Source organism: Chenopodium quinoa, unplaced genomic scaffold (genome assembly GCF_001683475.1).
Source record: "Chenopodium quinoa cultivar QQ74 unplaced genomic scaffold, ASM168347v1, whole genome shotgun sequence".
NCBI classification, from domain to species: domain Eukaryota; kingdom Viridiplantae; phylum Streptophyta; class Magnoliopsida; order Caryophyllales; family Amaranthaceae; genus Chenopodium; species Chenopodium quinoa.
In genome coordinates this window covers 4433805-4494752 of record NW_018744878.1, presented here as the reverse complement: position 1 = coordinate 4494752, position 60948 = coordinate 4433805, and the positions used below count along the sequence as shown (strand labels likewise).

The 60948-nt window shown below is 37.2% G+C and overlaps 3 protein-coding genes and 1 pseudogene across 4 annotated transcripts; all 4 read right to left on the bottom strand.

The window, feature by feature from the left end:
* Window positions 1-5873: 5873 nt before the first annotated feature.
* Window positions 5874-9940, bottom strand: LOC110705641 (uncharacterized PE-PGRS family protein PE_PGRS54-like). Its single transcript, XM_021883541.1, has 6 exons — window positions 9478-9940; window positions 9291-9360; window positions 7237-9018; window positions 6793-7155; window positions 6494-6697; window positions 5874-6396 (listed from the first exon to the last, which is right to left on the bottom strand). The coding sequence occupies exons 1-6, from the start codon at window positions 9514-9516 to the stop codon at window positions 6062-6064; spliced, it is 2793 nt and encodes a 930-aa protein (XP_021739233.1). The 5' UTR covers window positions 9517-9940; the 3' UTR covers window positions 5874-6061.
* A 5788-nt stretch (window positions 9941-15728) lies between these two features.
* On the bottom strand, window positions 15729-34472 carry LOC110705252 (dr1-associated corepressor homolog). Its single transcript, XM_021883096.1, has 3 exons — window positions 34410-34472; window positions 16871-17006; window positions 15729-16543 (listed from the first exon to the last, which is right to left on the bottom strand). Exons 1-3 carry the CDS (start codon window positions 34470-34472, stop codon window positions 15729-15731), a joined length of 1014 nt encoding a protein of 337 aa, XP_021738788.1.
* A 1495-nt stretch (window positions 34473-35967) lies between these two features.
* LOC110705640 (nucleoporin nup189-like) lies at window positions 35968-40560 on the bottom strand. Of its 2 annotated transcripts, none has more exons than XM_021883540.1 (4): window positions 39353-40560; window positions 39179-39239; window positions 38314-38901; window positions 35968-37324 (listed from the first exon to the last, which is right to left on the bottom strand). In XM_021883540.1, exons 1-4 carry the CDS (start codon window positions 39389-39391, stop codon window positions 36426-36428), a joined length of 1587 nt encoding a protein of 528 aa, XP_021739232.1. In that variant the 5' UTR covers window positions 39392-40560; the 3' UTR covers window positions 35968-36425. The 2 variants fall into 2 exon arrangements, 1 of the variants encoding a protein (XP_021739232.1); XR_002508112.1 differs by having other exon boundaries at window positions 36755-36823; window positions 37325-38901.
* A 4453-nt stretch (window positions 40561-45013) lies between these two features.
* LOC110705639 lies at window positions 45014-46810 on the bottom strand (annotated as a pseudogene).
* Window positions 46811-60948: the final 14138 nt, after the last annotated feature.

Here is a 60948-nt window from a genome sequence, read left to right as displayed (position 1 = left end):
GACCGGGCGAGCCTTCGCCCGACCGGGCGAGCCTTCGCCCGATCGGGCAGACCTTGCCCGGTCTGACCGGGCGGTGGGGGTTGGATACGTTGAAGCATTCGTATGGAGTTTTCTTCTCGCGCCCGATCGGGCAGACCTTGCCCGGTCTGACCGGGCGGAGAAGGAAAAATACGGAACGCGGATTTTGCGGTTTTAGGTTATCTTATTTTATTATCTTTTTGCCCAAGTATCTTTTAATTAGGGATTAATATAAAACCTCCCTAATATCAGTATTAGGGTTAAGAGAGACAGAGTGAAAGCCGTTCTTGAGAAATACAAGAATCATCTTTGTAATCTTTGCAGTTTATAGTGAAATCATTCGATCTCGGTGCCCGTGGACGTAGCTATCACATCGATAGTGAACCACGTAAATTCTTGGTGTTGTTCTTATTGTTTGCATTGAATTTCTTTATTGTTTTCTTGTTTGTTTACGACCTTTGCTTCCGCTGTCGCACAACAATTGGTATCAGAGCTCAGGTTCAATCCTTGGAGAGTTTCTTGAAGATAACAATGGCAGGAGATTCAACAATAAGAATTGAGAAGTTTACCGGGAAAAATAGTTTCGGGCTATGGCAAATTAAGATGAAGGCTCTGTTAAAACAACAGCAGATATGGCGTCCGTTGGCTCCAAAGAGTACTACTTCGGAGTCAGGAGACGGACCGACTGACTCGCAGTTAGAAGTTATGGAAGAGAAGGCACACTCTACCATATTACTTAGTCTTGATGATCAAATCATCACGGAGGTTGCTGATCAGGAAACGGCGGCTGGATTGTGGCTGAAGCTGGAGTCATTGTATATGACTAAGTCGTTGACCAACAAATTATTACTGAAACAGCGGTTGTTTAGCCTCCGGATGCAGTCAGGTACTTCCTTACGGGAACATCTAGAAAAACTTAACTCTATTTTGCTTGATTTACGTAATTTAGATGTTAAAATTGATGATGAGGATGCTGCGTTGATTTTACTTGTATCTCTACCGTCTAGCTTTGAGAATTTTGTAGAGTCTTTTGTTGTTGGTAAGGATTCTATAACCTTAGAAGAAGTGAAGGCAGCACTTCATACTAGGGAACTCAGAATGAAAGCTACGAGTGATAATGGGGATAATGGTAGTGGGTTATTTGTTAAGTCCGGAAAGTCTAAAAAGAATAAGGGGTTTAACAAGGGGAACAATGCTGGGTCGGGTGCTGGAAACGGCAAGGATGGATCTAGTAAAACTACTACTAAAACATGTTATTACTGTAAAGAACCGGGTCACTTTAGGAATAATTGTCCGGTGAGGAAAAACAAGTCCCAGGCTGCTGTAGTTGAAGAGAAACCGAATGAGAGCTATAATTCAGAGGAAGATTTAGCATTAGTCAGTTCTGCTAGGTCTGATGATTTATCTGATAACTGGGTTCTAGATTCGGGGTGTTCGTTCCATATGTGTCCACGTCGAGATTGGTTTGATACATATGAACCTCGCAATGGGGGTATGGTTATAGTCGGTAACAATGCTCCATGTAAGGTCACAGGTATTGGTTCCATGAGGTTGAGGACTGTTGATGGGCGGAGGTTAACTTTGACTAATGTACGGCATGTTCCTGCTTTAGGAAAGAATCTGATTTCATTGGGTACCCTGGATGAATTGGGGTACAATGGTGTGTTTTCAGATGGGGAGTTGTGTATTTTCAGAGGTTCTGAGTTGGTACTTAAGGGTATCAAAAGGAACACCCTCTATGTTTTTGAGGGTGTTACACTGCCTAGTTCTGCGGTTTGCGCATCTGTATCTCACCAGGAGATGACTAAGATTTGGCACATGAGGCTTGGTCATATGGGGGAGAAGGGGATGCAGCTATTGTCCAAGAGGGGTCTTCTATCCGGGGTCAAGGTTGCCAACCTTGAATTTTGTGAGCATTGTGTGTTTGGTAAGAAACACAGGTCAAAGTTCAGCAAGGGTGCTCACATTACTGATGCAGTGCTCGATTACATCCATTCAGATTGCTGGGGTCCATCTAGAGTTGAAGGTATGGGAGGTTACCACTATTTTGTGTCATTTGTTGATGACAAGTCCCGATACACATGGCTTAGGTTGCTTAAGTCAAAGGATGAGGCCTTCAAAGTTTTCAAGCAATGGAAAGCTTTGGTGGAAAATCGACAAGGAAGGAAGATCAAGAAGCTACGAACGGACAATGGGCTAGAGTTTTGCAAAGACGAGTTTAATCAGTTCTGTGCAGATGAGGGTATAGGTCGGCATCATACTGTCAGGAAGACACCACAGCAGAACGGTGTAGCAGAACGGGTTAATCAGACACTGCTAGAGAGAGTTCGATGCATGCTCTCTAATGCAGGGCTTGGGAGGAGGTACTGGAGTGAAGCTGTGTTAACAGCTTGTTATGTCATTAATAGGGGTCCTCATTCTGGAATTGATTCCAAAATTCCGTTTGAGATCTGGAGTGGTAAGTTGCCTAATTTTTCGAATTTGAAGATTTTTGGTTGTGTTGCTTATTATCATGTTATTGAGGGTAAGCTGGATCCACGAGCCAAGAAGGGGTGTTTTGTTGGGTACGGGGATGGTGTGAAGGGGTTTAGAATTTTTTCACCTTCGGAGGGTCGGGTCATTCTTAGTAGGGATGTTACTTTCGATGAAAACACCATGTATTCAATTAAAAATGCAGAGATTTCAGATTTGAGAAGGGAAGGAGACAATTTATTACAGACAGATGGGGTACTTGAGGTACATCAGTCTACCATTGCTGATTTACCTCGGGTACAATATATTGATGATGATGCTGATGTTCCAGTGCCGGGTACTCCTGAACCTGAGATTACTCCTACTCATTCTAACTCTGGGGATGAGGTGGAGCAATCTAATCAGGGGTCATCTAGTCAACCTGACACCATTCTTGAGATGCCTAAACGAGTTATCAAGAAGCCTGTTAGATTGATTGAAGAGATGGAGGGAAGAAATTGCTGTGTTGATGCGATGACAGGTTATGCATTGAGTGTAGCTGATGATGTAGAGTCATTTGAACCTGCCACATATAAACAAGCAATTAGTTGTAGTGAGTCTGCGCAATGGCTTGCCGCAATGGGTGAAGAGATGCAGTCTCTTTACAAGAACAGAGTGTGGGAACTGGTAAAGGTACCGGAAGGGAGGAAGCTTGTGGGTTGTAAATGGATTTACAAGAAGAAAGAAGGGTTGTCGGAAACTGAGCAAATACGTTTTAAGGCTAGGCTAGTTGCTAAGGGGTTCAGTCAGGTAGAAGGGGTTGACTTTGTTGAGATATTCTCACCTGTGGTTCGACATACTTCTATCCGTGTGTTATTGTCAATTGTAGCACATTTTGATCTTGAGCTGGAGCAGTTGGATGTTAAAACGGCTTTCCTTCATGGCGATTTGGAGGAGGAGATTCTGATGAAGCAGCCCGAAGGATTCGAAGTTCCTGGAAAGGAACACTATGCCTGCAGATTGCTAAAGTCATTGTATGGACTTAAGCAATCCCCCCGACAATGGTACAAAAGGTTTGATTCTTTTATGGTTTCACAAGGTTTTGACAGGAATTCATATGATTGCTGTGTGTATCATAGTAAGCTGGATAATGGTTCCATGATTTATCTTTTGTTATATGTTGATGACATGTTGGTTGCCACAAAGAATAAATCTGATATTGCTAGATTAAAGGAGATGCTTAACTCGGAGTTTGACATGAAAGACTTGGGTGCAGCTAGGAAGATTTTGGGTATGGAGATCTACAGGGATCGGGCTAGAGGTAAGCTTTTCTTGACTCAGAAAAGCTACATTGAAAAGATTTTGTCTCGTTTTGGGATGGAAAAATCGAAGCCTATAAGTACGCCAACTACTGTTAGTTGTAAGTTGTCTTTGTCTATGTCACCTCAATCAGAGGAGGAGTTGTCTTATATGTCTAGAGTTCCATATGCAAACGCGGTTGGTTGTTTGATGTATGCTATGGTCTGTACTAGGCCGGATATTGCGCATGCTGTTAGTGTTGTAAGCAGGTTTATGGCTCGACCTGGGAGGGAACACTGGCAAGGGGTGAAAAGGATTTTTCGCTACCTGAGAGGGACAACTGATATTGGTCTTGTGTACGGGAATGGTAGGGAATGCTTGGTCACTGGGTACAGTGATTCTGATTATGCAGCTGATGTGGATACCAGGAGGTCTGTGACTGGTTATGTGTTCACTTTGGGTGGTTCTGTGGTTAGTTGGAAGTCTACATTGCAGTCATCAGTTACGTTGTCAACTACTGAAGCTGAGTATATGGCTCTAACTTCTGCAGCTAAGGAGTCTATTTGGCTCAAAGGCCTAGTAGGTGAACTGGGTATTGCACAGGATTTTGCTACAGTGTATTGTGATAGTCTAAGTGCGATTTGCTTAGCTAAAGATCAAGTACACCATGATCGGACGAAGCACATTGATGTCAGGTATCATTTCTTGCGTACTGACAAGAGGATTAAGGTGAAGAAGATTGGGACTGCTGACAACCCGGCTGATTTCTTCACTAAGCCTGTTCCGTTTAGCAAGTTTAAACATTGCTTAGACTTGCTAAATATTGATTACTACGTGATGTAGTAGGCCCTGAGGGGCGAAGTTGGGGAGCTCCTGGTGTAGGTGTGTTGGCCTTAAGGTGGAGCTTGCCCGGGGCTTGTGATGCAGGTGGAGCATTATGAGTTGTTATACTTGGAGACGAGTATGTGATGGGTCTTGGTTGAAGACTTATCGGGATGTATGGCTTATGCATGAGTCCTGCATCGGGTTTGGCTTGAGATGTTTTTTCACTATGTCTTGATGGGGTCGTTTGCTGACTACGAGTTCTCGTCAAGGTGGAGATTGTTGATAAGTATATTAGGTGACTCGTACTTCGTAGCTTTGTCCGCCCGATCGGGCGGACATTGCCCGGTCTGACCGGGCGGAAGAAGAAGAGGTGCCTGGCAAATTCGTTGAAGAAGCTGCTCTCGCGCCCGACCGGGCGAGCCTTCGCCCGACCGGGCGAGCCTTCGCCCGATCGGGCAGACCTTGCCCGGTCTGACCGGGCGGAGAAGGAAAAATACGGAACGCGGATTTTGCGGTTTTAGGTTATCTTATTTTATTATCTTTTTGCCCAAGTATCTTTTAATTAGGGATTAATATAAAACCTCCCTAATATCAGTATTAGGGTTAAGAGAGACAGAGTGAAAGCCGTTCTTGAGAAATACAAGAATCATCTTTGTAATCTTTGCAGTTTATAGTGAAATCATTCGATCTCGGTGCCCGTGGACGTAGCTATCACATCGATAGTGAACCACGTAAATTCTTGGTGTTGTTCTTATTGTTTGCATTGAATTTCTTTATTGTTTTCTTGTTTGTTTACGACCTTTGCTTCCGCTGTCGCACAACATGTTGCATTCAGAATCTATCTCCCGAGGGAATCCATGCCCCACTTTTAGGTATTCAAAAAATCCCCAAAACATCAAATTAAAGTACATTTTTTAATATTAGTATACAATGAAAATATTGTTGATTTCTATCATTAAAAGCTTTCAAAATGTAATTTTATATACTTGCAGGCAATGACTAAGAGAAAATTTAAAGGACCCTATATATTTTTGAATTTAACCTAGCATTTGAATGACTATTAGAGCATATAATCCTATTTCTTTTTCAACACCTATATCATGACTAAAAAATAAAAAAACATACTAATTTTTTTTTTTTTTTTTAATTCTTATGCTTTAATATAACACTAGGTAACAATTGATATACTCTTTCTAAAAAAAATTAGTACATATATAAATTAAGAATAAGACATCGATATAAATGAATGAACCAATAATATTACAAAAAATGTAAATTTATTGAATCATAAAATAGTAGCTTAAATATATTGAACGAAATCACAATGTCCAAAATATTATTCCAAACCCTAGGGTATAAGTATGTAGAAAAGTAGGGTTGAACATAATTATTGGCGCATGCAACCAACAATGCAAGAGCGATCAGAGGTATATAATACAATTATATGCCCCTTGTATTGTATTTTAATCTATTCAGCTTTAACTAATAGTTTTCTAGATGTTTGGGTAGACGGCGGGCTAGTTAAATCTTGGCATGTGCATTTTCCTGAGGATAAATTTCTTGAAGAATTGTGTGATGAATGGCTTGATGATCTTGATTCATGACTAGAGAAATGAGTTGAACTAGAAGAATGCTTTGATCTTTCAGTTGAAGATTTATCATAGGCTTTGGTTGATCCATGTGTCAAAGTTGCTCCCGAATGGTGTCCTGTGGCTTGGTTGAGAGACTTTGAAGTATTACCATAGGACGACTGGTTTAATCCTTTTGTGGAAGATTTTTCAGATCCTTGGTTATATGATTGACCTGAAGAATTATATAACGAATTATTAGATTCTTTTCCATTCCCAAGATTTGAACCTTGTGTTGAAGAATTGTCGGTTGTTTTGGCTAGAAGACTTACCTGAATTTTTATTATAGGTTAGTCCTGATGATTCACTTACTCCTTTCTTTGAAGATTTTCTTGATAAATCTTCTGAGGTTGTGCCTCCTTTATTACTTGATCCTTGTTCTACAGTGTTCTTTGCTGATTGATTGACTCCACGTGTTGAAGAATCGTTACTATTGTTGCTCGAAGTTTTTCCAGAAGATTCACTAGCTTTATTGCCTGGTGTATAAAATTGGTTATATTTCGTATTATAATTATTTTCCAAATAAATGACTAAAATTATATGATAAAGATATAATAGATTGAAGATTAACCTGACATTTGTTGACCTTCTCCGTGTTGAGAAGATTTCTCCGACGATTTGCCATATGACTTGTCAAAAGCTTGGCTAGGTGTTTTTCCTAAAGACTCGTTTGAATTTTGATTAGTTGATTCTTTGCCTGAGGAATTTTCTGAAGACTTCTTAGATCCATGATCTAAAGACGTTCTAGATGAATTAGTATTTTGTTCAGATGAGTTTTCACAAGATCCGTTTGATCCTTTACCAATGCCTTGGTTTGTGTTGGCTTTTGACTCTTGACCTATACTTGAATTATGTGTTGTGCTTGAGTCGTATTGGCTTGAATTTTTTACATGACTTTGGCTTGATCTTTTATCTTGGTTTGAGCCTGAAACACCTATATTCACACCATTATTAGAGCTTGTAGATCCTCCACCTTGTATATAATGGTTAACATTGCTATTTAGTTGCGATTTACCTTTGCTTGAGCTTTTATATTGGTCAGAGCCCGAAACTCCCATATTTACACCATTATTGGAGCTTGTAGATCCTCCACCTTGTTTATAATTGTTGGCGTTGCTATCCAATTTTGATTTATCTTGGCTTAAGCTTTTATGTTGGTTTGAGGACGAAACTCCCTCATTCACACCATCATTGGAGGTTGTAGATCCTCCACTTTGTTTATTCTTGTTAACGTTGCTATCCAATTGTGATTTACCTCGGCTTGTTCCTTTATTTGAACTTCCACCATTTACACCATAGTTAGAGCCTACAGAACTTTCAGAACTTTTATCCATATTCCCTTCACCTGAACCTCTTACATTTCCACCTGTATTGACTCCTACATTAACTCCAATATGTTTGTCAAAATTAGAATTGCCTCCAAATTGTGCATTACCTCCTGATTTCACATTAACTTGCGATTTCCCGTGGCCTTCGAATCCCCCTCCAATACGTTTGTCAAAATTAGCATTGCCTCCAAATTGTGCATTACCTCCGGATTGTACATCAACTTGCGATGTCCCATGGCCTCCGAATTTCCCTCCAATATGCTTGTCAATATTAGCATTGCCTCCTAAGTGTGCATTACCTCCGAATCCGCCTCCAATATGTTTGTCAAAATCACCATTGCCTCCTAATTGTGCATTACCTTCGAATCCGCCTCCAATATGTTTTTCAAAATTACCATTGCCTCCAAATTGTGCATTACCTCCAAATCCGCCTCCAATATGTTTTTCAAAATTACCATTGCCTCCTAATTGTGCATTACCTCCTGATTGTACATTAACTTGCGATTTTCCATTGCCTCCGAATCCCCCTCCAATATTTTTGTCAAAATTACCATTGCCTCCTAATTGTGCATTACCTCCGAATCCGCCTCCAATATGTTTTTCAAAATTACCATTGCCTCCTAACTGTGCATTACCTCCTGATTGTACATTAACTTGTGATTTTCCGTTGCCTCCGAATCCCCCTCCAATATTTTTGTCAAAATTACCATTGCCTCCTAATTGTGCATTACCTTCGAATCCGCCTCCAATATGTTTTTCAAAATTACCATTGCCTCCTAATTGTGCATTACCTCCTGATTGTACATTAACTTGCGATTTTCCGTTGCCTCCGAATCCCCCTCCAATATTTTTGTTAAAATTACCATTGCCTCCTAATTGTGCATTACCTCCGAATCCGCCTCCAATATGTTTTTCAAAATTATCATTGCCTCCTAATTGTGCATTACCTCCTAATTGTACATTAACTTGCGATTTTCCGTTGCCTCCGAACCCCCCTCCAATATTTTTGTCAAAATTACCATTGCCTCCTAATTGTGCATTACCTCCGAATCCGCCTCCAATATGTTTTTCAAAATTACCATTGCCTCCTAGTTGTGCATTACCTCCTGATTGTACATTAACTTGCGATTTTCCGTTGCCTCCGAATCCCCCTCCAATATTTTTGTCAAAATTACCATTGCCTCCTAATTGTGCATTACCTTCGAATCCGCCTCCAAATCCACCTCCAATACGTTTGTCAAAATTAGCATTACCTCCAAATTGTGCATTACCTTGCGGTGTCACTTGGCCTCCGTATCCGCCTCCAATTCCACCTCCAATATGTTTGTCAAAATTAGCATTGCCTCCAAATTGTGCATTGCCTCCAAATCCGCCTCCCCCTCCACCTCCAACTGAAACTTCCTTACTTCCACCTGCATTGAATCCTCCTCCTAATTGGTGATTGAAGCGAAAGTTGCCACCTAATTGACCTTGAAAAAAAAAAAGAACAAAGATTTAGATGTGTTAATATCACCTAAAATCAATATAAATGTTTGTGATTTGTAGTAAATAATACAACTAAATCTTATAGGACCTTATAAATTACAATATTTTTTTAACTGAATTCATAACTTCCATTTTTTTTTAAAACCTCATAATTTCCATTTAAACCTGCTTGTAAATTAAAATGCGAGGGAAAATAAATTAGGGGAGTAACAAGTAATTAAATAAAGTAATTAAACATATTTTCACTAATTCTTACCTCCATGATGGAGGCCCCCTCCTAATATGGCTGGAATAAGAAATGTTGCTTCGGCAACTGTTATTGCAATCTACATAAAGTCGACAAAAAAATTTAAGAAATTAGTAAATACAAAGAAGAAGTAACTAATTATATCATTAACAAAAAAAAATAAAAAAAAAATAAAGAAGAAGATAAAGAGCATTACATAAAGAATAGCAGTGATCTTTAGGAAGTAAGACGCCATTGAATTTATTCTAAATGATCAAATTGTATACGAAAAATTGAAGAAGAATAACACTATTCTTTTTATATTTTCTACTTTTTTTTTTCTTGTAATTTTTATTTAATAAATGAGATGATATTAAGGTAAGAAAATTCAATTTTTTTTTTTGATTGTGAGATAGAGAATTAGGATGGGGGTATATAAAGGCATTGGGAAAAATGAGATGAGTGATTCTCCACCATACGTTAATTTGCGGAAAGTTTTAGGATGGATGCATGGCTAAGACTACAGTGTGATTTACAAAGAAATGTAACTGTATTTTTACTCAATTTAGTAATTTAACTGAAAATAGCTATTGATTTTTAGAGTTAATGAGTAAAATGGAGAGCAAAAAAATTGGGAAACTACAACTAATTCAAAGAAGAAATTCCAACAGTTGGGTAAGGGTGAGATATTATTATGGGGTGAATAACACGTAAAGAACGAATAAAGAAAAAATAAAATTCAAATTGTGTAAAGTAAAGTGTATTTTAATTGGATTTATGAAAACTTTATTTTCTACTTGGTATGAATTTAAATAATTTGTATAAGAAATTATTTTTTAGATTAGTGTATAAGATGTTTATTTTTCCTTGCCTAGCTAATTATTCTCGTTCCAAATACCAATTCATGCATAAATAATGTTGCTTGAATCTACATTTAACATTTTATTAACTTGTCATGTGGTTCCTAGGCCATGACCATTTGATATAATCATATAAAATTAACTTGACAAGTCAATGATCATGGTAAACTAAATACCACCTCTGTTTTTTATTATTTATAATAAAGGGATATTATTAAAAAAATATTATAAATAATAAGAAACGGAGAACTCGTCGTTATTAATCTTACATCAAAAAGTTAATTATTAGGTATAAAATATTGTGTAAATTTGTAATACACTGGTGCACGTGACGAAGTATTCAAATGAGTAGTACTTTTCAACTCTTGGATTACAAAGAGCTAGACACTCCACTACCACCACTGTGACTAGAGGTGTCAATTCGGATAACAAAATGGAGTTTGGGTCAGGTCTATTCGGATCGGATATGTTCGGATAAATTATCCTTTTAACTCGGATCGGGTCGGATCGGGTCAAATTCGGGTCATGGTCTATCGAGTCCGGGTCGGATACGGGTCGGGTCAACTTCATATCGATTCACTTTCGGTTCGGATATATTTGGATCGGGTTTAGCTGGGTAACTTCGGGTCGGATGAATTTGGGTCGGATTGATTTCAGTTCGGATGATTTCGGTTCGGTCAAGTTCGGTTCGGTCAATTTCGGTTCAATTCCTTTTTGTGTTTGGCTGGAATTTGGTCGAGTTGACCAAATTCATATCCAATTAAGGTTATTTTTAAACTAGAGATATTGTTTAGTTTTTACCTTATTATTGGGTCAATATGATTATTAATAATTACGAAGCACGAAGTTTTAGTTTTCTCATTTGATCAAGTTATGTGTAATTTTTATCTTTGAGGAAAATTGAGATTGAATAATTATCGATAACTTATCATACCTTTATAAGTGAGAAGTGAGACCGAGCTAGTGATATATTGACGAATAATAGTTACATATGGTGATATATACAAAAAAGTATGACATTTTTTTTAGGTTATTACAAGTTTACAACTCTTCATCAATTGTACAATCATATGAGGCTATGAGTTCTGTACTATTAGTTTAGTTTATTACTGATTCAATTTTTTTTAAAGATATTTGTTAGAGTTGTTAGAATTACTTTATTACTAATTCAATTTGTATATTAAAAACTTGACATTATACATATTGATAGTTAATTGTTACTATGTAAATTCTTTTTATTTAAGCATAAATTATTGCATATGTATGTAGTGAGTATATAACCGTGCGATGTATAACGCCTATAATTCTACAATAATGCACAATTGTACTCCGCATTTTTAACCAATAACTTCAGTTTTATCAATTTAACATATTTCCAACAAGTTTAAAGTAATATTAATTAGTATATTACGAATCATATGAGTTATCAAACTAAACATTAAATAATCTATAATATACAATAATTAAGTCTATAAGGGTTGTGTTCTATTCATCTGATTTTCACTAACCTGACTTATCTTAACTTACCTGAACTTATATAAACTTACTAGACCTTATTGAAACTTATTATTTTAGTCTTAATTTGTACTTGGGTAACCTTATTAGAACTTATTAAATATGAAGTGAACTTATCTGAACTTATCACACCTGAAATCGTAAGTGAAAATAAGGTGAACAGAATAGACCCTAAGTTATGACAATATATATACAAAAAATGTAGTATATGAAATGAAATTATATCACGAGTTCAGTTAGCAGGAAAATAAAGCACAAATATACAATCTATGTTGATAGTGAAAATAATAGAGAGTGTAATTACGGATTTCTTAATTGGTAATAATAATACTTTTGGTACCTCTTAATTATGTTTATTAATTGGTTGTAAGTGTCAGAGAAAAGAATTATTAGTTCATAAAATATAATAGAATGGGAGGAAATTCATTAAAAATGACAATAGGCTTTAGGGAGCATTTAACTAGAGCTTTACAAGCAAATCAATTAACTCCCGCTTAATGTTTAGGTTTATTAGATCTTGTGGCATTTATTAAAGCTTAGAAAGTAAATTAATATAATTGATATGTACATGAAGTAAACTAGACTCCGGATTATTTCTTTATAGTCAAAAAGTTAACTTATTAATAATTAGTAAATATATAGTATAAGAACTTGAATAAAAAAAGTAAATAATTAATTATGATCAGGTTAAATTCGGATCGGGTAAAAATCAAATCGAGTTAAAATCGGACCGGGTTAATAACAGTTCGGGTCAAAACAGATCGGATTAGATCGGTTATTTTTCGGGTCAATTTCGGATCGGGTTGAGCTCGGGTCGGGTCAAATCGGTTCGATTTGAGTTCAGGTCGGGTCAAATCGGATTTGGATTGAGTTCAGGTCGAATCAAATCGGTGCCGGATTAAGTTCAGATCGAGTCAAGTTCGGATTCGGGTTGAGTTCAGTTCGGTTACAGATCGGGTTTGGGTCTTGAATTTCTCGGATCAAATCAGATCGATTACAGTTCGAAACGGATAATTTTTTTCGGGTGTGAAATTAGGCAAAGTGGGGTGAAATTAGGCAAAGTGGGGTGTAATTAGGAAAATAGGGGTCATGTGCGTCGCACACGTGTAAAACACGTGGTCAACGTCGGAAAGTGGGTTTTGGCTGTCTTGAACAAAAAAAAATTTAAAGGTTTTTTTGGACAAAAAAGTCCCTTTAAAAGGTTTTTCATGACAAATTTTCCTATGGTTAATCATAGTAACGAAGTGTGTGACTTACTGAATTGGGTAATGAAAAATAAGAGAAATTGTTGTAGTAGAGGTTTATCAATTACATATTACTAAAAACGAATCTAAGGAACGCTTGACGATGCATTATTTAAAATATAAGTATTATATAAAAGGTTGCATTTAGATTATGACTTTTATTTTTTTATAAAATTTAAAGTAAACTTCGTGAAATATCAACTTGCACATTTTAACTACTCTGTATTATATATTTAAATATTAATACAAAATAATATATTTCATGCGGTTTAAAATTGATCGAATTGATTCATTTTTTAAAAAATATATAATTATTATATTTTTATTATAATTATTCAGCATCCGTGCATAGTACGGGAATTAACCTAGTTAACTTATTAAGTGCGAAACATAATGATACTTAGTGTTTTTAAATAGCAATTTAATGTAATTAATACTTCCTCCTTTATAGTATTATTTTAATGATAATTAGACTTTTGCGATAAACATAATCACTTCTGATTTACCGTATATTTTAGGGCATGTTCACATTTACTGAACTGAGATGAGCTGAAGAGAACTGAACTGATTGGAGCTAAACTGGACTGAACTGAATAGAGCTTAAATGAATATTTTATGAGAGAAGGAAATTAGGAGTTGAACTGAAATGCACTGAACTCATTGGAACTGAACTGAAATTAAGTTGAATGAAGAGGCCCTTAATATGTATTATATGAATTTTAGTCATTCGGCGCTTTGTTAGATTCGTCTCTTTATATACCTTCATTATTTTTTTGACGGAATAATATACCTTCATTATGGTGACTTGTTAGATTCGTCTCTTTATATACCTTCATTATTTTTTTGACGGAATAATATACCTTCATTATGATGACTTGTTAGATTCGTCTCTTAATATAATTTCATTATGTCATTTTTTTTTCTTTTTTAATAATTTTAACTACGAAGTATTATATAACTATTATTTCAAAAATTAATTATATAATTAAAGATATATCTTTAACATAAAATGTTTTAGAATGCGTAATTTCATTCTTATTACAAAATTACTAGAACGTAAGAAAAATTTATATATTATTATAGTTAGAGGTGGCAATGAACCGCCCAGGTCTATTTTATAATACATGGATCTCTAATTTTTGGATGCGGCGGAAAAGAATCCGGATTCAATTTTTAATAAACTGGACCTAAATCCAGAATCGATTTGAATTCAACCCATGAATTCGACCCATGAAATTCAACCCATGAATTCGACCCATGAATTCACTATTTTAATTTTTTTGATATCCTATTTTTTAGATATAGATCCGGTGGAATGATGAAAGGCAAATGCCAAAAACTTTATTTTTTCTATGGAACCCGTCATTTAGGTGCTGTTTTTATAATTCTTCTTCAAAAAAAAAAAAAAAAAAAAAACGGTGCTGTATTTTTAACAAATTTAATTTAAGGTAATATTTGACAAAAAAAAATAATTAAAGTATATGGTACCACTGTCACAAATAATAAGCTTAAAAAACAAGGTATATTATAAGAATTTTGCCTTTTTTTTTTTATTATAATTTATTGCGAGAACTGTAAACGCGCAAAAAAGGGCAATAATATAAACATGAGTTGATCCTAAGTTTTGGGTATCACCCGCTTCCCAAGATTTTAACCAACAAAGATACACCCTTGGTTTTTATCTAAGTGCCCCAACTTGACTTTGTAACTATTCACATATATTGTTTTGACTTTTGACCAATGTTTGTGGTTTATATGTAGGATAAAATATAATTAGTGAATACTTGTTAGAATCGTCTTAAAAAATGATTTTCAAATATCAATTTTTTTTTTAATTGTTATTTAATAGGGCATTGGCAAATATGCCGGCCAAACTATGACACTTAAATAAAAATAGAGGGAGCCGTTAATTGGCATCCACTGAAAAATGAAAGGGGACAAATGTTTTTTTTTTTTCGTGTGTTCTATTAATTACGTAAATATCAGTTTGGCTCGTGTCATGGGATGTGATAAAGTTTAATATTAGCTATTATTGGCCTACTGAAACTCTTCTCCTTTATCCAGCCTTGGGACTCGCAGCGGAAACCCGCTGATGGAGTTTGATTGGTTGATTTTTCTATTAATTACATAGTATTACATTTAACCCATAGCAAATAAAAACTTGTAAAGTTTTTGTATTACCCCCAAAACTAATGATCAAGCTATCGAAATTGATTGTTATTGAATAATCTTATTTAAAATAGGCATAGCTTCACCAACACATATGATACAAAATAGTTTAAAAACGTAGCTTAGTTTGATCATCTTCAAAAGACTAGACTTTCAAGACTTCTAAAATCTTGTGTACTTTAAAACTTCAAACTAAAAATAATTGTCTTGGAGGGGCAATGATCTTTAAAAGATTACATACATTGCATTCAGATTAACCAAAATCAAGATATTCGCCCTTACATTAATGTCAATGTTCTTTGCAGTAATTCTGTTTCATATTATTAGTAATAAAGGAATATTTTATATCTTATAAATAATATCCCTACATTACAAATAATATGAAGTGAGAGTGAGGGATAGCTCAAGTACGTGGCTAGAGTTCTCCTCCAAGTTCCAAATAATTTTGGGATCGATTCTCATCACTCGGCCTTGTGACTTGCTCTTTTAACATAAAATAAATAAATAAATAAATAAATATGAAGTGAAAATAGTAAAACAAAAAATTCTTATTTTATCACTGAGATAAGTCAAGTTTTACTAGTATTGAAAGATAACTTCCCTAAAATTCTAAAAAAAATACTCAAGTAAAATATTATCTAATGCTATTCTAGCTATAAAACTTCATAGTAAAACATTTCCTATTGAGAAGTGATCAAAAGTTTCCTTGATCCTTTGAATGTTTGTTTACCAGAAGATGTGTGGCTTCTTGATGACTTCATGGTAGAATGAGATGATGTTGCTTTCCTTGAACTCTTGTTCGAGTTTATTGTAGAACCTTTGCTTGATGATTTACGACTTGCTGATTTTTTAGAAGATTTTCTAGATACTTTACTTCGCGATTTTTTAGAAGATTGTTTTGATTCTTGTCTTGAAGTGCTTCTTGTAGATGTTTTTGAAGTTGCCCTTGATTTGTATCCCTTAGAACTTTTAGAAGATTTTTCTAAAGATTGTTTAGATGCTTCACTTGAAGATTTTTTAGACGATTCCTTAGATGCACGAGTTGATGAACTCTTGGTCGAGTTCTTTTTAGAAAATTGAGATGATGTTTGGTTAAAGTACATCCCCGGATAGTTACCAAATGAAGAGTGTTCGCGACTAGAGTTATTGTTGGCTGCTTCTAACGACGGTATACTGATGGGTAATTGGTTAAATTCGCGACTTAAATTACTAAAACGTAGATCAGAGGATTTGTTCAAGGGAGGTCCAAATGTGTTGCCTAAAGTTATATTGAAAGGTTGATTATTGAGTCCTTTGCTTGTAGTGTTTCCAAAGGGCAGGTTATCAAATGTGTTGTTCAAAGGTGTTAAAGGATGATCATCAAATGAAGACATGTTAAAATTTTGATTGAATTCAGATGTTTTTCCTTCTGACTTTTTCTCCAATGATTTTGGAAAAGATTGATTGGAATCTTTGATTATGAAGTTTCCAAATGGTTGCCCCGAACCTTGCTGGCCTGAAATTTTGACCAAAAAAAGATTAAACCATGTTGTATATATTTTCTCAATTAATGTAATTAAACATTATACTACGTACCTCCGTGTGGCTCCGTTTTATATTTTTTTCATAGATATTATTTGTGAGATATAAAATATTCTAAAGTTACAAAAAAAAATAAAACGAAGGTAGCAGTGGACAAAATTTTTTCTCAAATCTTAAGCATCATACGGAAATTAGTATTAAAATAAGCGAATTGGCATACATGCATGATGCATGCTTACACAAGGATATGTTAAGACATTTCAAGAACAGAAAGAGTATTTAGATATATTAATTCTTTAACCTTTCTTATCCTGAGCATTTGTTAGACCCATGCCAAATCCTCCGAAAGCAGCTCTAGGGGCTAATGAGTTTCCTCCAACACCCCCTCCTGCAATTACACCTCCTATAAAATGTGCTTCACTCATTATTATTGCTATCTGCAAAAATTAAAATAAAATCATTAAAATTAGGTATATATGTATAAATTTATCATCCAATTTCGAATAAGAAGAAAATATTATGTACTCTATAATTATTTTACATAGAAAGTATTATTTTCGTATAAAATGAAGAAAATATTAATTATGTTTTACATGGAGAAGTGCGAATATGTTTAAGCTGTGTGATCCCATTGAAAGTACGTAAGAATAAGTGGATACTTCAATTTTGATAGAAGAAAGGCGGTTTTTTTTTTTTGTTCTTTATTTTATTTTTATTTTTCCTGTTTTAGGAGAAATTTGGTACAGTATTAGTAGTAAATAGGAAGAAATTAAAGAAAAAAAGGGCAATGAGAGTATTTATACCATTATCCAAGTTTATTAATTGGAGGGAGAAATTATCTCCACCCTTAGTATATTATTGACATTAATGCAATGGCCTATAGTTTTGATAAATTATGTTCCACAAAAATGTAACTGTACTTGTTCTCTTTTCTAAATTAAACATACCATATATAGTACTAATAGTAGGTATATATGGAAGGAATTAAGAGGCTAGTAGAGAGCATAAGAAAATTTACTATTTTAGGGAATAAGTAATTGAAGAAAATAATTGCAACAGAAATCAGCATAATATTTTTTTAGACAATTAAATACGTACTCCATAAAAAAGATTCGATGTAAGCTCAGTATATATACAAAATCATCTTGTATACCACCAATTAAATTATGCTAAGTAAAAGTCCAACTAAGTAAGTAAGTATGTATTTAATTAAATACGAGAGGGAATTTGTTGCAACAGATTCCAGTTTAGGTTCTTGGTTTTTTGGAGTCGGAACCTATAGAATACCTTGTAATCTGATAAAAGTATCATTTAAGTTCAAATTATACACCAATGCTAACCTATGTAGGTTTCGGTTCTCAATTTTCGGTTATTATTTTGAAGAACTTAACTGTTGCAATAGGTTCCGGTTTTAAGAATTTTAACAAGGTAATTTGTTATGCTCACCCCTATTAAGCATACGTTGTGAGTAGCAGACTTTTTTTTTGTGTGTTCCACCCGGTTCACGACCCTTTAGTTAGGTTAATCCAAATTCAGGGATCAGTTTTAATTTGGTGGTTAGGTTTTAGTCCCCTCTCAATTGTTATTGCTTGTAGGGGATTGAACACGCGAACCTTCCTACCAAGTGCAGTCTCAATCACCACCACACCAACAGACAATTAGTAGTCTAATTGTGATCCTTTTGTAAATTATAATTATAACACAAAAAAAAACTACCCATGCATAGTAAAATCTGCACCTTCTCTCCTTCCTAGTGTGAACTTAATGGCTACACGCTATCATGTTGCATCACTTAGATAATTTGGAGGAGAATGATATTTTTTTTTTTTTTGAAAGGAGGAGAATGATATTAATGATGTTGAGGAAATGTTTGAGAAAACTAGTAGTTTGGAAGGGGCTGTCGTATGTATTTGATATGAAGGATAAAGCAAATGGCCTATTCAAATTGAAAGATAGATTATTATAGCTTAGTGCTGCTTTTTTGTGTTCTACAATAAGGGTAACAAATGCTTTTCTGTTATAATATTATTAATATCTAGTGATGATCCTCATATATGTGAGGTTAGTTAGTCTTGGGGTGAAGGAGGTAGCTATTAGTTTGCATTTGAACATTGCGGCTAGTGCAATTACTTTTGTTGTCTAGTTTTGGAATCTAATTAATATAAGAAATGTGAGGGCCTTGTTTAGAAGAGGATATATATAACTTTGGAGAAGGCATATGAAGAATTTAAATCCGCATATGAGATTGAACCAAATAACAAGGAAATTGGGAAGGAAGTATCAATCAATCAAAGTCTTAATCTTATATTTGAGAAGAAAATTCAGAAAGAAATAGCAAGATTGGAGAAAATTATCTTTAGGAATCTTGATGGTGAAGAGACTAAGGCCCTGTTTGATTCACCTTAAAAAAATAATATTAAGTAATAATAATTTCAGTTCAATAAAAATAAGTTCAGTTCAGTAAAATTGATTCCAGTTCAGTAAAAATAATTTCAGTTTAGTAAAAATAAGTTCAGTTCAGTAAAATTCACTTTTCTTAAAGAAGAATTATAATAGAAAATTAGTAAAAATAATTTCAGCTCATTAAAAATAATTTAAATTCAATAAAAATAATTTCAGTTCAGTAAAATTAAGTTCAGTTCAGTAAAAATAAGTTCTGTTCAGTAAAAATAATTTCAGTTCAGCAAAATTAAGGTGAATCAAACAGGGCCTAATTTTGAGGAGAAAATGATACTAAAATAACCCTAGTGTCAATTATCAATGAGTTCCCATCTCATCAGCTTAAATCTCACTAGCTTAAATAAATGAATAATATAAATATTTTTTAATTGGGATAAGTGAGTATTTAGTAACTGAAAATTGATCAAAATATGCTATAGTTAAGAGAATATTAAAAATGAGTATGAGTCTGAGAATTGATTCAAGCTAGGAACAATAAAAAAATGCTTAGGCTCTGTTTGGGTCCAATTTAGTCAAAATTGGGCCTAAGCAATAAATGATCCAATTAAAAGCCCAAGGTCAAGGTTCAACCCTCCAATTGCACAAAAGTCAAAGGTCAGCCCACAAAGCATGCCAATTGGGCTAAGGCCCAACCTCACCATGTATGATGAGGTATAAAAGCCATCATATTCACGTTCATATTCAGATTCTGGTTGATATGCTCATTCTTGCATTCAGATATATTCCACAAAAAGCCTCAAGCTACAAACTCTCTTGCATAGTGTCTTCCTTTTACACATTGTACTGACTTTAGCATCGGAGGGGCCTTCCTCGGCAACACCCCCGAGGCTAGTTTACGTGTGTTTACTGTGCAGGAAACCTTCGGCCCAACATAACTTGGACCGAATCCAGTCTTCTCCATTTCAGCGGACCTTCGGCAAGGTCCCATTGTTTTCACCCGAAACAATTTGGCGCCGTCTGTGGGGAAGACTTTCAAAAATCTTTAAGCCAAATTCCTAACCAAGATCATCTTGCAATTATCTTAGCAGCCATGGCTAAGAACCGCAAGAGCAAAAGCCTCCGTCAAGGAGCGGGCGAAAAGCCTAAAACCCCTACACCATCGCCCTCGCCGGACCGGAACTCTCCCAAGGGTGCCGGCTCGGGGGGAGGATCATACAAGGAGGATTCCCTATCTCCCGTAATGCATGACTCTCAATATAGGCCGGACCACTCTCGGTCTAGCAGGGGTCAGTCTGATCATAGGACATATTCAGTGTCCCAAAGCCAACCATCGGCTGCGCGGCCTCATTCCCACACTCGGCCGAGGACCCCTTTGACGGGGCCCAGTTCGGAAGAGGTGGCAAGAGCGCTGGCAGTACTCATGGAGGCAATGAGGGCACAGAATATGCCACCGCCTCGTGATCGAACTCCTCCGCATACCCGGCATCAGCGGAGGAAGTTAGACCATGACGGTGGGAAGCTTCCTTCCTTCCGGGAACTGGAAGAGTGGGAGGAGGATTCTTGGAAAAATGAAAAACAGAGGAAAAAGAACCCTCAATTATTTAAAGGATCCTCATCCTCAAGACCAGAAGCGCATAAGAGCAGCAGCTCAGCTTCTCGGCCAGAATCTACTCGCCGGGAACCTGAGACTGTTCGCAGAAGCGTCCTTGACCGACTCGGCGGCCAGGAACCGAGCGTGCGTAGTCGCCTCTCGTTCCCTGCAGCCGAGGCCCAGACTTCCCAGCCAGGGACGAAAACCACTCCTACCTCTCTAAGAGGGCGGAGAGCGGTCCCTTCGGCCAGGAACAAGGGCAAGGCCGTTATGCTACCCGCTAGTTCACCATTCGAGCAATGGATACTGGAAGAGCGCGTACCCACGGTTAAAATACCGTCGCATATCACATATGACGGGACCACGGATCCGAAGGACCACGTGGCCTCGTATGAGACTCATATGCATCTTTGCCCCAGATCCGAGGCGACTTGGTGCAAATATTTCCCAACCACTCTCAAGGGGGTCGCGCAAGCGTGGATCTCCAAGGGAGTAAGGCAAGGCTCCATAACAGGTTGGGATGATCTGTCCTCCAAGTTCAGGAGCAAGTTTTCCACGGCAAACCGCCGAGAGAAGACTACCGCAGAGCTCATGAGTCTGCAACAGGGGGAAACCGAAGCCTCCGAGACTACCTGACCCGTTTCAGTAACGAGTCATCAAGCGTCTCCCAGTTGGACCAGGGGCTAGCCGTTTTCGCAATGCAGAATGGCCTTCAGCCAGGAAAGTTCCTAGACTTCATGGTCATGCATACCCCGCAGACTTTGGAGGAAGCTCTTAGTGCTTCGGATAAGTTCATCCGAGCCGAAGAATGGAACAAAGCGAAAACCCAACCTCAATCCGGGGGAGGGAAACAGAGGCAAATACCCTTGTCTGAAGGCCAAGGCCATAAGGCAAAGGGAAAGTCAAAGGCCCCGGAGCAATCTTTGGCCAACGACCCAAAGAAGGAAAGATTTGCCTCATACACAGGCAGATACGAGTCCTACACTCCGCTCTCTCTTCCACGCGCCAAAATTTACAGTGTGACGAAGGAGGAGCAGAGTTACCGAAAGCCGAGACCACTCCCAGAGTGGTATCAGCGAAAAAATAAAAATCAGTGGTGTGAGTTCCACGAGTCTTCGGGCCACAACACTGAGGAGTGTATTCAACTGAAGGACCAGATAGAGGACATGGTCCGGAAGGGATACTTGAAAAAATACATCGCGGATCACCGCGAGAAAAAAGAATCCGAGAGGTCAGCAAAGGACCATCGGCAGGACCTTGATTTCCCCCGGAAAAACAGTAAAAAACCGGAGGGGAAATTCCCTCCGATCAATGTTATCTCGGAAGGAATATACTCTCGGAGGGAGCACAAGCGTCACCTTAGAGCTTTGACTCACCAGGTGAACAACGCTGACATTCAATCTCCCCAGTCGCCGGTGCCGAACATGACGTTCACAGCCGCCGACTGCCGGGGGATTACGTTCCCTCACGAGGATCCGTTGGTGATCATCGCCACGGTGGCCAACCACGACGTCAGTAGGGTCCTTGTTGACGGTGGCAGCGGAGCAAACATTCTGTTCCGAAAGGCCTACAATCAAATTAAGCTGAAGCCCAAGCACCTTACGCCGGTACCCTATCCGGTATCCGGGTTCAATGGGGCTTCAACTTATCCAGATGGGAAGGTGACACTTCCTGTCACCATCGGTTGCGATGAGGCAGCCCGGAACGTCATGATTGAGTTTTTGGTCATCGACGCTCCTTCAGTGTACAACGTGATTTTGGGGAGACCCATAATTCACGAGATCCAAGGGGTCGTCTCAACTTATCATCAGCTGATGATTTACGTCTCAGACGCCGGCTTCCCCGAAAGGATACAGGGCAACCAAAAGGACGCCCGAAGGTGCAACTACCTCAAGCCATCCAGTAGTCGCCCAGATGACGACAAGGATGAGGAGGAGAAAGAAAAAGAAAGAGAGCCAAGCACAAAAAAGCCGAAAGGCCTAAGTGCTTCGGCACAAGGATCCGTGCCCAGAGAAAAAGGGCCCGAAAGGGAAAAGGTTGACTCTTCAGCTGAGCCGCAAGACTCAGAGAGCCAGCCGAAGAACACAAAGACTGGGACACCTGCTGACATTGGCAGCAGACCAGATTCTGAAGAGTCCAGCCCATCGGCAATGGACATGGACCAACAGACTGAAACAGTTGAGTTGGCCGAAGGAGATGCTGAGAAATGTGTAACGATCGGGATGGACCTTGATCCTAACACCCGCTGTGAACTTATTCAGCTCCTTCGGGATAACAGAGATGTGTTTGCTTTCTCGGCAGCTGATATGCCCGGGATAAGTTCAGACCTCATCTCCCATAAGCTTAATGTTGACCCAACGTGTCGACCAGTTAAGCAAAAGAAGCGGAATTACTCCGCCAATAAGAACCGAGACATCGCAGCCGAAGTCAAAAAATTATTGGAGGCAGGGTTCATTGAACCTTGCCAATATCTGGAATGGCTGGCAAATGTGGTGATGGTTCAGAAGCCCAATGGTACCTGGAGGATGTGCGTTGACTTCACGGACCTAAATAAGGCTTGTCCAAAGGATTTCTATCCCTTGCCGAGAATCGATCAGCTAGTCGATTCGACAAGTGGCCATGCCTTGCTTAGCTTCATGGACGCATTCTCGGGGTATCATCAGATCTTTATGCACCCCGACGATCGAGCCAAGACAGCATTCGTCACGAACGCTGGGGTATATAATTACAAAATGATGCCCTTCGGATTGAAAAATGCGGGGGCAACCTGTCAAAGGCTGGTGGATCAAGTTTTCGCCGATCAAAAGGGCCGAAACATGGAAGTTTATGTTGACGATTCAATCGTCAAAAGCAAAAAACTAGAGGACCATGTAAAGGACCTGGCTGAAACTTTCGCCACCTTGAGAAAGCATCAAATGAAGCTGAATCCGAAGAAGTGTGTCTTCGGCGTGAAGTCAGGGAAATTCCTGGGGTTCATGGTCAGCAAAAGGGGGATTGATGCCAATCCCTCTAAAGTCAAAGCGGCGCTCGACCTTCCTGAGCCGAAAACGAAGCGGGATGTTCAGCGGCTCACCGGAAGAATGGCAGCCCTCTCGAGGTTCATTTCCAGAGCTTCGGATAAGGGGTTACCCTTCTTCAAAGCCCTGAAACTCCCGAAAACAAAAGAGCTTGTTTGGGAGGAAGAGCAAAAAGACGCCTTTCAACAGCTTCGGGAGCATCTGGCTCGACTCCCCACGCTGGCTAGCCCAGCTGAAGGAGAAACTTTATACCTATATGTGGCCGTTAGCCCGGCCACCATCAGCGCAGTATTGCTGAGGGAAGAGAGTAAGAGTCAACAACCGATCTATTTCGTCAGTCATACACTGACGGATGCCGAGACCCGCTATCCTCTACTCGAGAAAGTTGCTTTCGCGGTAGTAGTAGCTGCTCGGAAGCTGAGGCCCTATTTTGATTGCCATCAGATAGTGGTCTTAACTGATCAGCCGTTGGAAAAAGTTCTCGGCAAGGTTGAAAAATCCGGTAGGCTAGCCAAGTGGGCTTTTGAGCTCACCGAATTCAGCATCAGCTACCGTCCGAGGGCTGCCATTAAGGCTCAAGCCCTGGCGGATTTCTTGGCCGAATGCTCATACCAAGAAGTGCTGGACAGTGAAAAGAAAGTCTGGACCGTGTTTACGGATGGGTCTTCCACCGAAAACGGTTCGGGGGCAGGAGTAGTGATAACTTCTCCCGAAGGCAAATCCTTCGAGTATGCACTAAAATTTTCTTTTAAGGCCTCGAACAATGAAGCCGAATATGAGGCAGCAATCGCCGACCTACAATTATGCATCTCCTTGGAAGCCGATCATGTCTGCTTAAAAACAGACTCTCAGCTAGTTGCATATCAGATCAGTGGCAGCTATGAGGCCAAAGAGCCCTCCATGATAGCTTATCTTGCCAAGATCAAATCAGTCATTGCAGAGCTGAAAACTTTTGAGGTTCAGCTGATCCCAAGGGGTCAGAATACTCAAGCCGATGCACTCTCCAAACTTGCTAGTTCATCTTTTACCGAGCTGAACAGGTCTGTATATGTAGAAGTGCGTCGAGAGAGAAGTGTCGACGAAGCACCTGAAGTGTGCTGCGCTGACCCAGAGCCTAGTTGGATGGAACCCATCTTAGCTTTCAAGCTTCGGGGAGAAACTCCTGAGGATAAGGCTTTGGCCTCCAAGATGAAGAGAACCAGCTCTAGGTTCATTGTCTTCAGGGGGGAACTTCTGAAAAAGTCCTTCTCAGCCCCATTGCTGAAATGCGTGGGACCAACAGATGCAGATTATATCCTACGGGAGATTCACCTCGGCATCTGTGGGAACCACATTGGGGGAAGAACCTTAGCCCACAAGGCATTGAGGGCCGGATATTACTGGCCCACCATGATTGCAGATGCTAAGGAGCTGGTTCGGAAATGCGAAAAATGTCAAAAATATGCTCAGTTATCCATCAGCCAGCAAGGGATCTTCAGCCGATCCTTAATCCACTCCCGTTTGCCCAATGGGGACTGGATATACTGGGACCATTTCCGGAGGCTGTGTACCAGAAAAAATGGCTGATAGTTGGTGTCGACTACTTCAGTAAATGGATCGAGGCCGAAGCAGCCTCGAACATTACAGAGCAAACTGTCAGAAAATTTATCTGGCAGAATATCATCACTCGCTTTGGCATCCCGAGAGTATTTGTCTTCGATCATGGGAGGCAATTTGATAACTTACCGCTGAAGCGATATACAGATCAGTTCGGCATCAAACTGGCATATTCAGCAGTATGCCACCCGCAAAGTAACGGACAAGCCGAAGCAGCAAATAAACAGATCTTAAATGCCCTCAAGAAGAGGGTGGAAGATCAAAAGTCCAAATGGCTAGAGGAGCTCCCTGGAACCCTTTGGTCCCTTCGGACAACTGAAAAAGAGGCAACGGGCCACTCACCTTTTGAACTGGTGTATGGTGCCGAAGCCGTCCTTCTAGTGGAAATTGGCTCTGAGAGCCTTCGAGTGCACCATTTCTCGGCTGAGAATGAGCGACTGATGAGGGAATCTCTCGATTTCCTCGACGAAGTAAGAGACTCAGCTCGAGATAAAATGGCCGCCTATAAGCAGAGAGTCAGCAAATTTTATAACCGAAGGGTCCATGCAAGGCCTCTCAAAATTGGAGATCTTGTCCTTCGGAATGCTGCTGCAGTTCAGAAAGGCCGAATCCATGGGAAACTCTCAGCTACATGGGAGGGACCTTATGAAATTTATGATGAGCTTCAGCCAGGGACATACCGACTTCGGCAGTTGGATGGAACTGAGTTGAAAAATCACTGGAACGCTGATGTACTGAAAAAATATCGTGTAAACCCTTCGGGGCAGAACAATCTTTGTAAGTACATTTTGAACTAATGAAAGGCCTTGGAGCCGCCATTTATATAAATATTTACAACTTTTTATCCTTTCAAAATTTTCTTTGTTCTATCTACTCTTTAAGGGTTTTTTATTCAGCCTCGTCTGAAACCTTCGCCTTCGGGTAACTGGGTTTCAGATTGCTGACAAAACTCGTCTTTTTAAAGAACACCGGTCTTTCAGCTGAAGTCAAACTTCAGTAAGATTTGTTCTCCAAAGACACGAGTCTATGGACAATTCTGGGATATTGCCTTAACTGAGCCTTGTATCCCAGAGAGCCATTATCCGAAACATTTCCTTAAGTTGGCCCTGTGTTTCGGGTATCCATTTTTCAAAGATAGACAGAAAATCAAGGATAACAGCAACAGTTGAAAATTTTTAAAATCAGCCTCGTCTGAAACCTTCGCCTTCGGGTAACTGGGTTTCAGATGGCTGACAGAACTCGTCTTTTTAAAGAACACTGGTCTTTCGGCTGAAGTCAAACTTCAGTAAGACCTGTTCTCCAAAGACATTAGTCCATGGACAATTCTGGGATATTGCCTTAACTGAGCCTTGTATCCCAGAAAGCCATTATTCGAAACATTGCCTTCAGTTGGCCCTGTGTTTCGGATATGCGTCTTCTTTAAGAACACTGGTCTTTCAGCTGAAGTCAAACTTCAGTAAGACTTGTTCTAAAGAGGTTAGTCCATGGACAATTCTGGGATATTGCCTTAACTGAGCCTTGTATCCCAGAAAGCTAATATCCCAAGCATTGCCTTCAGTTGGCCCTGTGTTTCGGATATCCAACTTTCAGACAGTCAATCTTCAGTAAGACTTGTATCCCAGAAGCATTGCCTCCAGTTGGCCCTGTGTTTCGGATACCCATTTTGAAGAAGTGCAGAAATTGCTTATTCAACTGAAGTCATACTTCAATTTCTGGGGGGCAGAAGCACTCAGTGCAACTATGTTCGGCAGAATTGAAGAAAAGAAACAGTAAAGCATTCAAAAATAAAGCAACTGAAGAAAAGAGCATCAAAATAAAGCAACTGAAGAAAAGAGCATCAGATTAATATTTCATGCTCAAAAATTGAGCTACAAGTTCAATAATTCAGTATCGGCAGCCGCCCACAAGCGGAAAATAACAGCTGCCGAAATACGTACATAAGCAAAAAAATAAAACTGTTGTACGACAAGGCAAGCTGAAGCAAAAAAACAAGGCAAAAAACTCAGAAAGCGGCAAGTCTAAAGTTAAGCACATGATGAACCGCAAGATTCTGAAGACGACTACCCGAGTTCCTATGCTTCAGCCTGGGGATCAGACTGATCAGCGTTGAGCCCCATGGTGGCCTCAGCCCCAGCAGCAGAAGAAGCGGGCTTTGCACTTTGCCGAGCCTCCCTTTCCCTCTGCTCAGCTTCCAACTCCAGTCTCTCAGCTTCCTCTTCGGCTTCCTCAGCCTTAAGAATTTCAGCTTCGGCTGGAGTTGCATACTTCATGTGAGGGTCTTCGGGATTCTGGACCCACTCAGCACATTTAGACCAGTCCAGCTTCGGCTCAGCATGAAGGCAGACTCTTCGGCATACTCGGAATCCGTTTCTGAAACCCATCTCATATTCCTCTTGGGTATAGACACGGACTTTGAGTAAAGCCTCAGCATCAGCCAGGTTCTTCTGGGTCTCCACCAAGTCTTCCTTGGATTTCTTCAGCTCATCAGCGACCTTGGAGGAGGAACCTTTCAGCTCATTCAGCTCTTGCTGAATTTGGAAAGCCTTTGTCTGAGCTTGGGCCACTTCAACTTTCTGGATCAGCAGTCGATCCTCAGCCTCTTGGAATTTAGCTCTTTGGGCTTCAGCAGCAGCAGCAGCCTCTGAGAGTTGGACGTCTTTGGCCAGGAGCAACTCTTCAGCAGCCATTCGGCTGGCTTCAAGAGCCTCTAGACGCTGCTGCACTTCAGCTTGTGCAGCAGTTCCTTCCTGAATTCGGCTCTCAATAGCAGCCTTGAATTTGGAGACGTCCACTCCCATATGCTCCTGGAGGAATTTTTCCCCTTCCATCAGTGGGGGAAAAACTTCCTTCTCCATAGCATCGCAGAAGGTTTTCAGGGCTTCAGCAGCTCTTTTCTCGTACTCCTCAACCTCCTGCTGCTTCTCTTCAGCTGCTGCTTGCTTCAGCTTAGCAAGCTTTACTTCCTCCTCAGCCACCTTCTTGTCGTGCACAGCAGCGTCTACCCTATCTTGTAGGGTATCTATCAGCTCTACAGTGAGAGTCTGATTGTGCACGAACTGAAAACAGGAAGACAAAAATAAGAATAAAAAAAAAATAATAAATATATATAAATATATATATATAAAGACAAGGAAAATTACCTGCATCATCAGCAGTTGGTTAGACCTGGCTGGGTCAGGAACTGATCTGCTGGATTCGCCCATCCCAGCAGTGGCCTTCAGCGACCAGATCCTTGCCCTGTCTACTTCGGACATGCCAGCAAAATTGCCGAAGTAGGCTGCAGCTCCTTCTCGGTTTTGACCCCATATGAGGTCCCAGATGTGGTCTGGGATTGGAATCCGGGGGGCCGAGAAACCCATTTCTCCAGAATGCAGAGTCTGGAAAGAAGGGAAGGATGACGATGGAGCTTGATTAGCTTTGGTTGTCTCAGCATCATCCTTCTCAGAGGAGTCAATTACTATGACCTCCTCTTCTTCAGGGGTGAGGACGAAAGCCTCAACCTCTCTTGCGATGTCTGCCGTGAAGCCCTCAGCACTGGACATCACGGCATCCTTATTTTCGTGCTCATCAGCACTCTTCTTGATTTCTTCTTGGACCCCTCCCTTAGGTTCGGGAGTTCTCTGATCCACCTCCATCTCAGGAGGTGGCGGAGGGGTCTTTTGAGGTGATTGGGGTGTTGGCTGGGGAACCCTCGGCGATCCGTTGCCTTCCTCAGGTTCCCTTATTGCGACGCCGATGGTCATCGGCCTCTGCTGAAAGTCATGAGGGCCGATGATGGCCATCCTTCGGCGCCTTTTCAGAAGGGGCTGCTCGTCCATATCTGAGTCTGAAGACTCTTGTATTTGGTCTTCGGGACGAACAGGAGCTTTGCCTTCTCTGTGTCTGTTACTCTCTTCAGACTGTAACAGACAGGGGGGAAGAAGAATGTGAGTAAAAAAAAAAAAAAAAAAAAAAAAAAAAAAAAAAAAAAGTTGTCTGAAAGCTCACCGAGGTCTTCAGCAAAGCCTCGTCTTCTTCAGCTGCTCTAGCTGCAGCTTCGGCTTCAGCAGCTCTGGAGGACCCTTCTCCTCCTTCGCAAGCTTCGAGTACCCGTGCAACCTCTTCGGCTGTGCGGGCAGCTTCAGCTTCTTCGTTCAGCAGCTGAAACCAAGGGTCTCTCTTCTTCCACCAAGGCTTCTGCCTCTGATACAGAGCAACAGCCTCAATTTGGAAGTGGGAAGAGTCTAGATGAACTTCCCTATGCCTCGGCTCAGTGATAGACGGGGCCCGTTCAGTTACAACTCGCTCTCGGTTGACACCAAGACGAGCGTAGTTAATGCCAACGTTGGTCTCGTCCCGCTCTGAAAAAAGGAAAGGGGAAAGTTTAGCTCAGATAGATCGGCACAGCATAAAAAAGCAAAGCGAGAGAAGAAAAAGAGGTAGTTAAAAGCCTCGGCCCCAGCCGAAGAAGCTTACCATCCTTAAACTTTCGGCTGAGGCCAACAGCTGCTAGCATGTTCTCTTGGAAAACGTAATGCGTATCGGGGAGCCAAGTCTCCGGGATATGCTGCATTCGACCACTCCCCCCCCGGTTCGGCAGCTTGCCGAAGATATGTTGCTGATCCAGGTTCGGATCCGCCCCGTTATCTGCGGGGGGACCTAGACTTCCCATTTCGGGATCAGGCTCAGCTAGGCACCGGGGAGCGCTGAAGACGCAGGGGTGGCCCGGATCTGTGGGTGCCCTAACCCAAATCCATTGACCTCTCCAGTCCTTGTCTGAAGAGTCGTTTGGCCACATGGTCAAGTATTGGGGCCGGGACTCAATCCGGTACCACCCAGAACCATGGCTTCCGTGCCCACTTTGAATATTTGGCACTAGCCGATGGAGCTTTTTGAAGCAGTGCAGGTTCGGAACGTACTTGAAGAACTTGCAGACCCATAAGTATGTCATCACCCTTCGGATGCTGGTGGGGGTTAGCTGACATAGAGAGATGTTGTAATGGATCAGCAAGTCTCGGACGAAAACGTCCAAAGGGAACCTCAGCCCGTACTGAAGCTGTCTCGTGTACACCCCCACATACCCCGGGGGTGGACGATGGATTCTATCGGATGCTGAGGGCATTCGGCACCAATATCCATCAGCTTCAAAAATGCCGTAATGCAACTCAATTTGCTCGGCAAATCGATATTGATCGGCGTTCTCTACCCACCATGAGTAGGGGCGGTTCTTTATCATGGCCGAAGCGACTTCGGCATTCTCCCACTCTGAAAACCCAGGGAGGATATCCCAAAGGACAGCGGGAACTTCATCATCCCGTCCAGAAGCGCTCGGCTCATCCGTTCTTTGAGGAGGAGCCGAGGAAAGGGGAGTCGCCCTAATCCCTTCAGCAGGGTCAGACTCCGGCCTTTGACCATTCCAGGTCCCAATCCTGTTCCTAGGATCGGGAATCGGCCTTGCTCTTCTTGGAGCACGGGCTCTACCTCTAACTCCTCTTGCCATTGATTATTTCGAAGAGAAAAGTCGAAAGAAAAGGGGAAGGAGTTCGAATTCGAAGAAAAATAAACTGAAATCAAAGGAATTTACCTTAATCTGAAGCGAAAGTTGCCGATTTACGAGTTCGTAGTGGCAAGTCTCAGTTTCTAAGCTCAATGCTCGGGGAATTTGCGAAGTTTTGATGCGGGTTCTTGGTTTCTCTCTCGAAGAATTCTGGGTTTGTGTTGGTGAATAAGTGGGGAGGATGACGCGCCTCTGTTTATATCTCCAGGTACGGGATACGAAGAGTCTGTGCTTTAATTTCTCTTAAATACCCACTAAGTAACCATTAAACGCATGATCTTGTGATTAAACTGCCCATTATCCGTCCAACTTCCGCAATCATTAACCGTTGTTATCTCATTAATTACGGTTTAAATTCAAATTTTTGGATCAATTAAATCATTTACTTCCCTCCTTTTCTGAATTAAATCAAACCCGACCCGTCATCCTTCCAAATCGGGTCTGGGGGGCAAGTTGTTTGGGTCCAATTTAGTCAAAATTGGGCCTAAGCACTAAATGATCCAATTAAAAGCCCAAGGTCAAGGTTCAACCCTCCAATTGCACAAAAGTCAAAGGTCAGCCCACAAAGCATGCCAATTGGGCTAAGGCCCAACCTCACCATGTATGATGAGGTATAAAAGCCATCATATTCACGTTCATATTCAGATTCTGGTTGATATGCTCATTCTTGCATTCAGATATATTCCACAAAAAGCCTCAAGCTACAAACTCTCTTGCATAGTGTCTTCCTTTTACACATTGTACTGACTTTAGCATCGGAGGGGCCTTCCTCGGCAACACCCCCGAGGCTAGTTTACGTGTGTTTACTGTGCAGGAAACCTTCGGCCCAACATAACTTGGACCGAATCCAGTCTTCTCCATTTCAGCGGACCTTCGGCAAGGTCCCATTGTTTTCACCCGAAACAGGCTCTAATAATTCGAGTTCTAGAGGATTCTAATGACGCTTGGCTTGTTCGTATTACTAAGACATCAAGATGGTATCTGTTTAAATACCAACATAGAGTTCTGGTGATACCAACAAATCATTTTGCATGCATTTGTTGGTATTTAATGAAGATGTAATTTAGTATCATAATAATAACAATGGGCATTATTAAATGATCGATGGAGTCCAAGTTGATCTCAGAGATTAACATTCTAGTTTATCTCCTCTCACAATTTTATGCATTGATTTCTGTGTCACTTTGTTATTTTCCTTTTTCATTTAAAAAATAAATAAAAAAATAAAAAAAAATTAAATTGTAAGAGAAGATACATTCACATATTTATCTCAAAAAAAAAAAAAACTTGAATTTACCCTTATTAAAATCCACTCAGGGTCTGTTCTCATACATTGAAATTCAGTTCAGCTCAGTTTAACTTCTAATTTATTTCTCTTATAAAATATTCATTTCAGTTCAGCTCAATTTAGTTTAATGAGAACAGGCCCTAAGGCTCTAAGACTCAAGCTTATTAAAGCACAAGCTACTAGAACGTTAATAAAGTTACAGCTCCGTATTTTTTTTGTATTTATGTTAACCTAGAATAATATCAAACTAAGTTTATAAACGCATGACAAGATTCATTTAGTAACATAAGAACATAAAAGTAAAGTTGCACATATATTTCACATATATAAACTTAATACAAAATCAATATTACAGGTGCTTGATAAAAACTTCAATTTATGTTATCTACTTTGTATATACTCGATTTTGTTTAAAATAAAGGAAAAGGTCAAAAGAGTTCTATTATGGTCCTTATTAATAATATACTCTGATTTGTAAATACTTACGGGAAATTGTTAGGAATATTATGACCTTTCAACGGTCCGCTTAAAATAAAATGATCTTTGAATTATCTTGGAATATTACGACCTTTGACCCTGACGTGCCATAAATGGGACGCAATCGGTTGGTGACCTGTTTAATGGGTTAAGAGTGTCACTTGTCACTTTGTAATAGGTAAGGTTTTTTTTTTTTTTTTTTTTTTTTTTTTTTTTTTTTTTTTTTTTACAAATTTCTTATAAAAAAAATTAAACCCACAACCACCACCTTATGTCGGAGCCACCCTCCCACCCCCGTCAGCCTGACCACCCTAAAACCCCACGCAAGCGCCACCCGACCCCTACCCTTGAACCGTCACCTCCTCCTTTCCTTTAAATGCAATCTGCAACCTCCTAATAACCTTCATTCTACACCTGAAAAAACCCAACACCGATCAAATTAAGGACATGACCTTGGGGGCTTTGAGGTGGGGCATGGTTTCGACGAGGGGGTCATTAAAAAAGTACGACGTAGGGGGAGGAAGCGCTGGAAGAGGGTTGTTACTCGATGTCGTGGGAGGGTGCGATGGGTTAGCGGAGGGAGGAGGTTGATATGATTTGAACCCGACAAGCGGCGGAAATGGTGATGAATGAGGGGGGATTATCAACGACAACCGGCGGTGAGGAGGTGGGGTGTTGTATCGGCGTCGGTTGGCCGGCGGGGACGGGGTGGGGTCTGCAGATACGGGAAGGGGGCTGGGTTTTATCTATTTTTTTCCTTTTTAAAAAAATAATTAAATTTTAAATTCATTTTTAAATCTTTACCAATCCAAACGTGCCACGTGTCTAGGTTAACCTGTTTAACAGGCAGATAATTTTTTATCCTATTTATGGCATATCAGGGGCAACGGTCGTCGTAATATTCCGGGATAATTCAAAGGTCGTTATATTTTGAACGGACCGCTGAAAAGTCATAATATTCAATTCCTGACAAATATTCCATACTTTTGTTATATAAACTGAAACTACTTTTTTTTAGATGCGGTAACATTTTTGAAATATATATCTGCCTCATTATTATTATTATTATTATTATTATTATTATTATTATTATTATTATTATTATTATTATTATTATATCTCAAAAACAGATAAAGTTATACAACCTATAGAAAATTAGTGGGCAGCTGAGATACAATCTGGGCCCCCACTCCTCTAGCTATAGAAAAGCCGATCCTAGTAAAAATATGAGTTGCAGCATGTGCCCCAATGTCCTGAGTCTTCGAGAACATTTGGATCCGCTTCAGCAATGCAACAACCTCCTTTTCTAACTTCCCAAGAGAAAGAGAAAGAGAAAGAGAAAGGAATGAAGCCATATCCAATTGCTCGACAACAGAATTCGTACTTGACCTGCTTTCGATTGGCCGCATTAGCCACTACTCGTCCAAGAACAAAGTTAGAGAGCCCAGATTGTGTCAATAATGGAGAAGACCCTGTCAAGTCAATACAGACATCGCGACCACGATCCCATGAATAGAGTAACACATATGCAGGTCTGAGGGCCCCGTCGTTCCCTCCAAATAACCCAATGTCCACCTCCTTTCTACCTGAAATCTCTTATCGATAGCAAACATCAACAAGGGTATCCCAAACAACATTATGCCGATGTTTAATGCCCACAGTACCAGCACATGACACCGCTTGATCACCGAAAATATCCCCAGCAAAAATCCTTAAACAAGCATAGCATGGTGTCGTAATAGAGAACAATGGAACACCCAACAGGTAGCACAACAACCAGCGATAAGTCTTGGCAATCATCTTCTGACCCAACCCCGAAATAGGGACTTATAAAGGTGTGATCTTCTTGTAGTGATTTTCATAATGCTGATTGTAGAGGAGTTAAAGAATAAGCAGATACGGCAGAGCGGTAAACGTAGTGAAATACATATCTACCAATTTCTTCATGAGTTTAGGGGCAGTGACTTCACTAGGATTACCTAAAATATCAGACTTCATTGTTCCACTAAACAGACCCAATGCATCCTCAAAGGCTCATCCAAGACCAACAATGCTAGCATGTCGTAGAAGTTGTGTTTGCAACCCAGCAGATTGCAACCGAGAAGCAAGAAAATCATATTGACGAACATCACCTGCAGAATAAACTCCAAGCCCTCCAAACGCAATTACGCAAATGGTAAGGTGGCAAGCCGCCACTCCAATCGCCAAACCCAGGCCCCGAAGCAGTAACAATACGCTCCAAGGAAGATCGAAGAGCCCCATCGAAAGTGCGCTGGGTCGCCTCAAAAGTACTAGGAGGACAAGTACGCAATGCGAAGTAGAGTTTAGAAACTCCAGTACATGCCTTAAGTAACAACAGCTCATCACACTGAGGATTATCTAGCATAGAAACCTTATCCATAAGAGCAATGGTCTTGGTCACCCTTTTCATCACAAGCTCACCACTAAAACCAGAATTGGAACTAGCGGGACCACCAAGTAACTTGACACCTCATAAAGGTCGAGCAATATTAGGTGGAAAGACACCCATAAGCCTGCTTTGAGGGTCATCAGTAGCCCAGAAAACATCAGTTTTTTCCACATTAAGACGTAACCCAGAACGAGACCCATCCTCCATAATCAACTGCAGAACCTTCCCCACCAACGTGTCATCAATAGTCTGAAGACATACATCAAAAGTCTCTCTGATTTTACACACCAGGGGTTGTAAAACCAAAGCAAAATGCAATTGTTGTTATTATTATTATTATTATTATTATTATTATTATTATTATTATTATTACTACTACTACTACTACTTCTATTACTATTACTATAAATAATAATTATTATCATTATTATTCTATTACTATTATTATTGTTGTTGTTGTTGTTCTTGTTGTTGTTGCTGCTGCTGATGTTGTTGCTGCTGATGCTGCTATTATTATTGTAGTTGTTGTTATTATTAATATAAATAATAATTACTATTACTATAAATAATAATTATTATCATTATTATTCTATTACTATTATTATTGTTGTTGTTGTTGTTCTTGTTGTTGTTGCTGTTGCTGATGTTGTTGCTGCTGATGCTGCTATTATTATTGTAGTTGTTGTTATTATTAATATTGTGATTGTTGTTGTTGTTATTGTTGTTACTATTGTTGTTGTTGTTGTTGTTATTGTTATTCATATTATTATTATTATTATTATTATTATTATGTTTAGAATAGGTGTTTTCACTTAAAAAATCCCAAACAATTCCCAACCAATCCAAATAAACATGATTTTATCGCCAGCAATGGCCTTGCAATTGGCCAATTTTGGTTTGTTATGTGGAAAGAGTGTTAGAGTGAGTTAAATGGGGTGAAAATCATGGAGTACACATCATGATAAATAAGTTCATTAATTTAGTTCAAAATGCATGCATTATTCGATACAACAAGCACGTCATTTAACATATACTATTGACATTTAATAAACATTCAATTAAAAAGATAGTGTACAAGAAGGAAAAAAAACAATAATAATTTCATTTCTCGATCTCTTACATAAAAGTGGTCACATGCAATTTAACTAGCTACCCTCATTGAATAATTAAGGTAGCTCACAATCTCATAAAAAATGACATTATCAATAGTTATAACTTTATGAATTCATGTTCCTTTTGGATTTAATCTAATGCTTATCTATCTCAACCCTTGGCTTAAACTTGAATCTTCAACATTTCGACTAAAATTATTGGATGCAAAAACCCCAAACTTATTTCTCAACTTTGATCGAGTTCATTGTTCATTGTAGCTAGATTGGCCATGCCAAGTCCCTTAAGTTGCCCCTGCCGCTTGGCTTAATTTTGTCCTTCTGTTTTACCTGCCCCAAAATCGTCCTTGTGTCCACCGAAATTGAACCCTTTAGAACCGTGAGCTTCCTTGTTAAATTTAAAGTTACCACCGAAATGTGCTTGGCTTTTTTCTACTCCTTGTGGTCCCCCATTGCATGGTTGTCAGGATAATTTTTTTCTTTCCTTCCTCCAAAATCAAACCCTCCAGATGCATGAACATCCTTTTTAAAGTTATAATTGTTGCCCGATTGTGTTTGGCCTTTACCTAACCCTTGAGCTTTTCCTTCACCTGAAAGATCCTTATTTCCTCCAAAATTGAAGCCTCCTGAACTTTTACTCTTTTTATCAAAGTTAAAGTTGGCTCCCATTTGTGTTTGACCTTTAACTGTTCCTTGATTTTGACCGATTGTCGAGCTAGATCCACCAAAGTTTAATCCTCCTGAGCCTTTAACTTGTTTATCTAAGCTCGAATTAGCATCTGACTGTGCTTCCCCTTTACTTGTTGCTTCAGTTTGTCCTTTTGTGTTACCTGCTCCAAAATCTTCCTTGTCTCCACCTAAATTGAACCCTTTAGAACCGTGAGCTTCCTTGTTAAATTTAAAGTTACCACCGAAATGTGATTGGCTTTTTTCTACTCCTTGTGTTCCCCCCATGGCATGGTTGTGAGGATAATTTTTTTCGTTCCTTCCTCCAAAATCAAACCCTCCAGATGCATGAATATCCTTTTTTAAGTTATAATTGTTGCCCGATTGTGTTTGGCCTTTACCTAACCCTTGAGCTTTTCCTTCACCTGAAAGATCCTTATTTCCTCCAAAATTGAAACCTCCTGAACTTTTACTCTTTTTATCAAAGTTAAAGTTGGCTCCCATTTGTGTTTGACCTTTAACCGCTCCTTGATTTTGACCGGCTGTCGAGCTAGATCCACCAAAGTTTAATCCTCCTGAGCCTTTAACTTGTTTACCTAAGCTCGAATTAGCATCTGACTGTGCTTCCCCTTTACTTGTTGCTTCAGTTTGTCCTTTTGTGTTACCTTCCTTCTGTCCACCAAAATTGAACCCTTTAGAACCGTGAGCTTCCTTGTTAAATTTAAAGTTACCACCAAAATGTGCCTGGCTTTTTTCTACTCCTTGTGGTCCCCCATTGCATGGTTGGCAGGATAATTTTTTTCTTTTCTTCCTCCAAAGTCAAACCCTCCAGATGCATGAACATCCTTTTTAAAGTTATAGTTGTTGCCCGATTGTGTTTGGCCTTTACCTAACCCTTGAGTTTTTCCTTCACCTGAAAGATCCTTATTTCCTCCAAAATTGAAGCCTCCTGAACTTTTACTCTTTTTATCAAAGTTAAAGTTGGCTCCCATTTGTATTTGACCTTTAAATGCTCCTTGATTTTGACCGGTTGTCGAGCTAGATGCACCAAAGTTTAATCCTCCTGAGCCTTTAACTTGTTTATCTAAGCTCGAATTAGCATCCGACTGCGCTTCCCCTTTACTTGTTGCTTCAGTTTGTCCTTTTGTGTTACCTGCTCCAAAATCTTCCTTTTGTCCACCGAAATTGAACCCTTTAGAACCGTGAGCTTCCTTGTTAAATTTAACGTTACCACCGAAATGTGCTTGGCTTTTTTCTACTCCTTGTGGTCCCCCCATGGCTTGGTTGTCAGGATAATTTTTTTCTTTCCTTCCTCCAAAATCAAACCCTCCAGATGCATGAACATCCTTTTTAAAGTTATAATTGTTGCCCGATTGTGTTTGGCCTTTACCTAACCCTTGAGCTTTTCCTTCACCTGAAAGATCCTTATTTCCTCCGAAATTGAAACCTCCTGAACTTTTACTCTTTTTATCAAAGTTAAAGTTGGCTCCCATTTGTGTTTGACCTTTAACCGCTCCTTGATTTTGACCGGTTGTCGAGCTAGATCCACCAAAGTTTAATCCTCCTGAGCCTTTAACTTGTTTATCTAAGCTCGAATTAGCATCCGACTGCGCTTCCCCTTTACTTGTTGCTTCAGTTTGTCCTTTTGTGTTACCTGCTCCAAAATCTTCCTTTTGTCCACCGAAATTGAACCCTTTAGAACCGTGAGCTTCCTTGTTAAATTTAAAGTTACCACCGAAATGTGATTGGCTTTTTTCTACTCTTTGTGGTCCCCCCATTGCATGGTTGTGAGGATAATTTTTTTCTTTCCTTCCTCCAAAATCAAACCCTCCAGATGTATGAACATCCTTTTTAAAGTTATAGTTGTTGCCAGATGGTGTTTGGCCTTTACCTAACCCTTGAGCTTTCCCTTCACCTGAAAGATCCTTATTTCCTCCAAAATTGAAGCCTCCTGAACTTTTACTCTTTTTATCAAAGTTAAAGTTGACTCTCATTTGTGTTTGACCTTTAACTGCTCCTTGATTTTGACTAGATCCACCAAAGTTTAATCCTCCTGAGCCTCTAATTTGTTTTTCTAAACCCAAATTATTACCACCCGATTGTGCGTCACCTTCACTTGTTGCTTCTGTTTGTCCTTTTATTTTACCTGCTCCATAAACTTCCTTGCGTCCACCAAAGTTAAACCCTCCAGAAATGTGAGCTTCCTTATTAAAGTTCAAGTTACCACCGAAATTTGCATAACCTTGAAGTTTGACATAGCATATAAAGATTTATATGAAGAGTTAGATATAATATCTTAAATGTAAAGTATATCACGTACTAATAAATTAAATATTACTATCATTAATAATTTTATGGAGGTGTCTTTGTATTCAAAGAGCTTAAATCCTTTTTTGTTTCTCTATTGAATGTTGGCAAAATATGAAAGGTTATGATCGAAAATGTGGAGAGTAAAATTACTAAATTAGCTAGTTTGAAGTAAACTACCAAGTAAAATCTTAAATAGTACTTGTATATACCTTTTTTTCCAAAATGTCCTCCTGGAATTATAAAGGTTGCTTCGGTGGCTATTATTGCTACCTGCATAAATCAAAAATCAAAACAATGTAAAAAAAACGCATTAGTCAAGTGAAAAGAAAATATATAAATTCTTTTTTTTTTTTTTTAATCTGAATAAAGATTTTGTCACTTACATAAAGAATAGTGACAATCTGTAGGATATATGACTCCATCGGAAATTATTCAAACTGAATAATAATTGATATACGAAGATTGATTTAAAGAATGGTGAAACTCTTCCTTTTTTTGTTTTCAAATTTTTTCTATATATATATATATATATAATTGTGATAATAAGCTAATTAGAAACTTTTTAATTTATGTTTTTTGGTAAGAAGTGAATTTAAATGGGGTATTTAAAGGCGTGAAAAAGTTGTATTGAGTGATTTTTAACCATATGTTTATTTGCGGAAAGTTTTACGATAATGCATGACTAAGACTGAGTTGTAATTTAGTTCACACAAATGTAACTAAAATTTCCTCAATTTGATCACACACGTGGTAGTATGTAACTATGATGAGATCTAGCTCACAAAAACGTTACAAATGTAATTGTTAGAATAATATTAGTTGATTTTAGGGAAAACAATCTAAGACTTATGGAGAGAATAATAAGGATGACCAATTCATACTAATATTATTTATTTATCTATCTATTTAGGTAACCAAGTGCAATTCGATTATTTTTATAAACATATATATTCTGTAAATTAAATATAGAAATCACTCATGCCACTTGTGACATTCTTTGATTTAATCTTTCATGGTTGTATCCAAGGTTAGATAACAAAATAACCTAGAATTAATTCAATACATTTACTTATGTTATCATTAGTTCATTTTTCACCCAACTTATCTTCTACGAGTATATTTAATAATCACAATCCCACCCCTTAGTTACCTTTCTAATTATCTAAACTATTGTTTTTCAATAAAAGCATATTATAAAAAAAAATTAAAAAAAAAACCTATATAAGAACTATAATAGTACATTTTACATTAAAATTATATTATCTGTAATCCATACATATATATCCATGAAATTACATCATATCGCCAAGAATAAGTACAACAATCATGCCAAAGAGGGACATTAAATTACCAAATAAACAAGTGCTATTTATTTTTGGGATTTGTTAAATATCGCCCACAAATTACTACATAAAGCCCACAAAATTCACTTGGTTTGACAATATTGCCCTTAACCTAAAAAAACACTCACACTCTCATCACTCACACTCTCATCGCTCATCTTCTTTGAACCTCTCTAAACAAAAAAAAAATTCAAACAACGGCAATGTCGAGGCGGCAAGGCAAGGAATTGGCGGCGGCGGCGGAGGGAAGGAGGTCCCAAGGAGGCAAGGTACAATTTGTAAAAAAAAAAAAAAAAAAAAGGAAAGACCGCCGTGACGGAGGTGGGGCGCCCTGGCTGGACGCCCAGCAATCCGTGGTGGCGCCAGCTGCAGACGCCGCCACCAGTAGGCTGGCGCCTGGGCTGGACGCCATAGCCACGGTTGTGGCGTTTATTCAAGGCGTCGCAGCCGTGGCTTTGGCGTCCAGCCCAGGCGCCAGCCCACTGGTGGCGGCGTCTGCAGCAAGCGCCACCACCGCTGGCTGTGCGTCCAGCCAAGGCGCCCCCCCCCCCTTTTTTTATATATATTTGTTTTAAAATATTGTTTTTTTTTTTGTGTAATATATTTTTGAATTGTTTTTATATTTTGTTGTTTATTTTTATAAATTTTTTCAATTTTGTTGTATTTTTTCTATATTTATATTTTGTTTACAATTATTTGTATGTTTTTAGTTTATTTGATTTGGGAGTGGTAGCTATTTTTCGTATAAATTTTTGTATGTTTATATATTTTAAAATTTTGTGTAGAATTCACTGGGTCGTCATGGTGCGGGGAAGAATGTAGAGCTTCTTAGTAGAAGCTATTCAGTGGAGAGGTCGGGGCATAGACATGTCAGATCCCGTGGTATTTCGGCCTCAGCTCGTAGAGAACGGATCCACCGTCGGGATGAGGATGACGATGACGATGATGATGCTGAGGAGGGTGACCAGGAGGAGGAGCAGGAGGAGGGCGCAGATGAGGATGAGGATGTGGACAATGGCAGTGGACCATATGATGATTACGGTCCATTCAGTCAGAGGGTTGATGACATGTACGAGACACATATGGTGGAGGTGCGTAAGGGTAGGGGTGGTAGGTTTGTTAGTAGATCTGGCACATCATCTGCGTCCACTGTATCTGGGGCAAGCAGGAAACGGTCGAGGGCCGGTAATGATTCTTGGGTTGTTAGGAGTGAGGTGCCCGGTGGGCCTGTTGACGGGAGTGTGATTCCTAGCTTTCTAGGACACATAGCTGCCCGTATTTGGGAGGACCAGGAGAGGCCTTCAGTTACGGGGTTGTTGAAATGTCATACCCGGGAAAAGACTTGTAGCTTTTTGCGTACATGGGCTGAGGCTTGGCCGGCGGAGAGCGAGATGTTCGAGCGACTGGAGGGCACTGGGGTGAATCACGTTCCTGCCACCATGCACGATAATATTGACAGTACGCTGATCACGGCTTTCATTGAGCGATGGCAGCCGGATACAAACTCTTTCCACCTTCCGTTCGGTGAGATGACGATCATGTTACATGACGTCGAGGCCATTCTGGGGATTCGTGTTGAGGGTAAACAACTTTGTGCTGTGGCTGATGCGGATCAGGCAGATTTGCTGGCGGAGTTGTTGGCGGTGGACAGGGCTGCACTGTACACCGAGGCGCTAGGTGTTTGGGAACACGGAGTTGATGTACAGCGAAATTGAACACGGAGTTGATGTACAGTCAAAATAATGATTTTGGCCGCAAGGTCCACCTCCCCACCGGATACGCCGCAGAGCGCCATCCAAGTCATCCTGGTACACATGACGATAAACATTTCGGTTAGAGGCAATTTCGCTGTACATCAACTGACGCACCAAACCGTAGTTGTCTTTGCCCATTTGAAAAACATCAGCCACGACCCGGAATCCGCAGTTACCATCTCCGACTACATCATTCCACCCTTCCAAGTACGACATGATGATCGCAGGTATCCTTTCCTTGTACGGAAACTGATCAACATCGTTTCTTCCTATTCACCATATAATTATAGACAGTTAAGAAGGCAGGAGTAACACTTTAAAACTATGTGCAATAAAAACAACCAAAACGTACCAGTTCTCAGGGGCATATTCACAGACGATGAAGATTGACTATGACTAGATGACGATGTCCGACCACGAGCACGACCACGACCACGGATATACTCAAACGCACTCTTGTTCCGCCGTTGTCGACCTCGAGGACGGTCAACTCCTTCGGGTTCCTCATAATCTAAGGTAGACAGGTGGAACATGTCATGAAGTACATGAGTAGCGTCACGAATAATAGAAGGATGGCTGGAGGACACTCGGTCGTACATCGAACGAAACTGCTCCAACTCCTCCTGTTCACGGTCGGCCGTTTGAGTGTCTGCATGCTCACCAATAACAAGCGTCCTCCAGAATGAATGGACCTGATCAACATGTAACGACGCCCTTTCTTCTGTAATAACGCGGTGAATGGTGCATGCGCAAGGTAATCCATGAGTTACTGAAATAGCACACCCACACCGAGCATACACTTCGTCAGCCAAGTCCCTCACCCTGTTCAGCTCAGTGAGAATCAACCCCAAGCAGTAATGCGACACACGACCATGGAGAATCTTAAATATAAAATGGTTATACATCGTACCATGTCGTCGTCTGGAGTCCTCTAGAGAGTTCCTGATGTCGTTCTTCTGAGTTTCAATTGACTTGTTAAGTCTATCGAACAGTGTATCCAAAGCAGCGGTCGATGAATCAATCCAGTCCTTGGTAGCTCTATGAGCGCTCTCAAATCTACATGTTGTAGTGTTCCCAAAATGAAGTACCTGGTTTGTCCAATATTTGACAAACTTTTCCCTGTGAGGGACCCATTGCTGCATCACATAGTCCACCAGTGCCGGACACCACTGGTATGAATCCCTGAAGTTAGCCAATGCTCGCTCATACGCTTCCTCTGTGGTAGCCTGTAGGATCTTCCGCCACTTACCATTCACCAATCTCTCTGCCATTTCCAAATTCTTCTTGAAAAGGTTGTAGGCTTTCACTTTCACGCAGTTGTTGATGTGCCATGTGCACAATAAGTGGTTCGATTCGGGAAACAGCTCTGCTATGGGGGCAAAGAGATCGCCCTCACAGTCGCTGACGATGGCTGCTGGATGAACATTAGGCCCGATGTAGTTTCTCAGCTTCTCCAACACCCAATAATAACTTGGAGCCGTCTCATCCTTGATGATTGCATGACCAATCAGAAAGTTCTGGTTCGTTGGAGTCATCCCCATGATCTCAACCAGTGGGAACTTGTACTTGTTTGTCTTGTACGTTGAGTCGATCAAAATCACAAATGGCCAAGACTTGATCATATCAGCACAATCAGGATGCACAAGGAAAAGATGAGTCACCTCCGCTGTATCTTCATCAGAATCAAACCAGAACAGGTAACCACGTGATTGTGCCTGGTGTAGCAGCTGCTGTATAGGGTTCCTTCCCTCTGACCGTTCAAACCTGAGTTGCTGTCTGACGTTGTAGATGTGTCTTCGGTTTGGATGGTCTTCTGAAAAATTTCTCTAACACAGATGCTAATATTTTAGCAGGCTTGACTTGAGCATCACTCATTTCTTTCACAACTAGTTTCGCAGCAGGACTTAAGCCGCTCAGTTGTCGATGACCCTCTTCATATACTATCATCTCATGGTTGTGATACCCCCATTTAGAGTAACCAATCACTTCCCAACCGTCACGACTCCGTAGTTGTCGAACCTTTACTCTGAACTCACACCCACAACCTTTCCGCTTTGTATCAAACCGAGTGGCTGTACGAAAATCTCTTTCTTCTCTTTTGCGATAATGGTCACATCTCAAAATGCATTCCATTCTACCATCCCGTTGAGATTTATGAGTTACTACTACCAAGCAAAATCCAGCTGCAATTGCAACCTGTTTTGCCCAATCAATCGTCTGTTGAGCTTCTTCGAATGGACCATCATGTCCAAATATCCCACTGTAATCATTTCCGTCTCCACCATATTCCTGCATCAATTATATATTACAATAAATACATTTAACGGATAATACATTTAATTTCTATATTTACACAGAATTAACACAAAAAAAAGCATAATTATATATAATCAAACTTAATTTTTATAAAAACCCAATTCGAATTTTCAAAATTAATTTTAAAAAAACCCATTTCGAATTTTTTTAAAAAATCATTTTCGATTTTTTTTTAAAAAAAAAAATTAAATAAAAAACAACAAAATCAAAAAAGAAAAAAAATTAATTTATAAGGGTGGCGTCTGCCAGGGCTGCCACAGCCACTGGACTGGCGCTTGGCAGGGCCGCCTCAGCCAGTAGAGTGGCGCCTGGCCAGGACGCCAGTCTGGTGGTTTGGGCGTCTGGGTTGGACGCCACTCTGGTGGTTCTGGCGTCTGGCTTGGACGTCCAGGCTACGGATTGGGCGTCCATCCTAGGCGCCGGAGCCACTCCGACGGTAAACCGTGAATTTTAACGGTGACTTACCTCGTTTTCCGTCGACGACGACGTACCTACGGCGTCCCCCGCATCTCCGGCCTGCCCTCCGGTCTCCCCCGGCGAGCCAGTACGGCTCCACATTTTTTAAACCGAGATTATTTCAATTTTAGAAAATGGGCATAATGGTCACACCAAATCATATTTGTGGGCTTTATATGGTAATTTGCGGGCGATGTTTAGCGTTTCACTTATTTTTTTGTATGCACACCAAATAACAAAGGTAATTTAATTAAATTAAATTATATGACATATAATAAATACTATAAAAAATAATATATAACTTATTTGGACACCCAAACAATGTGATCCTCCGGAAGGAAATGGCAAACGGGCACAGTCCCTGGCTCAACCTTAAGCACTTGGAAGGCCAAGTGCTTAGGGTTCCATTTCGACGTATCAACGTGACATATAGCCGCGGCCTTAACCTTTGTACCATCGGCGCCTACCAATGAGACCATGTAAGGTATTGTTGTCTCGGTCTTGTGACAATAATATACACCACAAGCAAAAAACATCTTGTGACATATTATTGCTCCCTTACATGGTACCTTTTTAACACCCATAAAATCGTACTTTTGCATCTTATTATCCTTCTCTACATAAGTAGAGACGGTGTCCAATTTTTTTTCCTAGCTTAGTAGTTGCATAATCAACCATAGACTCTAAGGAAGTCGCGCAATATTTATCTTCTCCTTGGATGCCCTTGGCTTCACACTCCTTGATAGTCTCCTCCATGTCTTGTGCTTCTTGTGAGTTCGTTTCCACGTGAAACCGGCTCAATATCTCAGGTAGTTTTTTCGACGAGAAGGGAATTGATTTAGTAACTTTACGGGGCAACAAGGGAGCTACGTTGGTGGTTTTGGTGAAGTGTAAGTTCATGTGAGTTCCGGGTTTAAGGTCTTTTTCTTGGAAAAATAGGGCTACACTTTGGTTATCTTGGATTTGAGTCTTGGTTGCGGCATATTGGTAAAGAAAAGGTGATGGTTTGCCTTTGTGGTGGACGTCGACTGAGGCGTGTTTCCCCTTTGGACCGACGTCTACGGATGTTCCGCCTTTGCCAACGTGAACGTCGGCTGGTCCTTTGCCTGGTTTCCCAACATCCACATCAACTTCGTTGCTTCCTACATGAACTCCCGTGCCGCCCTCTAGTAACAATAGTGTATGTAACAACCATGATATAGGGTTAGTAGATTTAAAATGTCAAATAATAATAGGCATGAACATACAATCAAAATACGTGTACATGATAGGCACGCAATTTTAAAATTCACAGGTAACATATATATATTCAATTTTTTATTTGATAATATGTGTAAATAACAATGATACATCATAATGTTAACAAAAGATTACAGTACAACTATATTTTTTAACGTTGTAATAATAATGTACAAGGTATTATTACAATCAATTAACCTGTATATAATAATATACTAACCGGTCTTTAAAGAGTCCTCAATGATCTTAGGCATAGGAGTGTTAGGCAACATCTTTTTCCAGTATTCTTCTGAGGATGAAGTTGCATGACTTCTAACTCCATACCCAACCTAAAAAAAACAATTAAAGGATTTCAATTAGTTTCTCTCTAATCATATATATATATATATATATATATATATATATATATATATATATATATATATATATATATATATATATATATATATATATATATATATATATATATATATATATATATAGTACGTATAACAAGTATACGTTTTAAAAGGCTAGGATTAAGATATTACAAAGAGAACAACGAATATCGATAGGAGACGGAAGTAGGACTCCATTGTAGTTAAGGTTATAAAGTTTAGTAGAGAACAAAAGGAAAACCAAAAAAAACTAAGGTAAGGTTGAGAAACACAAAGCAACAATCTTTCTGAAGAGTATGGCTATTAGCTAAGGGAGTGAGTGTATTTATAACAACTATTTGGGACGGATCGGGTAGTTTAACATAGGTTGTCTTGATTTATAAATATTTAAGTGTCACATTCAATTATGTTTAATCAATATAATTGTAGAAAAGACCTTTTGCAGAATTCTCTAGCAATCAAAATAAATGGTGGGGCGGATGTCAAATTGTTTAGCTGATTAAAGTTGGAAAAGTGGCATTAACGTCTGCATCTTTACATTGTTGTTTGCGACTCTCTCTACACAAAAAAAATGAAGGATGTGATGTTATTATAGCGGTATGGCCGATTTATCTCAAGAACTTCTAGAAGTTAATTAAGATTTTATTTTCAATAGTTTGTTGGATGATTAAATTGGGTTTTAATTATATATAGTTAGTAGATTATCTTTCAAAATAATTTAATTTAGTTGCCAATTTGCCATGCATGAGTATATGGACCTTTGAATTAAATTATATACTTTGTGGCTTATATATTTTGTTATAGCATGACCTTCTTAAACGACACATACATTTAAGGATGTTGTACGGCTGAAAGAAGAAAGTGTTAAAAGTGTTACACTTTATAATAAAGGCTAAGAGACTACTCTTATTATCATATGCTTTTAGAGTGGATCCTCCCTTAGTCTTATGAACTGAGTTCTTTTTTGGTGATATATGTGGCTTAGCTCAAACCCGTATTAACATGGTATAAAGAGTCGTGTGTGCCCATCATTTTGGATTTTCTTACGTTATGATGTTAGTTTATTCTTCATTCAATTGGATTATATCAAACTAAGCTAGCTTCATGAACAAACAAAAGAATTTTTTGTGTGTTTTGACCTACGTTAAGGTTATGGGGAGTATGATAACCAATTATCCCTTACTATGATGACTTAGTACGTAGCTATGTGCCTGACCAAGCTCATATTACACACTTTTTTAAAAAAAAAATATTGCACTACTAGTCTGAATCATTTTAATTTAAAAGTACTATTATGTAAGTCGTATAAAGAAAAGAAGGGAGTACATAGAGATCGATTGAGAGGGGAAGGGAATACTATTCCAACAACTTGAAATCACAAAACAATGAGTCATTAAATTTCAGAAGCTAATAGATGCATTATTGATTTATATCCTTTTCAATAACAAATTTTGGGTGACTTGTAAAATTTTAGTAGTCTACGTGCATACCATTACAACGAGCACAATTTCAACATAGTTATTGTAAGTTTCTTATTGAAATGGGAGATGATGAAAAAGTCAAAGACTTGTACTATGGTTAAACTTTGTATAGGGTTAATCGAGAATTAATTTAATTACCATTGGTTGCCTCTTAACTTGCCTTGTTTAGAGCTTAGCTACGTAAATAGAAAATTATTAGCTTCTAATTAACCTATAATATGATATGGACAAGTATATTATTGGTAAAAGTATCAAATATTTGTTGTAATGTGCAATCAATGCTTAGCTTGGCAATAGTCCTAATGGACTCCATAAGTCAATACACAAAGATAATTTGTTCCTTTATTACTTTGTATAATTAGTATTATTATTATTAAGTTGTGACTAGTTATTGTTATTAGATTTGGTTAGACGGGGTATTCCATGAATGATTGATTTAATTGTATCGTATCCTTCAAACACTATTTAATTAGTTATTGATCAATAGAATGGCCTACCTTTTCACAAATCAATATTACAAAAATAAACAAAACTTTTACTATAGTGTGGTAAGGTAAACTCGTGTTCTGATTTATATTGCACTTTTATGGGATACCTATAAAGAATGGAAGAAAAAATAACATAAAATTGAAAGAAATATCTTCATAATATATCATGAGTAAGTATATACTATTCTATAACTAATATACGTAGTATTTTATATCATCAATTCATCACTACATACACATGTACAATAAGTTTTGAGTGAAACGATTTCAAATGCATTTAATTATAAATACATGAGTACATGACGTTATGTCACAAAAAATAATAATAATAATAATAATAATAAATAAAAAACTGGGAACCCAATATCTTTTTGGACCGAGTTTAGGAGCTGCGGTCGATGAGTTGATGCCATTCTTTCACGCGCTAGTGCGGATGCAAAGGCCCATTTCAATCAAACGAATGGGCCTTTGGAGGCCCATATTATTTAAGTTTTAAAATATTATTGGGATTAACAGTTTTGTTCGTTATCTAAGTTGACCAGCCCAGGAGCCCTAATAATATTAACAGTTCTTGCTAATTCTGAGTACATAATTTGATATAATTACTTATATCAATTATCAACTTTGTGAATTAGCAAGTATATAAGTTGAACTGTTATGATTACTACAAGTATATATCAGAGGAAACATAACTATTCAAACCAAAACATTTAAGTTGCATTTGGTTATTGCTAAATTTTACGTTAACACTAATTGTAAAATCTAATATTTAGAAAGAACACATCAAGATGAGTCTAACAAAAACAACTTGATAATTTTTTAATGCATACTTGGTATATGTTAACTAACAATCATGATTTAGTTCAATTAAACCTAAAGATAAGCTTAAATAGGAGCAAACTAGAGAAATTTAAACTCAAAGACTCTAATCCAGGTGAAGAAAAGGTAATCGGTTCACTCAGGTTGGGGTTTGGGTTGGGTCATTTTCAATTTGACTTGGGCTAAATTGGAATAATTGAGCATTGGTCAGTTTTGTTAGGTTTATATATATACTTATGTACCATATATAGATTATGATATGAGCATTGAAAGTTCAATCAACTCTAGAAGTATTATTTAACTTTAAGTACTTTTACCATTTATTTATAATTTAATTTTAGCTTACTGATTAAGTAAATTATACGTAGTATACGAGTATTCTAAAGATTCACGCTTCATTATTTGGATTAATGGTTGAAGACATATCATATGAAGTCAAAAGGCTACAAGTTTATAAGGAATTTTACTGAAATTGATCTTGCATTGAAAATAATAAGGAATATTTAGATAAAGCAAATTAAATGAAAATGTTAAGATTTGTGTAATGTAGAGCTAGTCCGTATTATCAAAATGAAGATGTTCCATCAAATTGGTACATACATTTTAAAATTACCAACTTAATGTTTAATTAGCTCTACCGGACAAAATCAATGATTATTATAAATGATGCTTAGCTTAACATGGAATTAATGTTCTTGAGTTCGTTCAAATGTATGCTAGAAGTTTATTATATGTTCCTCATCTTCACATTCCTTCTTCGGGTCAAGTTCAATGAAAGTTGGAATACAAAGATATATGGTATGAATATTTCATAAAGCATGTTCGAAAATAAATAATTGAATTTTCAACCAACAAAATCAGACGAAGAAATTGGTTGTTTTTGTAACAAAGGTGCCCTAAATTTTAATATTTTCCTTGGTTTATATTTTGAAATACTTTAATTTTGTGATATATGCATATGTAACAACAAAATGCTTTAAAATTGGTCTATTTCAAACTTTCAATAGAACATAGGCTTGGTTAAGCATACGTGTATATGCATGCGTGTGCTAAAGTCGGTTGATATTGAAAAATCAAAAGTTGTAGTGACTAGTGAGCCCCTAGTTAGGTGTACGTATTCCTATATGTTACTCCAAAAAAGAAGTGCAATATTCCCTTATAAAATTCATGAGTATGCAATTATGTTATAATACATAGCCACTCTATTACTAGGTGTACCACGTGTATGTTAGAAGCAAAAAATGTTAGTTTTCTACCGAATTCTTTCGTATCAAAATATGTGATTTATGTACCAAAGTGGTACAGATTTAGGGTATCTTCAAATTTACTGAATATTTTATTAGAGAAGGAAATTAGAAGCTGAACTGAAGTGATTGGAGCTGAACTTAACTAAACTGAACTAAAATAAATTGAAATTAAGCTGAAGTGAACAGGCTCATACTACCTAGTTAAAGATTAAAATACGACATCCCCTATTTGTTGAATGAAAAAATATTTCCAAAAAACCTTAAGTTGAAAGGTGTAGACAAAATTCACGTATAAATTTCTTTTTTTCAAAAGTAATTTGTATTATCCAGTTAGATTTAATATAAATCTTTATATAACTTTCATTCCGATTTTTATGAGATAGGCTCAATTAAAGTCCAATGAGTCAGAGGGCCGAGACCAAATTCTAGCCACAATACCATGCAATTCTTAGCAATTTAGGTGTGTTTAGAATCGAAAATGTTTAGGGCAAAAATATCCAAGGCCAACACCTAAACCAATCTCAAGTTAACCCCTGACTCGGCCCCAAGTAGCCAACAAGAGTGTGAAACGTGCCATTAGAAAAACATTTGATGATGAAAGACTTAAATGCCCATAGAACAATATAACATTGTATGAGCAAGGCCCTTGAAAATATGTGTACTCTCATTGAGCAGCCAATTAGGGCACGCCTTTTACAGAAACGAAACCCTATAACATGTATTCCAAAACATTAAAAATACCTCAGTCATTTATTAATGAGATAGGTTATATCATTGCAATTTCTAGGCAAAATCTCAAAAACAATCAAACTTCTCTCTATTTTCTCTCTTTAGATTTTTCATTTGCGATCATTAACTTGATCATTGGATGGAGCTGATATTCTGGTAAACAAAATATTAATTGTGTTTTGCAGTGATCTTGCGTGCGACATTACATCTTCAATAGTAGTCTAAAAACAGATTTTGTACTAGATACTTATATTTCCTTTCCATGTTACTAATTAATCTAAACTAGGCTCATGAAGCATTTATTTTGTAATAGATACCTATATTTCCTTTCCATGTTGCTAATCAATCTAGACTTGGTTCATGAATCATAAATGCATCACAATTCACAAACTTATTGCTATAATCTTTTGTCGTAATTTGTAACATTACATTACATGAAGTAGATAGTACATATATACTTTATGCTAACTCATGTATCAATTGAGCTACATGTAATTGGTCTCAAACTTAATTTAGCAATACTTTGTATTACATCATCATATAGCTAAAAATGCCAATACGTTGATTTCATCAAAATGAGCTTTATTGCTCTAATGAGATTTCCTCTAAGTGACGGTGGTTACAAATTAAAGACCTCATTAAGTTAACAAATTATTAATTTCATTTAATTTATTTTTGTTTTAGTAGCACTTAGCTTATCTTTGCACTTGATTGGTTGGCTAACCCCACTTTTAATATTCTTATTATGTACCTCTTACTTCATTTATGCATTTTTGAACCATTAAGTTAATATTTTGTTTTTAGATTTGTCCTCTTCTTCCACTAAAACGCCCCCTCTTTTACTTATTGAAAAATTATTTATTGACCTTTTCTCGCAATTTTGATGGGGATTGTGTCATCCACTAATTATTAAATAATGTTAATTAGCAAATAAATTGATTGCAATTGTAGTAATTTACATAATTGTATTGTTGGGATTTTAGTGCATTGGCTCCATGTGATTAAGAATAACCATATTATATAGATGGTGTGAATTATAGAAATTATTTTTCCGAGTTGCTACAATACTTGTTGGCTACTATGCGATGTTTATTCTCACATTTCCCTAAATACATGCAAGAGGACAAGATTTTAAAATTTTAACAAAAAAGTAATGCGCAACATAACAAATGTAGAAAAAAAACATAAATTATAAAAATTATAGTCAATTGTAACAAATAATATAGAACTCATTAACCATTAATTAATCGGGTGCATGTATGCTTGCAAAATCCCTTTTTTTGTTGGTGGCAAGTTGATTTGGATCCTAACAATCCACATTTCTGAAAAGAGCAATCTATGCTTAAAATTTTGTATGAACTTATTCTAAATACTAAAGACATTAATATTACGTAGTACATGGTGAAAGGGTGAAATTCTATAATTAAATTTAATAAATGACTAGCTACTAATTAAAATAGCTAATTAGTGTCTTGATGATGAAAAGTATAAATTTATAATCTACAATCAAATTTCATCTGTATCAGTTGTCATTTGTGACTGTTTCTACACTATAAAATAGACCATTTTACTAATCTCTAACAATTTTTATTGGCTGATCAATTGTTATGTTGGTCCACTGAAACAATAAAATAGTTTTCCTATATTTCACAAAGTAAACCCATATTTTTGTATTTTAAGAGTACTATTGTATGCTCTCTTCAACAATAAATAAAGTAATCTATTACTGTATTACTTAGACAAAGTTTCAATCAATAAAATTCATATTTAATTTGGAAATTCAAGTTATTAAAGGAATAAATATAATTTCTAATCAATAAAATCACAAAAGCAAACAAGGCTAAAGTTAGTAAGATGGATGTAAACTCTTTAATAAACTACCAAAGCGAAAATTTGAATTGAAGTAAAAACATAAAACCTAGGAAAATGTACTTGGAACCCTGGTGGATGGCAAGGGTCGGACTCAGAGCGGATTATGCTAATAATCTGACTCTACAGGATGTTGGAGGCTAAATCCAACTCCGACTTCAATATCCGACCTCCGACTCCGACTCCGATCTGACCCGACTCCGATTTTTTTATTTTTTCATTTTTTAATATATTTTGAGAAATTGGGCTATTTGGGCCTTTGCAACCCACAGCCAATGCCACCATGACCCACACGAAAGTCCACGATCTATCGGAGTCGGAGTCGGAAAATCCGTCTGAGCCGGACATTTGTCTGAGTCGGATTTTTTTCTCGGATTTTTTATAGGATCCGACTCCAACCCTTCTCCGATTCGGAGTCGGATTATTTTAACGGAATTGAACTCGGAATACTTTTTTCTCGGACTCGTAGCGGATTTTTTTACCTCGGATCGGGGCAGAGTGGGGTCAGATCCGGATTGGATTGCCATCCCTAAACCCTGGTCACCTAGCTTAATTCAAGGTTGGTGTGACGATTAAGGTTGTATTTTAATAAGTTGGTTTTCACTTAATTTTCAGAAATTATATGAACTCTTAATAAGTTGGTGTGACGATTAAGGTTGTATATATATTTGATGTATGTTGAGCTTAATAACATAGCCCTTATTTACCATTTTTCATAATTTAAATTTTCTTATATGAACTCTTATTTACACTTATTTTTCTAGTAGCCTTTGAGAGTATGTAAAGCCTAAAAGGCTAAAAGAACCTTGAAATGATTATGAGTAGTTTATAATTTAAAATAGAGCTTGATTTGTAAAGGTTAGAATAGAATCAATTACTTAATCAAGAGCAAGCTAGTATAAAACGCAACTTAGCACACCATTTGTTAGTTAATTCAGTTTGCTTGTTTTCCATTGGTTGTAGCTCAATTACAGCTACTAATTTAGTTTCTTTTGTGCTATTTAGATTTAAAGATTATGACGGCTATTAGCAATTATCCTCCACCTCTTTCCACTAGTAAATTTGGGATTTATTTGAACGCACTATTACTTAATATGGTTTCCAATTTTAGTAGTGCTTCTTCACTTGGAAAAAAGCTCCATTCTTGGATGATATATACTTATAAATGTTAATAATTTTAAAAATATATAATAAATCAAACTATAAAGTTAATTCATCTTAATGTTTAAATTAAGATAATAGCTTAATAAAGATAAAAAGTTATAATCCCACCAATGTCTAATCAACCTTTGAACTCAATTAACTAAATGATCTAATCAACAAGAAGTTGTATCTTTAATGTAATTATATTATCAAAATTAGGTTTCTTCAAGAAGAGTACAATGCGTGATTCCCATGTTTTTTTTTTTAGTTGATGAATTATTTTTTGTTTTACATGAGAAGAGATCAAGAACTAGTGGAAATTAAAACTTTTAATGCGTAATTAGTATTAATATTAATATTAGTACGAGTAATAATTAATTGATATAATTTGTACGGTATGTAAAGAATTATTTTGTGTCAGTTGATATTCCGCTTAGGCATCCAATCCAATGTGTCTTTATCAAGTAAGATACTTCATTTGTTGCAAAACGATTCTCTGGTGGAGTATAAAGTTCAATTTTTGTAAAAGCTTTGGCTTTATAAGAGTTTTGTAAATTTAGTTTTTTTTTTTAAAAAAAAGTTAAAGCATAGTAAAAAGGTAGAATTGAAATTTATATTACAATTTTAAATTTTTAAATTGATGTTGAAAATAAGTTATTTACGTATAACCGTATTAGGCTTGGGGTCGTCGGGCTTCCAAGCTAAGAGAAGAATGAACTGATTTTAGTCGAATGGAGGAAGTATAAGAACTCTTCACATACATACACATGAGGAGAGTAAATGATACCTCAAGTGGTTAATTAGAACTTTATCTCGGTTCTAGGATATCTCGGGATTGATTCTCATGTACCCCTTAAGTTTAAATAATGGTTGATAAGTTTAGATAAAATAAGTTTAGGAAAAATAAATTCAGATAAGTTGTAATAATAAGGATTAATCAGAGTTACCTAAGTTCTAATAAGTTATGATAAGTAAAAATCCCAAAAGAAGATTTTTTTATAATATAAAGTATTATTGGTAGGAGAGAAAATAATAAAAGAGTAGTATAAGTGGGGTTAGTAGAAAGATAAATTATACGCGTAAATTATTTGTGAAGTGGGTTAGTGGGAGCGAGTAATTATAAAATGATGGTGGGTCCTTCCAAATATAAATGTGTTGCAACTTATATATAACGGATGTAGAAGGAAGGTATTGTGATTAATGCAAAACGGAGGGAGTAAATGTTTGTTCCGATTTATTGAACTGAAACAGAACTGATTGGGTTAGTTGAAGTGCTGAACTGAACTGGTGGGGGGCTATACTTAAATGAAGTGTTTATGAAAGTAGGAAATTAGTAACTGAACTGAATTGAAATTAAGCTGAACAAAACAATCCCTAAGTGTGGTAGTTGGAGTATTAAAAAATTGTACAAGAAAGATAATGTGATTAATAGTTTATTGAAATGTAATGCATGTGAAAGAGAAGAATTAAAATAATAAAATGAACTGAATTGAAATTAAACTGAACAGAATAGTTCCCAAGTATGGTAGTTGGAGTATTAAAAAATTATAAAAGAAAGATATAATGGGATTAATAGTTTATTAAAATGTAATGCATGTATGTGAAAGAGAAGAATTTAAAAAAAAAAAAAAAGTAGGTGTGGGTTTGATTAAGGTCCAAGAATATGTTTTATACTCTATCAATATATTATTAAAATATTTGTTAAAAAAAAGCGTGACACTTATTTAAATACGGCCGCATTTAGTAATTGTAACACTTATTAAAACATACACAGAGGGACAACATACAATGTACGATTGTACGTACATATTTGTCCATGTTAAAGTTGATTGATGTTTCTAAGATAATAGTTACATATTGTCTTCTGTTCACCTTGTTTTCAATGACATATTTAAAAAGTTTAAATAAATTCAGTTAAATTCATATTCATATAAGATAAGTTTATGATGGAAAATAAGTTCTAATAAGGGATTACCCAAGTTAAAATTACAACTAAATTAGTTTTAATAATTTTTTTTATAAGAATTAATAAATTCCTATAAGTTCAGATAAATGAAAAATCAAGTGACTTTTTCACACCATTATTTGACCTTATTAAAACTTTTGTAAATTATAATTCAAAATTAAGTAACTGGTATTATCTACCCATATCAAAACTTTTTTTTTTAATTATTATTTTTGGAACTTATCTTATTTGAATTTGTGAAAATTTGCAAATTGCAGCCATTTAAAGTTAGTAATTTGCAAATTGCAACCATTTTTTTTAAAAAAATTGCAAATTACAGCCCAACGTTGGTATAAATTGTAAATTGCAATCGAATTCAATCTTTTCATTAATTTGCATGTCGAAAAATGTTTGGTTAAGGTTTTAACGGCCATTTAAGTTCCTAAGGATCCAAATTGAGCTCAGAATTGACAAAAAATTAACATAGGTGCCTCATTTTTAAAGCAAAAAATTAATTGCCCACAAATCGATACATAATTGTTATGCAAAACGAGACACTTACGTTATTTTTTTTGTTAATTCCGAGCTCAATTCGAATCTTTAAGGGTTAAAAGGACCCCTAAAACCTTAACCGAATATTTTTTATCACGCAAACCGATAAAAAAGTTAAATTGGGTTGTAATTTGCAATTTATTAGAATTTTGGGCTGCAATTTGCAATTTTCATTAAATGGCTGCAATTTATAAAAATTTCGTACAAAGTTCAAATGATTGCAATTGGATTTTATTTTTTTTAAACGAGAGTATTTAAATGAGGCAATACATGTAAGTTTTCCGGTTTCCGGGCTTCCGGCTAGTGGATTATACAGAGTATATAGAAGCGTTATTTTAAGTTTATATGTAAGTAGTAGAACCATGATAAAGCAAGTGTAATGTAGGTCCAAGTTTTGATGTAAAAAGCATATAGATATATAAAAGGAGCCTGTAAATAGTTTGTTGTTGCACGTTGTAGCAAGATGGTAATGTCTTTGACTTACTAATTGGACATGATGGGACGTGAATCAAGCATTACATATAGAGAAGCCATGAAGATCTATGAAGATTTAACCATTACTTGAGTTGTTTTTAAGTGCTACACATCAAATTGATTGATGAATTATAATTATAATTATAATAATTATTATTACTATTATTATTTTTACTTTTGTGTAAGTCACTTGTAACAAAATATCATAGATTTTGGCCATGTACTCTTCACCTTATTTTTGCTGAAATGATTTTATTTATACTAAACTGAAATTATTTTCGCTAAATTTAAATTATTTTTATTAACTGAAATAATTTTCACTGAACTAAAATGAAATTATTTTTAATGAATAGAAATTAATTTTACTGAGCTGGATTTATTTTTCCTCAAAAAATTATTTTTTTTAAAAAAAACTGAAATTATATTTACTGAACTGAAATTATTTTACTAAACATTATTTTTGTAAGGTGAACTAAACATGACCTTTATTTGATTTTTTTGGGGAAATTTATCATGGATTCTGTGAAACGAATTAACTTAGAGTATATATATTGTGGTAAAATTTTGAATTAAACTATCATTTTTGTTATAAAAAAATGGACATATCTTGTCAATATCTGCAAATTAAAACTACTATTATTACTGCATTTGTATCAACAACTGTAATTAAAATTCCCCAAAAAAATACAATAATAAAATAATAATATTAATTATAGCGTACCAAGTTTTATGTTATTAATTATTCTTTTGGAGCTTGCCCCTCATTTTCAACAAAAAAAAACAATTACTCCCTCTGTCCCTCGTTTACATTTCTGCTTTCCTTTTTTGGGTATTCTAAAATTACAATACTCCTTTCCTTTTTTAGTAAGTATTTTTTTTTCCAAATATCCCAAATTACCCATCTTTCACAAAACCGCTAACCCGCAATCTAGTTACGCTCACTCCCTGATTCTCTAGTAGTTTGCTATTACTCGCTCCGTCCCCGAAAGAACGACCCATTTGGCCTAATTTAAGTCCAAAAAAGAATGACCCATTTGCATTAAAACACCCACCAATTTGCAATAATATTTGTGCAAAATTAGCTTCTCCATATAAAAATTTGATTTTCCATGTAATTTTATTACTTTCTCTCTCTATTTTTTTTTACAAACCCCATGTAAATTTATATTTTCAATATGTTTACTTCTTTTTATTTAACTTTCTTAATACCCGCGTAATCAACCCAAATAAATCGTTTTTTCGGAGACGGAAGGAGTAGTAATAAAGGCTCGTTGTGCTTCCTAGATACCATGCTTATGGTGGTTGGCTATTAGTAATAAAGGCTCTTTGTGCTTCCTAGATACCATGCTTAGGTGCTCCAAATCCAATACAAAAGTCGTCGATTAACAAAGCCCGCAAATAAACCAAGCATGTTTGAGAGATAACTCACCTTGTAACTTCGAGGTAACAAAGAAAATTCGAGCCCCACTAACTAAATTTTATTTTGTAATAGGTGAATTTTCTTACCTTTTCCTTCTCCACTCTTAAGTGTTGACTTACAAAGTTGAATTAACTTAACTTGTACTTAATGTGAGAGTGAGGGGATAACTCAAATGGTTAGAACTTCTTTTCCAATTCCATAAGATTCTGAAATCGATTCTCATTACATAAAATAAAGGCTCTCTAAACACCAAAAAATAGAATTTTTAACGTAATATACAATTCAGATTTTATTTTTTTTTACAAACAGTGTACTATAACTGTCGGTAACTCCTAGCATAGGTCGGTCAATACTCAATTGCTTCAACTAGTAAAAAATTACACCTCCCTTTCAAGTTGATTGGACCAAATATATTCATACAAAGTGTTAATTGATCAACAATGCTGTCATTTAAAAGTACATATATATCTACAATAATAATATTATAATCATATTAATCAATAGGAAGCAAGAATAGTTATAATGACGCAACATAAAAATTTGACCGTTGGACGGCCAGCCCCATATATTTGGATAAAGAAATATGATGAGGAATTGCTATTTGCCGATATTTGACACATGTACACTTAAAATGCATGTTAATTGGTGATTTTTTCAATTGAAGGTAGAAATAAATTTATTAATAATATCCACTTACAAATTTGTCAATCATGACTAATGAGTGATGCCTTAGATGATATGAATTGAAGAATGTAATAGTGATCGAAAATGAGTGTATATGTGGAATTGATTATTAATTAATCCCCTCAAAAATAGAATTAAATGAGTGTATGCAATAGTGATAAAAAAAAAATGAGTGTATGTGGAATTAATTATTACATTAATCTCCTCAAAAATAGAATTAAATGACTTTAAGATTTATTGTGACAAACTTAAGAAAGCAATAAACAGGAACAACAATTAAAAACCTACATATTAATTTCATGATGCTTTTAATACATGTTAGTTATGTTTACATAGTACATGTGAGAAACTTATTTTATTGATTTTGAGGAAATACGTGGTCTTAGGCAGATTCGTTCTATAAGGCTTTCTTTATTTAACATGATTTTACCTAAGCTAATTAAGTTAGGGATATATATAGTTGTAGATAACAATGGGCAAAATTCTAATTGAGTTGCTGATACATAAGTAAAAGAAAGGGAACCTTCTATTAGGGTACACTAGTCGACGTTTGAATCCCTGTAAATTACTTTAATTATAATAATTAAATTTAATTATATAATCTATTATATACACCTGTAACATACAACAAAAGCGATTGCTAGTAATTAATATGAATTTTCGATTATTGGATCACAAACAACAATTTTTAAACTCAAAACCATTTCTCATAAATTCCCCGTTAGGTCAAGGAGTGTCAACCGTCAAGCATGCTTGGGATAATTAAATTCTACATGGCATATAAATAATTCAAACTAAAAAACTATTTATCTCGACCTCAAATAAATCAGAATTAATTGAAAGCAACTCAACACAAACTTGACCTGTCTAGATTGTTTGTCACTTTTGATCGATTGAAGTAATTATTCTACACCTTTGAATAGTATGGGCAATTGTTTATTTAGTGTGAAGTGGGGAATTGAAATGTTTTTTATTTCTATAATTAATAAAAATGAGGATCTTAATCATGGGATCAAGATACCCATAATACATGACAATGGCCTACTATATACCCTGGCCTTATTCTTAATTTAGTATGTATTATCAATAAATAGCTATCACTTGCTTAATAATATTATAAAGATATAGTTCTAGAATCCAATTCTTATTGCTTTTTTTTTTTTCATTTATAGGATGGAGAGAAAGAAAAAATGGTAAGTGCTGCACTATAAATGCTTGACAATAACATTCATTAAGGTGGCCTGGTGATAGAAGCCTTAATCAATTTAACTAGCAAAAAAGACAGCTGATTATTCCACCCAAGATCATTATTAGGGTCATGTGGGCTAATTTTATCATAACCCAATGAAGATAAGGGATGAGAAAAATATAAGTGTAAGTTAATTAATTAATTAAGTGCAATGCACCATCCTAGTGGTGTGCCCCAAACTTTATAGTATTAAGATAAATTATGTAGTTAGTTATATATAGTACTAGTATTACTATAAAAGGTGTAATTTATTCCTATGGATTATTAAAATGTAACTTAGTACATTAATTAAGTATAAACTAAGATTCTATGGGTTAGGAAGAAAAAAAGAATATCATGCGTGCTCATTTTTGCTCAATGTACAAAAGAAAGCACCAACACAACCAAAAGAGCG

Bases quoted from the DNA above. Each gene is read 5' to 3' on its own strand.
- LOC110705641 (XM_021883541.1), bottom strand. From the start codon at position 9,516: ATGGCGTCTTACTTCCTAAAGATCACTGCTATTCTTTAT. The intron at 9,019-9,290 runs GTAAGAATTAGT...TTTTTTTTCAAG, and splicing joins AGGGGGCCTCCATCATGGAG to GTCAATTAGGTGGCAACTTT. The intron at 6,698-6,792 runs GTTAATCTTCAA...TTTATACACCAG, and splicing joins AGAAGGTCAACAAATGTCAG to GCAATAAAGCTAGTGAATCT.
- LOC110705252 (XM_021883096.1), bottom strand. From the start codon at position 34,472: ATGAAGTCTGATATTTTAGGTAATCCTAGTGAAGTCACTGCCCCTAAA. The intron at 17,007-34,409 runs GTAGATATGTAT...TAATTTTTGCAG, and splicing joins CTAAACTCATGAAGAAATTG to ATAGCAATAATAATGAGTGA. The intron at 16,544-16,870 runs GTTAAAGAATTA...TCAAAATTTCAG, and splicing joins AAATGCTCAGGATAAGAAAG to GCCAGCAAGGTTCGGGGCAA.
- LOC110705640 (XM_021883540.1), bottom strand. From the start codon at position 39,391: ATGGAGTCATATATCCTACAGATTGTCACTATTCTTTAT. The intron at 38,902-39,178 runs GTATATACAAGT...TCAAACTTCAAG, and splicing joins AGGACATTTTGGAAAAAAAG to GTTATGCAAATTTCGGTGGT. The intron at 37,325-38,313 runs GTAACACAAAAG...GACAGAAGGAAG, and splicing joins AAAGGAAGATTTTGGAGCAG to GTAACACAAAAGGACAAACT.